Here is a 71167-nt window from a genome sequence, read left to right on the forward strand (position 1 = left end):
GCAGAAGGACTCTGAAGTCGATTCTAGATCCTACAGGAAGCCAGTGGAGAGAAGCTAAAGTGGGAGAGATGTGTTCTCTCTTCTTAACTCCCGTCAAAACCCTCGCTGCAGCGTTCTGGACCAGCTGGAGACTCTTTAGAGAGTATTTAGGACATCCTGACAAGAGAGAGTTGCAGTAGTCCAGCCGAGAAGTGATAAATGCATGCACCAGTTTTTCAGCATCACTCTGGGAAAGGATATTCCTAATCTTAGCGATACTTCGAAGATGGAAGAAGGCTCTCCTAGTCACATGCTTTATGTGGGAGCTGAAGGAAAGGTCCTGGTCAAAAATGACCCCAAGGTTCCTTGCAGTTGTACTCGAAGTTAGGGTGATGCCATCTAGAGTAGAGATCCGATTCAAGAGTGTGTCCCTGTGGTGTTTAGGTCCAAAAATGATTACCTCAGTTTTATCTGAATTGAGCATTAAGAAGTTAGAAGACATCCAGGATTTAATGTCTTTCAGGCAGTCTTGCAGATGAGTAAACTGGCTTGTGTCGTCTGGCTCCATCGACAAGTAAAGTTGTGTGTCATATGCATAACAGTGGAAGTTGATCGAGTGCTTCCTGATTATGTCACCTAATGGGAGCATGTAAAGAGTGAAGAGAATCGGTCCTAAAACTGAACCCTGTGGTACACCATATGTAACTCTGCTATACTCCGAATGGTCATTATTAACATTAACAAACTGAAACCTGTCAGATAAGTAGGACTTAAACCATTTTAGGGCAGTTCCTTTAATCCCAATGTCATGGTCTAGTCTCTGTAGCAGGATGCTGTGGTCGATGGTGTCAAATGCAGCACTGAGGTCCAAAAGGACAAGCACAGAGACAAGACCTCTGTCTGAAGCTATAAGAAGATCATTCGAGACTCTGACCAGTGCTGTTTCAGTGCTATGGTGTTCCCTGAATCCAGACTGGAAGGCTTCAAAGAGCTCGTTGCTGTGCAGATGTTCATGTAACTGCTCCAGGACAACCTTCTCAAGGATCTTGGTTTGGACATGCTTCAGTTGATAAACTAAAGAAATTACTGATTAGTGCTGGAAATAATGATGATGAGAGCATTGCTATCCTGAATGACATTGTAAGCACTTGTGAAACATGTCTCAAGTACAACAGACCCAAGCCAAAACCAGCAGTTGGTCTACCAATGGCTTCAACATACAATGAAACTGTGGCATTAGATTTACATGAGCTAGAACCAAATGTATGGTACCTCCACATGATTGATCACTTCACCAGGTTCAGCGCTGGAAGCATTGTGACCACAAAAAAATCCAGTGAAATTGTGAAGCACTTTATGCACTCCTGGGTGAGTGTTTTTGGCGCACCGTCCAAATTATTTTTTGACAATGGTGGCAAATTTAATCATGAGGAAATGAGAGACATGGCAGAGAATTTTAACATTGAAATCAAAAGCACTGCGGCTTTCAGTCCATTCAGTAATGGGTTATGTGAAAGGCATAATCAGTCACTGACAGAGACTCTGTTAAAGGTGAAGAAAAGCAGTGGATGTGACTGGAAAACAGCCCTTGATTGGGCCCTGATGGCAAAGAATACAATGCACAATGTACATGGATTTAGTCCGTACCAGCTAGTGTTTGGGCAAAACCCGAACTTACCTTCTGTGCTGATTGATAAACCGCCTGCCCTGGAGGGCACTACCATGAGTAAATGGGTAGGACAGCACATTTCAGCATTGCATGAAGCAAGGACAGCGTTTACTGAGGCAGAGTGCTCTGAGAGAATCAGGAGAGCTCTGCGCACACAGCTTCGCCCCACAGATGAACAGTGTGTCAGGTCGTCCTGAATCCAGTGATGAATTTTATGAAAGTCTTGGGACTTGTACACTGCAAGCAATTGCTGTATGTTGGCCCTGCGATGGACTGTCGAACTGTCCAGGGTGAACCCCGCCTCTCGCCCGTTGATGCTGGGATAGTCTCCAGCCCCCCCGCGACCCTTCATAGTAAGGAATAAGCGGAAGACAACCATGGACGATAAAGCCTTAAGTAGCGAGTAAGGCGATTGTTAAAGGCACCTGAAGCTGGTAGACTTTAGCTGAAGTTCATGCTAATGCTACCTGACATTTTTGCTAGTTTATGAACTTTAATGGCAGGAGAATAAAGGGAACTATGTTCTTTTTCTGTACTGCATCAAACATGGAGGTGAGTTTACTCTCATTTTGTGTATAAAATACTATCACAACATACAGACACAAGGTTTGATGAAACTTCACTATTTGAGGACATTTTTTAAATATATTTTTTCTTTTTTGGGGGGGGGGGGTGAATGTCCTGTATTATTTTGTTTAATTTGTGCTTTTCTTTCCTGATAGTTCATGGTAGCATTATCAGCTTTAGTCAGTAGAGGGCAGTATGCCCCCTATTGTTGTTTAGTTTGATGTGTCAAATTAATTTGACCTTGTCTGCTGCCTCTTGCAGGTTTCAACTTGAATGAGAAAGTTTTTTATTATCCACCAGTAGCGGCTGGCTCATAGGGGGCGCTGGGGCGCCGCCCCACCAGATGTGGAGAGGAAAATCTCTACATGTATTTATACATATATATGTGCATATGTTTACAATTTTTAGCGTCAATGTCAGCCTTACTTAATTGTGTGTGTCTACATGCAATATGGGTCATTTAAACAACATTTACGCCAACTGACTCATTCAATTAATAGTGAATTTACTCTGATAGACTGTATAATTTGTCTTTAGGGGCGCTCGTCAAAGCGCCCCAGACCTGCAATTAATTAGCCAATCCTGTATGGTTGCTAGGGAAAAATAATGAATATTTGGGAAGATTAGCATAGCAACGCAGCTCGATGACAGTCACCGCATCGCTGTAAGGAAGCACAATGATGAGGTAGATAAGAACCGTAACATCTTATCTAAGATAATTAACTGTTAAATTCTGTGGTGCTTTTGAACTGGCTCTGCGGGGACATGACGAAAGTGATTCCTCTGACAACGCTGGAATATTCAGAGGTCCAGTTGACTTGATGGCATCCATTGATCGGGACTTGAGGGAGCACCTTGAAAATGCAACCGTTTTTAAAGGCACCTCGAAGACAGTACAGAACGAGCTCCTGGACTGTATGCTGGCAGTTTTGAGAGAACAGATCCTGGATGAAGTTAAATCGGCAGACTTTTTAGCGATCCAGGCTGATGAAACTACTGACGTTTCAACACAGTGTCAGTTAGTCTTAGTTCTGAGATACATTGACGACCGCCACAATATTCAAGAGCGGTTCTTTGAATTTTTGAAGCTGCCCAACACCTGTGCGGATGCAATAGCCAGTGCCTTATTGGAGAGGCTGCACAGCATCCTTTCTGAGGGACAAGAAAAGAAGCTGATTGCCCAGGCCTGTGATGGGGCAGCTGTGATGAGGGGTGCCAAAGGAGGAGTGCAGCGAAAGGTACAAGACATCTATCCAAACGCTCACGATGTTCACTGCTATGCCCATCAGTTAAACCTGATACTGCAGCAAGCAACCTCCCACATCCCTCAGATCAGTCACTTTTTTTCTGACATGGGGGGATTTGCTTCTCTTTTCTCTAAGTCAAGCAAGAGAACTGCAGTGCTTGATGAGAAGTTTGCGCACCGACTTCCAAGTGCATCATCAACACGTTGGAACTTCAGCAGTCGTGTTAACACAGTTTATGAGCACAAGAAGGATCTGGTGAATTGCTTTCAGGCTATCCGAACAGTGAAGGGTTTGATAGCCAGACAAAGAGAGAAGCTGGTGGCTATGTGAGAATGCTGGAAGATGAAACTTTTTGTTTTTTACTGGCCCTGTTCCACAAAATCATGCCACATGTGGACATCCTTTACAACCAGCTGCAGAAGAGAAACATTGATGCTGTCTACATGGCAGGAGTCACCCAGACATTCATTGACCACATGCAGGCTATCAGGTATGCTAAATTAATTAATTTGTAGCCTAACCTCAATTTCTCTGTATATGTAGACTTAAATGCTTATATATCATCTTATTTAAAGCATTGATTTATCTGTATAATATAATTGACAGTAATGATATCCACCTTTGGTTTTGTTCATGTATCCCTAACCAGTTTTTAGAACTTACTCATGAAACTTATGTGTTGGGTCAGGGAGGACGTGCCTACTCTGGCTGAGGATGAGGAGTTCAGGGGACCTGCTCAGGAGCCACCCGCAAAGAGACGCAGAACCTTGGGAGAAGACACACTGCACCATTTGGCACTGGAGGTAAGAACTTGCTTCTTAGTGTGATTTGAATCACATTATTAAATAAAATCAAAATAAGATGTTGGCCATATGATACAGTGGTCCAGACTTAAATGTATATTCTTTTATGATGATATGAATCATTACAGTATGTTTATTACATAATATAGGCTAGCTCATCAGGTCAATGTATTAAGACAAGTGAAGATGCAATAATTCCTATTTTGTATAATTATATCATTGCATAGGTATGTGACACCATTGTGAGCCATGCCAAGGAGAGATTTAGTTTCACCAAGCATCTTGTCAGCGCCACACTCCTGCAAGGAGACCTGTTCCCACAGCACAGCCGAAAGTTCCCAGATTCAGCACTGAAAACCACAGTGGAAGCCTATCCCTCATTGGACAAGGCCAGACTTCAAACAGAGCTGTCTCTGATCTACGGGAACGAAGAGTTTCAGAGTTGCAGTGGTGCACTGGCTCTCTATCAGGTTTTGATGGAAAATAACCTTCAAGACACGTTCACTGAAACTGTAAGTCTGCTCAACATCCTCATCACCACACCAATGACAACGTCAGAATCTGAGAGGTGCTTCTCCACTTTGAAGAGGATAAAAACTTTTCTTACAAATACCATGGCACAAGATCGGCTCAACGCTCTGGCTATGCTCTCCACTGAGAAAAAACTGACACGAAACATTCCTGGTTTCAACACCAGGGTCATTGAGAAATTTGCCTCCCAGAAAGAGAGACGAGCAAAGTTCCTGTACAAATAACTGCTGAATTCAAACACACACCCAGAAAGACTGAAACAAATAGACAGAGAGACAGAGGGAGAGAGACAGGTAGACGAAGAGAGAAAGAGAGACGGACACAAAGAGAGAGAGACAGAGAGAGACAGACACACTAAGAGACAAACAAACAGAGATAGAGACACAGAGAAAAGGACACAAAGACGGAGACACAGAGAAGGAGACAGAGACAGACACAGATGAACAAAGAGAGAGACAGAGAGAGAGAGACACACACATTGTTGATTTGTATCGTATAGATTAAGCTCAAATCACCTTCTGTAAAGTTAACATCATTGTATAATATTTGATCTCATAAAATTGACTGTAGTTGTAAATTGTTGTTGTTTTTTTTGTCTTTGAAACTGTCGATTTTAAGAAGGAAAGTAAATACTATTTTAAAACATTTAATAATTGTCCGGCTGCTCTTTTTGAATGATTATACTAGACTAGGCACGGAAATGTTTTTGGCACACCAGCCCCACCAAGAATTTTTTTCACCAGCCGCCACTGGCTTCTGTCATTTAGTTTACAGGAAATGTTGATGACACACTGGGATTTCTTGTTCTCCTGCTGTCACTGTCAAGTGCCAGCTTAACATGTGAGAGGTAGCAGGATCCATGCATGTGTTCATGTTTACAGCAGACAAGGAGGAAACCTTGGAGGATTTCAGGGACTTTTAGCAGTGGTTCACACTTCAGGTGTGAAAGCTTCTCAGTATAAAATTTTAAGTGAGCGAGCCAGGAGTTGAAGCTAGAATCTTCTGACAGTAGTCAGTCATGCTATCCATTGCACCACCAGCCCTGTGAAAACCTCTTCATGTTCATGTGTACTTAATTTTATAGACAATCCAAACGATCTGGTGGCATTTTCAGGGGACACAATGGTGCAGTGGTCAGCACTGTGGCCTCACAGCAAGAAGGTTCCAGATTCGAGCCCCAGCTGTGTGGAGTCTGCATGTTCTCCCTGTGTCTGTGTGGGTTCTCTCTGGTACTCCAGCTTCCTCCCACAGTCCAAAGACATCAAGAGGGGACGAGGCTGATTGATACTCTAAATTGACCGTAGGTGTGGCTGTGAGTGTGAATGGTTGTCTGCCTGTATGTGTTGGCCCTGTGATGGACTGGTGACATGTCCAGGATGAACCCCGCCTCTTGTCCGAAGGCTGCTGGGATAGGCTCCACCCCCACACACAAACCTTGACATATAATCAGTGGAGAAAAGGAAATTTATCAACACTCATGACTTCATCTGTTTTGAGGACTGAACTGGATATAAACTCTGAGAATTCAGAGTAAGGACCAGGAGGGTGGGACACAATAATAGATAGGAGGAAATGTGGAGTCTGGGTTCTTTTCTAGAATGTGAAGGCAATGACAGTCCTGCCAAGTGACATCACTGACATGAATGGATGACTTCAGTCACATGACTGGATGACTTCAGTCACATGAATGGATGACTTCAGTCACATGACTGGATGACTTCAGTCACATGACTGGATGACTTCAGTCACATGACTGGATGACTTCAGTCACATGACTGGATGACAGTGTAGATGCCAATGTAGAGGTTGGGGAAATAGTCTCTGAGAATCCAGCTTGAACCAACGCCCTCCTTGTTCTTCAAAAACCCAAACAGCGACCATCAGTCTCCCTCCAATCCTGTACTTGGGTTCAATGTTGCTGTTCCATTTTGCAGCAGTAGGTGTCGCTGTGATCCCAGGTTCAGTTCAAGAGTCCCAACTCCAGCTCATGTTGGTGACCTCAGTGGCAGGGTAAAATGGCGCTTCAGTGGATCATGTGGATCAACTCATGTCTGTCCTCACTGCTCCACAGGTCTGTCAAATGTTCTGTAAAATAGTTTGAGCACAGCAGAGATGCTAGATTAGGAGTTGATGGGAGTTGTTGCAGATACCAGTGTCCAAAGTCCAGCTTGAACCTAGTTTGTGCACTTATTTGTCAAGCTAGCAGAGATTCTTTTCACTGCCAAGCTAAAGTGACTTCTGTCAACAAAGGTAAACACACAAAAGGATATTTCTACTGTCAGTTCAAGATTTTTATCAAACTCCTTTTTCATAGCTTCAACCTTCCTCTTGTGTTAGCTTTCTGTTCCCATCTCTGATGTTAACAGGTCAGTTTTGACCCACGTCTTCAATCAGCTGTCAAATAAACTAAAAACAATTTTCTATCATCCAAGTTGTTTCCCATCTCCCGGTTACCTTGTTAGGCTTCCTTATCCATGGAAATATTGATTGGAATATTTTGTTGTGGGCCTCTGGACCTTTTTTTAGTCAGTAAACCCTCGATTTCAGTTAAAAAAATGATCAAATGAACCTCCAGAAAATCATAGAAATAAACAAAATGTTGTTGTGTTTCCTGACCATTACTGAGGGGTGTTAGAACACATCTCTGACATGGATTGGTTTGATTTATTATTCATTTTAATATTATTAACTATTGTAACATCCATGGTGTTATGGGTCAGTTTAGACCCTCATATATTTACTTCAACAAAAAGGCAAAAAATTCTCTTTTTTTTCAGCAATAGAACTTTAATACAAACACAAAATGAAAAGCAGAAATGGAGTGACTGCAGGAACAGGAGCTCCATGGAGCTCAAAGGAGTGATCACTCTCAACTTTGAGCAGTCCTGTTCAGAGTTTTCCAACAGGGCTTTGAGAGACCAAGAGTTCCCCAGAGCTGCAAGGAGGAACAAGAAGGAGACTTGGAAAAAGAAGGGAGGGAAACCTGTTGATGTGTTATGAACTTAAGTCACATAAAGTTCTCCATTTATTGAGTTTGTATTTTAAAACTTAATTGTGCAGTTCAGTGTTGAACAATAAAGAATGTGTTTATTGGTGATAAAGCATTTCAAGCTTTAAGTAGGAGGAATTGCTTTCTTGATCACCCCTTGACTAAAAACACCTACAAAATAAAACACACCACTGCTGTGGGCACCCACCTCATGGGAGTCAGGCCCCTGGTGGTCATGGCCCCCAGGAGCCGTGGTGGGCGTCCCTGATTTTCATTTCTAAAAGGTGGCAACCTGACAGCAAACAAACCCATCCTCTGAACCAGGAGTCTCAGTTGAGGCTGCATCTGAAACCAAAGACTGTGTACGAATAACTGTCAACCCACATTCTTTGTCTGGACTAAAAGTTAATTAGTTAACAGTTGGCTAAGCTACCTGTGGTCAACTACTGATTTAAAAAAGGTCCAGAGGCCCACAACAAAATTTTCAAATCATCCAGTCATGTGACTGAAGTCATCCAGTCACGTGACTAAAGCCATCCAGTCACGTGACTGAAGCCATCCATTCATGTGACTGAAGTCATCCATTCATGTGACTGAAGTCATCCATTCATGTCAGTGATGTCACTTGGCAGGACTGTCATTGCCGTCACATTCTAGAAAAGAACCCAGACTCCACATGTGGCTCCCATGATAACTGATGGACCTCTGGTTGGAGGCTGGACGATGATGTTCTGACTTGAAGGAAAACTCCTTGTCCAAATTCCATTGTGTTCAAATTTCAAGTCCCACAATAAGAAGTAGCTGAATCTGACAGGTGAAGGTTTGGAACTCCAAGATGGTTGATGTTTTCTTGACTTGATGCTCTGACTGTCAGGGTAGATGACAGCTTCTTTCTGCTGCTGCATCTGAGTGGCTATGATTGGAGGTTTTACCTCCCAAGTTTGTCTGGTTCCAGGGGAAATTTGAAAATTCCAGTCCCCAACCTTGGCTGTTCTGAAACTCTTCTCCTGAATCACTCCTGAGCTGCAGCAAGAAAAAATACCAGTGCCCAACCAGATCAACTTCATGGCTGCTAACAGCCTCAGACACTTGATTTCCATCAATCTGGAGCCAAGAAGGCCCTCACCTGTGGTTCTCCTCCAGGAGGGTCCAGGTTCTGCCATTGTGGCTCCTTGTGCCACTGCCAGAGAGTCTCAGCTGCACACTGCAACATTTCAAGAGGAGATTTACATTCCTTCAAATGTCCTGACATCTTATTCCAATGGTTCTGTTCTATCTTTATATTTTAAAATCAATCACACAATGAAAGCTGCCACAGCTGGTTTAACAGAGAGAACACACTAAGAGATTTGAAACCAGTAAAATATGCTTTTCTGTGTGCAAACTAGTGAGGGGCATGGAAGGATATTTTACCACCAATACAGAACCCAAACTTTAGTCATGTGATGAGATGGCGACTGTGAAGAGTGATTATGAAGTTAATGGACAAAATGTGAATTGAAAGAAAATACATTAAAAAATACTAAATAAACAAATAAATAAAAGAAGGAGCACAAATGACATTTTTCTGCACAAATTTACTGGTATTAGACTGCATTTTTGGTTCATGAGTAGATGAAAGAGTATCACATATACATTATATACATGTGATACATGCACGTGGCTTTGGACGAAAGCTGAAAGAAATTGTAGAATTATTTAAATGTACCAATTGGACTGTTTCAGGTTTCTTGAAGATGCTTCAGCTCTCATCCAAGAGGCGTCTTCAGTTTTCTTCACTGATGGGAGGATTTATAGCTCTGTGGGGGCGGGACCTTCTACAGAGGTGATTGACACATGTGAGCTCTGGGTGTCTGAGTTGTTTTGGTCAGGTTGTGAAAGGGAAGTTGACTCAACTGGTATCTGTGTCAGTTAAAAGCCTCACAGTAATTCCATAATGTTGGAGTAGAAACCAGAGTCGCTCACAATGAGGATGGGATTCAAACCCACGCGTGCAGAGCACAATGGATTAGCAGTCCATCGCCTTAACCACTCGGCCACCTCGTCTGCTGACAGCAACCCTGAGCTTTTAAACACCTGAACTCTTTGGAGCCTATTTGTCAGAAATGGACCCAGCAGGAGCCACTGAACACAACTCTGACATAATCAGGCTTCTTCCCAGCAGCATCGTGCTACAGAAGGCAGAATACAGACCATCGACACATCATCAGAGTGAACACCAGCTGATGTTTACAAGTTTAATTCACCTTTTACTACAAAATGACATCCAAGCTCAGATTCTCTTGTCCTGATTGAACAAGTAAATGTTTAAGAAGATGAGAGTACCAGACTTTTTCATCCAAGGAAACAATCATCCTATCACTGTCCTATGCAGAGTTTCTTTAAAAAAAAAAAGTGAGACAACCTCAAGATTTTCTGTTTCCTCTTGTTGGATTTTGCCACAGAGAATCAGAGACAATCAAAAGCTTGTTGGACTTTAACGTTGGAGGACTGAACAAGTCATGACATCATCAGTTTTACCTTCACAGGTGCTTCATTTACTTTACTTTCAATTTTACAGAGGTAGAACCTGAAATCAAAGCTGTCCATCAAAAGAAGTGAAAGCTTCCCAGGCTGTGATGTTCTTGTCTACAAACTCTGTCTTGTATGGAGCTTCAATCTTTAATAAAAAGAATAAAAAGAAGATAACACTTGTTGTGATTTGGCGCTTTAAAAATAAAACTTACGACTTACATGGAAACTGTCTGGGGGGGGGGGTGGAGCCTCCATCAGGTATGTGTTTGATGTCTGAATTCTTTCTCTGATGTCTGAATTCTGTCTTTGATCTCTGGGTTCTGAGCATTGATCTCCTGCTTCAGTCTTTGATCTCTGACTGATCCTAAACTAATCAAAGGATCACATCAGCATATTGGTCCAGTCTACAGATGGTGATTTTACCTATTTGAAGCCTTATTTTGTGTTTGATGGACATTTTTAAAATCATTAATGACTTTTTGACTGAACATCCTGGACACTGTGGTGCCTGATGAGGAGACAACTTGGGTACAAAGTTGAAGAGGAGGGTTTTTGGAGAGGGGATATTTTTGCAGTGTTCCAAGTCAATAATAACTGTGGCAAATATCATCATTTTTCAAAATGTCCTCACGAAGATGGTTTGAAATTCTGTCTCTCCCTCATCCTCAGCTGCTGCAGCACTTTAAAGAAAACCTTTGACTCGTGGATCTAAAAAGATCAGATGTTGTCTCCTCCAGAACATCAACACTTTAACGTTGTTGGCAGGACTCCAACCTGAGCAGGGAGACCCCAATGGATTTCTAGTCCATCGCCTTCACCACTCGGCCACAACAACCACATTCACACACACATTTGTAAAAGATTCACATTGACACAACTCTTTAAAATTGTGTCACAAGCCCATTTGTGTGAGGTCCTATTTTCTCTTTTTCCGCATTCCTTTGTTTCCAGGTCTCTAATAAGTGCAGAATTACAAAGACAAGCAAGCTGGATCCATCCTGGGCAGGTGATAGGAGCCATTGACCACTGGCCAGAGACCCTGGCACAGACGTTGGGGAGTGGTGAGAGAGAGCATTTCTACAATTATATTATACATTTATAGAATTCTACAATCCTACAATTTCATTGAGCAGACGCTTTTGTCCAAAGCCACTTGCATATTTTTTCGGTGAGTTTGGCTCCTGAGCTCAAGACAGTTGTGACTCATAAAGGACAGCTTCAAATGCAGCTGTGAAGCCTCATTGTCAGCTGGGAGGAACGACAGGTGTCTCCCTCTAGTGGCTCCTCACAGCAACACGAGCCTCATTTCATTCACATGCATCCACCACCTCACGACCAAAGGCCAGTTGGGCCTCCACAGACAGGTGAGTTTCAAGTGTTGGACAAAGGTCTTTAAGATGTTCTTATTAATTCTATAACATCTGAGATTAAAATCTATGGAATTACAACCAACAAGCAGTCAAACACCTGATCAGATGCTCCTTCATGAGGCTGAGAAGAATCAATCTAAACTGGGATGAAGAAAATTAATTGAGAAGAGAAACCTACTGATTGGATGACATGGACCCACCTGATCCATGTCAGCCTTGTTGGAGCAGAAAGAGGTGGATCAGAGGAATCAGTGGATCAAGACTCAGGTGTCAGATGAAGAATCTCTTTATTCACAATTGAGTCAGAGAAATCTTCCAACGTGAACGTGACAGACCATTTTATACCAAAGACAGGCTGTGTGTGTGTGTGTGTGTGTGTGTGTGCGTGTGTCCCTACTGACTGGAAACTGAATAATAACCAGACTTATTTTTGTTATTGACCAAGTCTGGGTGACTCACTAAATTCATAACTGAAGTGATTATTTAATCAATAAACAAGACATTTGTCCAAAAGTCATGATCAAATTCATGTAAAATCTGAGCAACGAGGGTTTGAAAATGTTCAAATGAGCCAAAACAATGTCCTGGGATCCAACCAGGGACCTTTAGATCCACACCAATCTTCCCTGACCTCATAGAAACTGGAACATTTCAACAAATAAATTCAAATTCAACTAAGCAGCAACTCTAGAACAGTCAGAGCACTTGCTAATTCCCCTGTTAGCTCCAGATCAGACAATGCAGGCTCACCTTCACACTTGGTTGTACGACCGTCATCAGTTGAAGCTTCTCTGGTTCAACAAACTCTGGGGACTCAAGACACAAATCAGCACCGGTGCAGGTCCAGATCCAGATGTTAGCTGATGGGGACAATGGCTTAAGGGAGCTCCAGGTAGCTGGTTTGAACTGGTCCCTCATCTCTGTGAGTAGAAACCATCTGAGGTGGAGGGTGAAGATCTGCTTTGACCTCCTGATCTCCCAGTAAAGCCAGTATAGATGTTGAGCTTGGAGGAGTTGATGGCCTCCTTCATCTTCTTGTTGGAGATGTTTGCTAAACTCAGCACCACCACAGATCAGAGGAAAGTCCACTTGTCAGCTGGACACTGGAGTTTCTAGTGACCTGCAGGATCTTAGTTGTGGTGGCAGCAGGCCTGTTCTAAGAGCTTTGCTCACATTCATGATCAGGCTTCATAATGGTTCTGGACCACTGTGTGATAGGAGCTGATCCTGGAGCAGCAGAAGACAAATATAGAGAAGAAAAGACAAAAGACAGAGAGAAATGAGGGAGAGAATGACAAAAAGATGGGAACAAGATGAGGGTGAAAGACAAGCAGAGAGAAAGACAGGGGGACAGGGGGATGGAAGACAGACACACAACCAACAACAGCAACAGCAGCAATAATAGTTTTGATATTGTCCTGTTATTGATGTTTTCATGTGAAAGTGGCATATTTAAGATAAAAGACACTGTTAGAACAGAAAAATCCATAAAACCCACCAACCAGAGGTGTGTCTGGTACAGATGTGGAATTATTGGCTCACACAATGTTGAGGCAACTGGGAAGAAGACAAACAAAAGAGGCTTGTTTGATTCAGACATTCATCAAAAATGGTCCTGTCGAACTGTTCAATGTGTCATGACTTCAGAAGCTCAAATCCTCTCTAAGTTCTAGTGAGAGTGGAAGAGATTATAAAATGAGAGAAGCAGGGCCCTCCCTCAGAGCTGAAATAGCTCAGTTGGGAGAGCGTTAGACTGAAGATCTAAAGGTCCCTGGTCCGATCCCAGGTTTCAGCAGAGGAACAGCATTGACTTTACTTTCCAGTGGAGGAACTGCAGACATGAAGGAAACGAACATCTTGTCCTGTGCATTCTTATGACATTCAAGACATTTTTGGAGCCTCTTGTTGGATTTTGCCACAGAGAATCAGAACCAATCAAAAGCATGGTGGACTTGAACATGGAGGATTGAACAAGTCAAGAAAGCAGCAGTTTGACCTTCACAGGTGTTTCTTTTCCTGTCTAAATGCTGAAGGAAGAGCCTGAGTAGCTCAGACGGTAGAGCATCAGACTTTTAATCTGAGGGTCCAGGGTTAAAGTCCCTGTTCAGGTGCTGTGGATGTTCCAGTGTTTAACAACATGGTACTGGATGAAGTTCATTGTTGAACAAACTGTTATCATCAGAAGTAGAAGTGTTCTCGTCTTGCCACTGTGAGACTGTAGCTGCAGGTCAAATGTGAGATAAAAGTGACTAATAATAATTTCATGTGGCATGCAATTAACGAAAGACCACAAATGACACTGGTCAAGTTAATTTTATTTATATTGCACCAAATCACAACAAAACTTATCTCATGACACTTTACAGGTAGAGCAGGTCCAGTACCAAACTGCTTCAATGAATCTACACCCAACAATTCTCCATCAGCAAGCACATCCTGCAAAAGCGGCAACAAAAACCTTCCTTTTAACAGGCAGGAACATCGAGCAGATCCAGGCTCAATGGGGACGGCCTTCTGCTTTGACCGATTGGGGGGAAAGAGAACAGGAACAAAACAGATAATGGAGGAAGACGGATATGTAGAAGGAAAGAGAGGGACAGAGATAAAGAGAGAGAGAGACTGATGGAAAGACGGTGATGTGAGTAGGTGGAGCTACGGGTGGCAGCTTGAGCCTCTTCAGCTCTGCAGCCTCCTCCAGCAGCACCCAGATCTGGAATGAGAGGAGCCAAAAAGGCTCCAGATAAGGAGACAAGTTAGTAATACCTATGAGTATAATTAATGTATGACACATATAGGAGGAGAGAGAGGAGTAGAGAGAAGCCCAGTACACTGCATCTGCCATCTTTCTACTTCAAATTAAATAGGTGTCCTGTCAATAAAAGAAAAGAAAGTTGATGTCATCGAGAGAAAAGTACTGCATCTGCCATCTGTCTACTTCAAATTAACCACTGCATGAAATTCCATTCCAAAGCTGCAGAGGGCGCTTCAAGAAAAGGTGTGTGAGGGAAGCTCGCTCATGCTGGTCCCCAAAGACTCAAAGCGGCCCTTTCCTCACAATGAAACAAAAAAGCTTACAGCACCTGGTATTCCCAGGCGGTCTTCCATCCAAGTACTAACCAGGCCCGACCCTGCTAAGCTTCCGAGATCAGACGAGATCGGGCGTGTTCAGAGTGGTATGGCCGTAAGCCCTTGACTCTCACACACATGGGCTCTATATCCATTTCACTCACTTTACAACCTCAAAAAAAATGTGATGTGCAACAGCCTCACGGTCTTTTTACACACCAAATAGTTGTCCTGTCAATAAAAGAAAAGAATGTTGATGTCATCTAGAGAAAAGTACTGCATCTGCCATCTGTCTACTTCAAATTAACCACTGCATGACATTCCATTCCAAAGCTGTGGAGGGCGCTTCAAGAAAAGGTGTGTGAGGGAAGCTCGCTCATGCTGGTCCCCAAACACTCAAAGCTGCCCTTTCCTCACAATGAAACAAAAAAGCTTACAGCACCTGGTATTCCCAGGCGGTCTCCCATCCAAGTACTAACCAGGCCTGACCCTGCTTAGCTTCCGAGATCAGACGAGATCGGGCGTGTTAAGAGTGGTATGGCCGTAAGCCCTTGACTCTCACACACATGGGCTCTATATCCATTTCACTCACTTTACAACCTCAGAAAAAAAGTGACGTGCAACAGCCTCACGGTCTTTTCAAACGTCAAATAGGTGTCCTGTCAATACAAAGAAAAGAATGTTGATGTCATCTAGAGAAAAGTACTGCATCTGCCATCTGTCTACTTCAAATTACACGCTGCATGACATTCAATTTCAAAGCTGCAGAAACGCACTTCAAGAAAAGGTGTGTGAGGGAAGCTCGCTCATGCTGGTCCCCAAAGTCTCAAAGCTGCCCTTTCCTCACAAAGAAACAAAAAAGCTTACAGCACCTGGTATTCCCAGGCGGTCTTCCATCCAAGTACTAACCAGGCCCGACCCTGCTAAGCTTCCGAGATCAGACGAGATCGGGCGTGTTCAGAGTAGTATGGCCGTAAGCCCTTGACTCTTACACACATGGGCTCTATATCCATTTCACTCACTTTACAACCTCAGAAAAAAAGTGAAGCGCAACAGCCTCAGGGTCTTTTCACACGTCAAATAGGTGTCCTGTCAATACAAAGAAAAGAATGTTGATGTCATCGAGAGAAAAGTACTGCATCCTCCATCTGTCTACTTCAAATTACACGCTGCATGAGATTCCATTTCAAAGCTGCAGAAAGGCGCTTCAAGAAAAGGTGTGTGAGGGAAGCTCGCTCATGCTGGTCCCCAAAGACTCAAAGCGGCCCTTTCCTCACAATGAAACAAAAAAGTTTACAGCACCTGGTATTCCCAGGCGGTCTCCCATCCAAGTACTAACCAGGCCCGACGCTGCTAAGCTTCCGAGATCGGACGAGTTCAGAATGGTATGGCCGTAAGCCCCTGACTCTGACACACATGGGCTCTATATCCATTTCACTCACTTTACAACCTCAGAAAAAAAGTGATGCGCAACAGCCTCAGGGTCTTTTCACACGTCAAATAGGTGTCCTGTCAATACAAAGAAAAGAATGTTGATGTCATCGAGAGAAAAGTACTGCATCCTCCATCTGTCTACTTCAAATTACACGCTGCATGAGATTCCATTTCAAAGCTGCAGAAAGGCGCTTCAAGAAAAGGTGTGTGAGGGAAGCTCGCTCATGCTGGTCCCCAAACACTCAAAGCTGCCCTTTCCTCACAATGAAACAAAAAAGCTTACAGCACCTGGTATTCCCAGGCGGTCTCCCATCCAAGTACTAACCAGGCCCGACCCTGCCTAGCTTCCGAGATCAGACGAGATCGGGCGTGTTCAGAGTGGTATGGCCGTAAGCCCTTGACTCTGACACACATGGGCTCTATATCCATTTCACTCACTTTACAACCTCAGAAAAAAAGTGAAGCGCAACAGCCTCAGGGTCTTTTCACACGTCAAATAGGTGTCCTGTCAATAAAAGAAAAGAATGTTGATGTCATCTAGAGAAAAGTACTGCATCTGCCATCTGTCTACTTCAAATTACACACTGCATGACATTCCATTCGAAAGCTGTGGAGGGCGCTTCAAGAAAAGGTGTGTGAGGGAAGCTCGCTCATGCTGGTCCCCAAACACTCAAAGCTGCCCTTTCCTCACAATGAAACAAAAAAGCTTACAGCACCTGGTATTCCCAGGCGGTCTCCCATCCAAGTACTAACCAGGCCCGACCCTGCTTAGCTTCCGCGATCAGACGAGTTCAGAATGGTATGGCCATAAGCCCCTGACTCTGACACACATGGGCTCTATATCCATTTCACTCACTTTACAACCTCAGAAAAAAAGTGATGCACAACAGCCTCAGGGTCTTTTCACACGTCAAATAGGTGTCCTGTCAATACAAAGAAAAGAATGTTGATGTCATCGAGAGAAAAGTACTGCATCCTCCATCTGTCTACTTCAAATTACACGCTGCATGAGATTCCATTTCAAAGCTGCAGAAAGGCGCTTCAAGAAAAGGTGTGTGAGGGAAGCTCGCTCATGCTGGTCCCCAAAGACTCAAAGCGGCCCTTTCCTCACAATGAAACAAAAAAGCTTACAGCACCTGGTATTCCCAGGCAGTCTTCCATCCAAGTACTATCCAGGCCCGACCCTGCTTAGCTTCCGAGATCAGACGAGTTCAGAATGGTATGGCCATAAGCCCCTGACTCTGACACACATGGGCTCTGTATCCATTTCACTCACTTTACAACCTCAGAAAAAAAGTGATGCACAACAGCCTCAGGGTCTTTTCACACGTCAAATAGGTGTCCTGTCAATACAAAGAAAAGAATGTTGATGTCATCGGGAGAAAAGTACTGCATCCTCCATCTGTCTAATTCAAATTACACGCTGAATGACATTCCATTTCAAAGCTGCAGAAAGGCGCTTCAAGAAAAGGTGTGTGAGGGAAGCTCGCTCATGCTGGTCCCCAAACACTCAAAGCTGCCCTTTCCTCACAAAGAAACAAAAAAGCTTACAGCACCTGGTATTCCCAGGCGGTCTCCCATCCAAGTACCAACCAGGCCCAACCCTGCTTAGCTTCCGAGATCAGACGAGATCGGGCGTGTTCAGAGTGGTATGGCCGTAAGCTCTTGACTCTCACACATATGGGCTCTATATCCATTTCACTCACTTTACAACCTCAAAAAAAATGTGATGTGCAACAGCCTCACGGTCTTTTTACACACCAAATAGTTGTCCTGTCAATACAAAGAAAAGAATGTTGATGTCATCTAGAGAAAAGTACTGCATCTGCCATGTGTCTACTTCAAATTACACACTGCATGACATTCCATTCCAAAGCTGTGGAGGGCGCTTCAAGAAAAGGTGTGTGAGGGAAGCTCGCTCATGCTGGTCCCCAAACACTCAAAGCTGCCCTTTCCTCACAATGAAACAAAAAAGCTTACAGCACCTGGTATTCCCAGACGGTCTCCCATCCAAGTACTAACCAGGCCCGACACTGCTTAGCTTCCGAAATCAGACGAGTTCAGAATGGTATGGCCGTAAGCCCTTGACTAGGACACACATGGGCTCTATATCCATTTCACTCACTTTACAACCTCAGGAAAAAAGTGATGCGCAACAGCCTCGGGGTCTTTTCACACGCCAAATCGGTGTCCTGTCAATAAAAGAAAGGAATGTTGATTTCATCGAGAGAAAACTACTGCATCTGCCATCTGTCTTCTTCAAATTAACCACTGCATGAAATTCCATTCCAAAGCTGCAGAGGGCGCTTCAAGAAAAGGTGTGTGAGGGAAGCTCGCTCATGCTGGTCCCCAAAGACTCAAAGCGGCCCTTTCCTCACAATGAAACAAAAAAGCTTACAGCACCTGGTATTCCCAAGCGGTCTCCCATCCAAGTACTAAACAGGCCCGACCCTGCTTAGCTTCCGAGATCAGACGAGATCGGGCGTGTTCAGAGTGGTATGGCCGTAAGCCTTTGACTCTCACACACATGGGCTCTATATCCATTTCACTCACTTTACAACCTCAGAAAAAAAGTGATGCGCAACAGCCTCAGGGTCTTTTCACACGCCAAATCGGTGTCCTGTCAATAAAAGAAAAGAATGTTGATGTCATCGAGAGAAAAGTACTGCATCTGCCATCTGTCTTCTTCAAATTAACCACTGCATGAAATTCCATTCCAAAGCTGCAGAGGGCGCTTCAAGAAAAGGTGTGTGAGGGAAGCTCGCTCATGCTGGTCCCCAAAGACTCAAAGCTGCCCTTTCCTCACAAAGAAAGAAAAAAGCTTACAGCACCTGGTATTCCCAGGCGGTCTTCCATCCAAGTACTAACCAGGCCCGACCCTGCTTTGCTTCCGCGATCAGACGAGTTCAGAATGGTATGGCCATAAGCCCCTGACTCTGACACACATGGGCTCTATATCCATTTCACTCACTTTACAACCTCAGAAAAAAAGTGATGCACAACAGCCTCAGGGTCTTTTCACACGTCAAATAGGTGTCCTGTCAATACAAAGAAAAGAATGTTGATGTCATCGAGAGAAAAGTACTGCATCCTCCATCTGTCTACTTCAAATTACACGCTGCATGAGATTCCATTTCAAAGCTGCAGAAAGGCGCTTCAAGAAAAGGTGTGTGAGGGAAGCTCGCTCATGCTGGTCCCCAAAGACTCAAAGCGGCCCTTTCCTCACAATGAAACAAAAAAGCTTACAGCACCTGGTATTCCCAGGCAGTCTTCCATCCAAGTACTATCCAGGCCCGACCCTGCTTAGCTTCCGAGATCAGACGAGTTCAGAATGGTATGGCCGTAAGCCCCTGACTCTGACACACATGGGCTCTATATCCATTTCACTCACTTTACAACCTCAGAAAAAAAGTGATGCACAACAGCCTCAGGGTCTTTTCACACGTCAAATAGGTGTCCTGTCAATTCAAAGAAAAGAATGTTGATGTCATCTAGAGAAAAGTACTGCATCTGCCATGTGTCTACTTCAAATTACACACTGCATGACATTCCATTCCAAAGCTGTGGAGGGCGCTTCAAGAAAAGGTGTGTGAGGGAAGCTCGCTCATGCTGGTCCCCAAACACTCAAAGCTGCCCTTTCCTCACAATGAAACAAAAAAGCTTACAGCACCTGGTATTCCCAGGCGGTCTCCCATCCAAGTACTAACCAGGCCTGACCCTGCTTAGATTCCGAGATCAGACGAGATCGGGCGTGTTAAGAGTGGTATGGCCGTAAGCCCTTGACTCTCACACACATGGGCTCAATATCCATTTCACTCACTTTACAACCTCAGAAAAAAAGTGACGTGCAACAGCCTCACGGTCTTTTCAAACGTCAAATAGGTGTCCTGTCAATACAAAGAAAAGAATGTTGATGTCATCTAGAGAAAAGTACTGCATCTGCCATCTGTCTACTTCAAATTACACGCTGCATGACATTCAATTTCAAAGCTGCAGAAAGGCGCTTCAAGAAAAGGTGTGTGAGGGAAGCTCGCTCATGCTGGTCCCCAAAGACTCAAAGCTGCCCTTTCCTCACAAAGAAAGAAAAAAGCTTACAGCACCTGGTATTCCCAGGCGGTCTTCCATCCAAGTACTAACCAGGCCCGACCCTGCTTAGCTTCCGCGATCAGACGAGTTCAGAATGGTATGGCCGTAAGCCCCTGACTCTGACACACATGGGCTCTATATCCATTTCACTCACTTTACAACCTCAGAAAAAAAGTGATGCGCAAATGCCTCAGGGTCTTTTCACACGTCAAATCGGTGTCCTGTCAATAAAAGAAAAGAATGTTGATGTCATCGAGAGAAAAGTACTGCATCTGCCATCTGTCTTCTTCAAATTAACCACTGCATGAAATTCCATTCCAAAGCTGCAGAGGTCGCTTCAAGAAAAGGTGTGTGAGGGAAGCTCGCTCATGCTGGTCCCCAAAGACTCAAAGCGGCCATTTCCTCACAATGAAACAAAAAAGCTTACAGCACCTGGTATTCCCAGGCGGTCTTCCATCCAAGTACTAACCAGGCCCGACCCTGCTAAGCTTCCGAGATCAGACGAGATCGGGCGTGGTCAGAGTGGTATGGCCGTAAGCCCTTGACTCTTACACACATGGGCTCTATATCCATTTCACTCACTTTACAACCTCAGAAAAAAAGTGAAGCGCAACAGCCTCAGGGTCTTTTCACACGCCAAATAAGTGTCCTGTCAATAAAAGAAAAGAATGTTGATGTCATCTAGAGAAAAGTACTGCATCTGCAATCTGTCTACTTCAAATTACACACTGCATGACATTCCATTTGAAAGCTGTGGAGGGCGCTTCAAGAAAAGGTGTGTGAGGGAAGCTCGCTCATGCTGGTCCCCAAAGACTCAAAGCGGCCCTTTCCTCACAATGAAACAAAAAAGCTTACAGCACCTGGTATTCCCAGGCGGTCTTCCATCCAAGTACTAACCAGGCCCTACCCTGCTAAGCTTCCGAGATCAGACGAGATCGGGCGTGTTCAGAGTGGTATGGCCGTAAGCCCTTGACTCTCACATACATGGGCTCTATATCCATTTCACTCACTTTACAACCTCAAAAAAAATGTGATGTGCAACAGCCTCACGGTCTTTTTACACACCAAATAGTTGTCCTGTCAATACAAAGAAAAGAATGTTGATGTCATCGAGAGAAAAGTACTGCATCTGCAATCTGTCTACTTCAAATTACACACTGCATGACATTCAATTTCAAACCTGCGGAAAAACTCTTCAAGAAAAGGTGTGTGAGGGAAGCTCGCTCATGCTGGTCCCCAAAGACTCAAAGCTGCCCTTTCCTCAAGCTGAAGTTAAAAGAATTGCAAATTAATCCTTCACAGGTACTTGTTCACAGAGATGGATGAAATAAAAATTGAATATATTCTAGTATTATAAAAATACAATGAACAAAATTATTAACAATGAGTAAGAGGATTTTCAAAACAAAACAAACAGTGTCTTTCTTGGTTCTGAACTTTCGTTTCACTGAAAATAAAAATGTTTTTTAGTTAGATAGTTTCACATAAAATACCCTCAAGTCATCCTTTACACCTCAATTGTAAGGAAAAAAAGTTTCCTCTACAAAAGATAACCCTTTTGTTTTTTTAAAATATACATCATATTTAATCCCTTTCAGAATCCTTAAGTTACCTTCTAAAACGGTATTCTTTAATTTACAACAACTAAAACTCAATATTTTACCTGTGGGCACACACACATTCATATGAAACACCTTAAATTAAATTTTTACCTGTTTCAGGCCTGTTTATTGAAGCTCGTGTGCGGTCGGGGCTTCACAACTGTAATGGCCGCTTCACTCGCAGCTGAGCACACAATAAAAGCAAGTGCATGTGTATGTTAGTCCTCACAAATCCAGGGTTTTATTAGAAGGGGGAGAACGGGAATGGAGGATGAGAGTCTGAATGGTAATGGCAATGGCGGTGGAAGTCACAATCCAAACACTCACACGCAATGGCGGGACAGCGAAAGTCACGAAGAAGAAAACACAGCAGGACAGGGCACAGCAGAACAGCAGAGCCATCGGATGGAAACCTGTCTCTCTCTCTCCAATGTCCGTCTCCTTCAAGCATATTATCTTAATTTAGCCACAATTATCAAACATTATCTCGTGTCGAATTCGCATTACCTTTACTTTCGCTCCAAACATATTACAACGCTAAAGCTACGATCTGCAGGCACATTAGCACGGAATGCTATCCCTAGCTAGCACGTCGCTAACCATGTACACATCCAGTCTCTTTTCACTATAACAGTTAGATAAAGCGCAAATACAGGCATAAATATTCACCTCTCGAAGGTCACACAGAAGTTTACATCAGGACCACCAGTCGTCGACCTCCAAAATAAACTTAAATGCTCTCCACACAAACGATGCCTCCCCTCTTAACTCTCTGATCATTGCCTCTGTTTCTCTCCCCATGCGCGCTAACTACTCACCTCATAAACCTGCGCCACTAGTCCCACCCCTTACACAGTAACTTTCCTCTCATTGGCTTTTGCGGTCTTAATACACCCAAAGATCAAACAGGAATGAAATGATTGACAGGTAACAATTGAGGTTACATACAAACACGGCTTCTTCCCCTCTCCTTATTCTCAGATCACTGATCTTTTCAAGACTCAGAGAACTTAAAGACCTTTATATGAATTTATTTTTTAACTGTAAATAGTTTTACTTTTTAAATGTTACATATTATATTTATGCTTTTAACCTGCTCACATTATAACCAATTTTAACGATCATGAACTCTATTTATTTTTGAACTTTTTAACACATCTTTTTATGCTTTTTATGCGATGTAATTTATTTGATTTTTTTACAGGGCTACATGTTGTATGATAACAAGAGTGTATATTGTTTACAATGTGTTACAGTCAATGGGTGGCACGGTGGTACCGTGGTTAACAGTGTCGCCGAAAAGCAAGTTCAAGTCCTGGCTCGAGCACAGGTTCTTTCTGTGTGGTGTGTGCATGTTCTCCCCGTGCCTGCGTGGGTATTCTGTCTGCAATGGACTGGCTACCTGTACAGGGTGAAACCTGCCTCTCACCTGAAAGCCACTGGGAAAGGCTCCAGCCTACCCCTGCAACCCTTAACAGAAATAAGCTGGGATGCATGGAAGTATAGAAAGCGGATACAATGAAGCGCATACAAATTTTTCGAATGCACTAAAAAGTCTCACCTTTTGTTTTTTTCATATTGGTTAGTTTGGAAGCATGGAATTTCTGACAAAGCCTAAGTTTGTATTGTTTATTCACTGATTTTTCTGACAATTTACAAACAAAGCTTTCAAAACTGAGAGGACAAGCAGTGGTGTTTAAGATCAACACCCAACATGGGGCTTGAACCAACAACCCTGAGACTAAGAGTCTCGTGCTCGACTGACTGAGCTAATCAGGTTACGTCAGTGTAAGTCCCATAGCATGAAGCGGTCAGAGTGAGAGACTCACAGTCCTGTGAGTGATCACCCACCCACCCATCTATCCATCCATCCATCCATCCATCCATCCATCCATCCATCCATCCATTTTTCCGCTTATCCTGTTAATGGTCACAGGGTGGGGCTGGAGCCTATCCCAGAAGGGACATTACCTTGGACAGGTAAGCAGTCCATCGCAGTCCACCGCAGCCAACAAATATTGACAGACAACCATTCACACTCACAGCCATACCTACGGTCAATTTAGAGTTGCATTTCCATTTGCATGTCTTTGGACTGTGGAAGGAAGCTGTAGTACCTGGAGAGAACCAGCACAGGGAAAACATGCAGACACTCTCAGGATTTATTCCAATGAAGCGCCTAAAAAAGGAGTGTTGGAACTCACTCAGATGAATGAGACATTATAAGCCATCAAATATATACATGTAGATGTAGTGTTGGAGATCCAAAAAAACAGGGAGAAAAGAGAAGAGAAGAAGAAGAAGAAAAAAACAGCTTCTTTGACCAGATAACATAGTTGTCTATTTCAATGTTTGAGGTCTGAAAAAATAACTGATTAACTGTGAAATGTGATGGACAGGCAAGTACTTACTAGGATCAGGGCAGCTGGAAGATAGGCTCCTGCATCTGTAGGCAATATCAGAGACAAAGAAAAATCAACACAAATGAGCAGGCACTTGAACGATGCTAAAACCACTCTTTTTTAAACAAATACAACCACAGCTCCTGATCTATGGCCTTAAGTACACTGTAATCATGCCATCAGACAGACTCATGCCAGAGCAGTAGCCTAGCACAAGATGGAGGAACGTAATTGCATGTAAACACAGTCAGTGTGCACTCATCTTAATATGAACCGACTTAAATGTTGTGTGACACGTATATTGTGTGTACTGTAAAATGGTTCAGACTATCATAAAGCTTCATGAATTCACAGGCAAAATACAGATGTCGCACACATTAATTTGTGGAGGCTCGAGATGTAAAAAGTAAAGTCAACTCTCTGTGTTTTTTGGATTAATTTGCAAGCATTTTCAACATTTTGGCTAGCTGCTAAATCTGGCTAGCATGATGTGCACCGAGTGTAATTATCAATGCAAATGTGGCAGGATGAGAGGTCCCATCCTAGCAGTGAGACTGGTTGGTGACGTTTTTCATATTCACGTGTTTAATTGTAGGCGTCCGGCTTTTGGGACACGGTCCCTTAATCGCCGCTAGTGGGGAAACACCCCCCCCCCCCCCCCCATCTGACGTGCAGAGGCTAGTTTGCCACAGCATACTAGCTGTGAAACCCTTTGCTCTGCATGCGTGCGATCTACACCTGATTGGCACAGCTGGTGAGCCGTGACACTGAGGAAGAACTAGCTGCTGCTTTGCTACCGGGCGCTGTCTTGCCAGACTATCCTGCTTCGCTAGATGCTCCTGCTTTGCTCTGGCTGCTGTTTGCTACAGACTACCCTGCTTTGCTGTGGCTGCTGTTTTGCTACAGACTATCCTGCTTTGCTAGATGCTCCTGCTTTGCTCTGGCTGCTGTTTTGCTCAAGACTACCCTGCTTTGCTGTGGCTGCTGTTTTGCTCCAGACTACCCTGCTTTGCTGTGGCTGCTGTTTTGCTCCAGACTACCCTGCTTTGCTGTGGCTGCTGTTTGGCTACAGACTGTCCTGCTTTGTTACAGGCTCCTGCTCTATTAGCCTGCTCTGCTACTAGCCTGTTCTGCGACCTACTGGCCATCTACACATGTTTTGCTTGTTTGTTAACTGTTTACTGTGTTCACTGGAGTGCTCTACTTCTGTGTTAACGAATTGGAATCTGCTGTGTGTTGAACTGGAGGTTGTTTCAGTAATTCACCTTGTTTAACCAGAGTCTGCCAGATCCTGATGTCCACCGTGTGGCGCCACTGAACTGTACTTCATGGTGCTCTGAAGGTTTGGATCTGCATTGTTTCCCATTCCTCCGCTTGGGCTTCAGGGTGTAGCAAGCTGCTGGACGGCTATCCGTTAGCTCCCTGGTCTAGCAATGGAGAAATGAACTCGTTTCTGGTTATTTTGGGTTGTATTATTTTTCCTTGCTAATTGGTGTTTAATAATTCTTGTTTCTCGAATTAATTTTTAAATTGTGGTTTGAGTTTGGTTCTGGTTTTTGTGTTTGTTTTTTTTTTTTTTAGTTTTGGTGTTAAATTATAATTCTTGTCATTTCGTTTCAGGTACTGGGAGCTCACGGTCCTGGCGTTGCTTTTCCTCTTGTGTGCTGTGCACCCCTGTTTTGCTTTAATCATGTGTGTTTTTTAAATGTGATGTCCCAATTGATCAGGGTGTCTTCTGCCTTGGGATCCCTCACCCCCACTGGTAAGCTCCAGACTTGTTTAGATTCATTCTTGTTCTCTTTTTAATCTGCTGGCCTGTTTACAATAAAATATTTTTGTCATGGAACCACATCTCCTGCCAATTAGTAAATGAACCTGTGAGTGCCTTTTGGTCAGTACGTTAACTATTTCCTTGGGCAAAATTCCCAAGGTGGCGTTGTCCGGCTTTGGTCACTACTATATTTTAATAAGTGCACCCCCCACTCGTGTGTGTCGCCACACAAACTGGAAACTTCACTTAGCCTCCACTGGCCTACAGACTTTGTGCCAGTGTCTACAATAAATGCAATCACTACTCACCAAATGACTGTGATTGAGATGGATGACGAAAACCAAGGCTCTGGCCTCACGTGCAGATCAGGAGATTCTCCTTGCGTCCATAAGGCAAAGATACTGTTTTATTTACAGTGAAGTACTGTATTTTAGCATTACAGCATAGTTCTGTTAAACAGTCATGGGGTGTAATTTAACAGATTCCTATTAGAATTAACGGCAAAGTACTGTATTTTTATAAACGGTGATACTATTGAAATCTTGTGGTAGATTTACAGCAGTTGCTTGCAGTGTACAAGTCCCACCGCTTTTATAAAATTCATCACTGGATTCAGGACGACCCCTGCTACTCGGCCCCGGTGGGCGGGAGGAGGCTCAGGCCCAAACAACGCTGACTGCTGTTTTAATTTAATCCCAGGTTGATGTAATACTCTGATAAATCAGTGGTATTTATTTCATGATTTTCACAGGAATAAATTAAGAATAAAATGCCAGTTCATGGTTAAGCTAAAATTTACATAAATAAGTATTTGTTATGAAGAAGATATTAAAATGTAAATAAAATTAGTAACTTTCAAAAAATCATTTCACGTAGTGTGAATGTCTTTAAAATTTTTTTAAAGTAATTCTATTACGTTAGGTTACGTGCGTGAGTTCATGACCTTTAGTGTTTACACTTCTGGGAGAAACGAGCGCGAGGAAGGCGCATCGTGTGAATTGCGTAACGTTATCGGAGTTTGGAGACTGTGTGTCGTCGGAGAGGAGTTTTTATCGGTAACGGACTGTGAACTGTAATTGACCGACGTGATCGGAGTGCGTGAGTCGGATTCTCCGCCACCGATTGTGTTTTGAGCACCAGGCAAGTCCAGTTACAGAAGCTAGCGGGAGCTAGGCTAACGCTGTCCACGCTGAAGGGAGACGCCGCTGCACGACGGGACAGGAGCTTCGGATAGTCGCCTCGGGAGAGAGTCGTTAACGGAAGACGCGTCACTGCTGCCGACGGAGTCGGAGGATGTGCCGCTGCTGCCGAATCACGGAGGTCTGTTGCTGCGGGCTGCTGCGAGCGGGACGGTTGCTGCCACAACGAGCGAGGGATTCATCGGCTGCGGTCCGGTATTGTTGACCTCACCGACACACGGGGGGATCTGGTAAAGGTTTCCATCATGAGCTCCAACTAAAGCGCGCCAACGAAAGTAAACATGAGTGCACTCGAAATAAAATTAGACAGTTGAAAGAAAGAGACAAACAATATACCCCGGGGTTCTTTGTATTTTCTATAGTCTTGTTTATTCAAGGTTTGAATGTGTTTTTCTGCAAGCTTTTAATACATTTTTCTAAACGGAAATCTTGTGTTGTTTCATTGAATTTGTGTGTTGTTACTGAAGCTTTACAGCAGAGTTTAAAGGTCAAGTGTTCTCCCCATAGCCTCCATTTGAATATTTAAGAGTGAGAATCATACATTGCCCTAGATTGATATTAATTATTCCAGATGGGACTTTTACCATACAAGATATTTGAAATGAGTTAAAGTGTTCCCTGTAAGCCTAAGGTGGGTTTTAATATTGGAGCCGGTGGTAAAAGGGTTACATTTAGAAATCTAAACCCCTGCTACCATGAGCACACATGGAAATAAAGACTCAACTGACCGCTCGGTCTACTTCAGCTAGCACACTGAACAATACCGTTGTTTACTTGCTAGCTGATAAGTGAGCAGCTGATGTTTGCAATAACATTGAAATAAACTAAAAATAGAGTCAATAGCTCAAATCCTATCACCACCAAAGGAGCCACGTCTTTAACACTTCAATCTCATAGCGACTCCTCAGGATTTCTTCTTCTCTCCATTGCATTTTGTAGGAGGCTCCTGCCGGTCCACACTGCCTTCCCCCTAACAGATTCAGCTACTGAGACTAAAGTTCGTTAGTAAGCTCAATGCATAAAAGTGACGTAATATTTGTTGAAAACTAAATAGGCGTGAAGCTGTAACCTCACATGAACACTTGAAGTCTAGATTTCAGCTGCATGTGAAGAAATCAGCATAAAATCCTTGTGTTGGTGTTTAAACCTGGACTACCAGAACCAGGCTAAGAGGTGTTTGTCTGTTAGCTGTGAAGCAAACTGAAACATGAAGGCTTTGAGGGTTTGTTTACAACACAAAGAAAGATTCAATGCTCAAACTGCCAACTCTGTAAAAAAAAAAAACATTTTTACAAATCTCAGTTTATTTCTTCATGAAGATCTTAATGAGGCAATCAGCACCAGAGCACTAAAGTTAAAATTAGTAACACCGTCACGAACGATGGATTTATTTGACCCAATGTAGTTTTCCTGATCAAATATAGTTTTCATCAAAATATATATTTTTTTTATAATTATTTCCCAATATGCAACGTCACATAAATGAAAAAATGGAGGACCCTATAAAATGACCTGACGTCAGTGTTCAAGGGTGAAGTCATTTTTGGAATGAAGAAGAGTTCATCCAGCTTTTTTTGCCTCGTGTCTCTGAACCAGTTCATTTGTTGTGTCCACGCCGTTCCGTGTTTAACATGTTTTATGTAACATGAATAACATATTAATATACAAATATATACATGACATAAATTATATATAGACACAGATAAACATCAATAACCAGTGAGAGAAGTCATGTGATTCTCCGACCTCTCTAAGCTGCATCGCAGTGCTGGAGGAGTGCTGACATCATTTATGGTTCCTTGCTGGATGAAGGCCTAAACTATGGAGTGAAATCTACTGCCTTGAACTCACTCCATTTCTGCTCAGGCTTTTCCTGCCAGCAAGGCAGTGGCAAGAAAAGCAGTCAGCTGATGTCCACAGCTCAACATGAGAAGGAAACATTTCTTTTGAAGAAAAAACATTTCAAGGAGTTTTTCCTGCCAATACAGGACAACACCCACTCACAAACCAGTGCTGGACAAGTTCCTTCAAAGCTGTCATGCCTTATTTCTTACTTGTTACTGTCATTTTAAAATAATTGGTTCCATTACGATTGTGTCTGCCAGCGCTTGGTGACTGTACAGGAGGTCTGTGGACCGCAGGGCCACAACAAGCCCATTTCCTCAACTCTCCATTGAGTACAGAGGTCCCCAAGTATGGACCAGTGAGGATAAATGTGATAGTGTAGAAGTCCTTTTGTTCTTCAACTTGTCCAACTTGATGGTGAGTCTCCTTTTATCAAGGATTACTGAATGCTTGTGTTATTCATGGCATTGTTAACACTTTATAAACCCTTCATTCAGAGCTGTAAAGAACCTTTAACCTCATATCCCAGAGATCAAAGTGGGCCACTAACCGGTGAGATGAAGCTATGCTATGCTGCTACATTCTGAAGAGGTAAAGTTGCAGGTTCTGAGAGTGATGGCTAACCTGGATGTGTTCATCTCCTACTTTAATATCAGCGTCCCAACTTGGAGCTCTGACCACCTCCAGCTTTTTGTTCCTGTTTCTGCTTCAGTCAACAGGGAACTCAAACCTGCAATAGAATCATCAACAACAATGGAATAGAAAACAGAGGAAGACAAAATATCATAAACGTACAAAGCTGAGAAATGTTCATGAAGAATAAATGCACACATTATGATTGAGGCCAGAAAGTAAAACTCCACACCAAATGTATTTTGACATGTAGGGATAATGAACTTGAATGTGTTGAAATAGCAGATGAATGAATCCACTATCACAAGATGGTGTCACAGATCTCACCATCAAGTTGGACCAGTTGAAGAACAAACAGACTTCTCCACGATCACATTTATCCTCACTGGTCCGTACTTGGGGACCTCTGTACTAAATGGAGAGTTGAGGAAATGGGCTTGTTGTGGCCCTGCGGTCCCCAGACCTCCTGTACAGTCACCAAGCGCTGGCAGACACAATCGTAATGGAACCAATTATTTTAAAATGACAGTAACAAGTAAGAAATAAGGCATTACAGCTTTGAAGGAACTTGTCCAGCACTGGTTTGTGAGTGGGTGTTGTCCTGTATTGGCAGGAAAAACTCCTTGAAATGTCATAAAAGTTTTTTCTTAAAAAGAAATGTGTAAAACATTCATTAACATCCAGGCCCAAAGACAAGAGAGGGCAACGCTCCAGGAGTCTTTGATCTCTGAATTCTGAGCATTGATCTCCTGCTTCAGTCTTTGATCTCTGACTGATCCGAAACTAATCAAAGGATCACATCAGCATATTGGTCCAGTCTACAGATGGTGATTTTACCAAGTGCACTACAGCAGTCCTTGTTGCTGTCTGCTGTTGTGTCACAGCAAAGTAAGGAAACAGCCTGACGGTCCTCAGGAGGAAATTCAACAACCTCCAAAGATGGAGGTGAATCTAGACCTGCTCATGTTTACTGTCCTTGATGAACTTGACAAACACACCACATGTCACACACTCTACAGTTTCAATCTGTTGAGAACATGAAACGTGTGGCCCCAGTGACCCTGCATGAAATTTTTGTCCAATTCAAATTTTGATTCATGACCCAGAACCACTCAAAACCCCTGAAAAATAAAGGTTTGGGTGCATTAAAGACATAAATAATAACATCATCATGTTTCAAGGGGGCTGCAGGGTGGTGCAGTGGTTAGCACTGTGGCCTCACAGCAAGAAAGTTCTGGGTTCGAGTACCGGCTCGGGCGCAGTATCTTCTTGTGTAGTGTCTGCAAGTTCTCCCCGTGCCCTTGTGGGTTCTCTCTGGTACTCCGGCTTCCTCCCACAGTCTAAAGACATGCAATTTGGGGAAAAGGCTGATTGGATTCTCTAAATTGACTGTAGGTATGAATGTGAGTGTGAATGGTTGTTTGTCCCTGTATGTTGGCCCTGTGATGGACTGGTGACTGGTCCAGGGTGAACACTGCCTTTTGCCCGTAGACACTGGGATAGACTCCAGCTCCCCCCCGAGTCCCTGAACAGGAATAAGTGGAAGAAGATGAATGAATGTTTCAAGGTTTTCTTCCCTCAGATCTGAAGGTCAAGCTGCATTATATACAGTGCTAATTAGCAGGGGAATTAGCTCCAATGGTAGAGTGCTAGCTTAGCATGTGAGAGGTAGAGGGATCCATGCCCTCATTCTCCAGAATACTTCAGCTTGTTCTGTTGATCAGAGGAGCTGCTGTGTGATGAATGCTGATGTTTGTCCACTGCTGTGATAAAGTGTCACCCTGTTACTGATACTGACCATTTCAGCTAATTCCCCTTCTAATGAGCACAGCAGATAATGCAGCTTGACCTTCATGCATGGTTGGATGAGCGTCACCAGGTAAAGCTTCTCTGGTTGACCAACATGTGGAATCTCTTTCAATACTCCAGTGGTGGTTTAAGTGATGAAAATATGGATTAGTCACTGGAAGTGTGTGTGTGTTTAAAAAGGCAAAAAAACCTTTTTTTTTCAGCAATAGAACTTTAATACAAACACAAAATGAAAAGCAGAAAAGGCCAGAATCCAAAATATGGATTTACAGAGGAAGCGTGCTGGGCCCAGAACCCAGAGGTTGATGGATCAAAACCATCCTCTACTAAAAGAAGGGAATAAAATAAACTTGGTTGTTTTGAAATGTGAATCTGTTAAAGAGGGGTGGAAATGGTGAGGTAGTCATTGTCCCTTTTGTTTTATTACAGAGACCTCATTGTTACTTAAATAATTTTAATTCTTTACTTGAAGATTCACGCTTTTTCGCTCAAAATGTATAAAACTTCTTGCATGTTGGTGCCCCATCACACACAACAGGTGCACTTGTACTCTTTTCACCTCTGACCCACAAACATTCATAGTCTTCCAGTGAACGTCCAATTATCTTCTGAAATAAGTGATGAATCTTTACCTGCTGAGACTCATTATCTCTGACTGTGACTAGCATGTGCTAGCAGAATACAGCACTCCTTCTTCATTGTCTGTCTTTGTCTCTGACCAGCTCTCCTGCTCTCTTTCCTCCTACCAGTCAAAGCAGACATCTTCACCTACTGATCTTGGATCTGCTGCCTGTTCCTGCCTAGTAAAAGAAGGAACCAGCACCTGGTTCTACAGGCTGAATTAACTCCAGGACGTTGGCCAGCCGTGTCAGTTGAAACCTTATTTGTCCAAATAGAGAAAAAATAAGTCTGATTGTTAATGAAAGATGTCATCATGGCTTTGAAACTGTGGTTGGGGACAAGCCAACATGAGCACATTCATGGAAGAATAGCAATAAAAACAGGAAGTGTTAGTTAGCAAGTACTCACCAGTCTTTCACTATCATACATGAGTCTAGTGGAACAAAATGGCTGCTGCTGACTGTGCTGCCTGGTGGTGGATCACTCTTCACCATCCTCACAGGCCTTGATGGAACCAAAAAGGCGACTTCCTGGAGAAGATCTTCCAGGGGGTCCAGGTTAAAGCGGTGCCCCAGCTGGCACCAGGCACTGACCCAGGTCCTGCATGTGAGATACTGTCAGTTCTGTTCTGCCCTGCTCACAACCACAGGCTGGTGTTGAGGCCTGCAGCAACCAGGGCCCCAGTCACCAAGTGTATAAAGGCTGGTCATTGTGGCAGTGGGAGGAGTCAAAATGAAGACAGACCAATGTGAGCAGGACTTGACTGCAAAAGTAAGAAGAACTTGACCATGTTTCCTACAGTACCCAGGAGGCTTGGTAGTTGTTGAAGGAAGCTCCAAAAGCAAAGAGCAGTCAGCAGGATATAAAAAGAAAAGATCCAGACAATAAAACTACAAGTAGAAACAAGATGAAATACTAAAAGCTTTGGAAAGATACTCCAAGGTTGTATATACATTATTATATACACTACTATTCTCCATGACTCCTAAAGAGGGAAAGGAAAAATTAGAATGTGGATCAGATCAGCTGATTTCAGTGTTCAGTCCATCCCTCCATCCACTTTCTATTCTTATCCTTTAAGGGTCACGGGGGGGGGGGGGGGGTGCATCTGTCTCATGCAACCTAAACTAAAACTTCAGTCAGATCAAATTCAGATTAAAGCAAGAGTTTCCAGATCAAAGTCAGAATTCCTGATGATGTCATCAGGGCTTTGACAGTACCTAGAATTCTGTCTTTGATCTCAGGAGGACATGAAAGAAACACAATTGAGGAAAGTATAAGAGAGCACATTCAGCTTCATTAGAAACACTTGAACTGTTGAACAGTAGAATTTGTTTGAAACAGTTTACAACACTGAGTGACAGGATTGAAGAGGGAAGATTTTTCTACTTAACATTTAATTCTAACTTAAAACTGGGGATGAACATTCTCAGTAGTTCATATACTAATATACAGAGTAAGTCATGTCATTCCCTTTTGGAAAAAAAAACAAGAAAAAAAACATGTGAAGCTCCTCCCCCCAGCTCCAGATGGTACAGACAGATATGAGAGTGACAAGGAAGCAAAGAAGTGTTGTGCTCCTCTCCAGTGCTCTTGTGTTGTTGTGTTCTTCTCAGCTCCATCATGAAGACGTGCTGGCAGTGGGCGCTGGTGGAAGTTTGCAGCTCTCACTGGAAAGTCCTGAGGCTCCTCCCATTCTGAAGCAGGCAGTTGCTCCTAGCCAGCCGACACTTTCCCTCTCTTGTGTAGGAGTGAAGAACAAAATCAAAATAAAGAATCATCACTCTTTCATTGGGGGACATTTTTTCTCATTCTAAAAATTCAACAGCTTCTATCATTTCTTTTACAGAATATGTCAGTGATATACTAGGATTTTCTGTTGTGCTGTCAAATTAACTTTTATCGATGCTTCACACTTCAGGTGTGAAAGTTTTTCAGTGGGAAAGACATGAGAATGAGGACGAGGCTGATTGATACTCTAAACTGACTCTAGGTGTGACTGTGAGTGTGAATGGTTGTCTGTCTTTATGTGTTGGCCCTGCAATGGACTGGGGACCCCTCCAGGGTGAACCCACTTCACGCTGAAAGCTGGGGAGACAGGTCCCCCCACCCCACAACCCTTAACAGGATAAGTGGAAGAAAATGAATGGATGGATGGATGAATGAATGGATGGATGGATGGATGGATGGGCTACAGTTCAGTCACTGTGTCTCTTGTTCCCACAGTGATTTGATGCATCCTACCAACACAGCAGGACTCACCAGGAGACAATGGATTGTCAGTCATTTTTCACTGACAGCGCTGGAGCCGGAGCCCACAAGGTCACAACTGGCATTGGTGGACTCCAGGATATGTTTGGACCTACAGAAATGCACAACCTGTTAATGACAACACTTTCATATATTTAGCCCTGCTCACAGATCTCTGATACAATTTTCAAGTCATACAACAGGTTCAATGTTGACCCTTCGACCACCGTTACACTGAAGCAGAGTTCAATGGCAGTGTTGCATATGTTGGGAGGAGCCTGTGGCTCTCGGTTCAGAGGATGATTTGAAGAATTTGTTGTTGCTGAACTGTTTATGCTTCAATTTCTGGACGTTCACTGGTGGAATGTTTGTGGGTCAGAGGTGAAAAGAGTACAACTGCACCTTTTTTGTGTGATGGGGCACCAACATGCAAGAAGTTGTCAAACATTTCCAGCAAAACAGCATGAAAATTCAAGTTAAGAATTAAAATTATTTAATTCAGCATTTAACTACCAGGCCTCTGGAATAAAACACAAGGAACAACTGACTACCTCACCATTGACTTCACACTGATAACCAGGAGGTAACGTGGTAGTCAGAGCAGCGATGCTCAGGTCTGTGGACTGAACAATGTCCTCTCATTCACACACACACCACTCTTTCATTTGGGCTCCTTTCTCCTTGTTCTGATACAGAAATTCAACAGCTTCTGTCATTTAGTTTCCAGGAAATGTTGATGACACTCTGGGATTTTTTGTTCTCCTGCTGTCACTGTCAAGTGCCAGCTTAACATGTGAGAGGTAGCAGGATCCATGCATGTGTTCATGTTTACAGCAGACAAGGAGGAAAGAGGGAACCCAAGAAAACAAGTCAGCGTGAAAGAGGAGCAGATTTTAAAACTCCTCATCATTTCCACCTCCAGGAGTGAAGCCCCCCGGGATCCAAGAGGGTACAGCTGGCAGAGTTGTCACTCATTTCTCCACCACCTCACTAACCTGAGCTGTAGCATCTGAGAGAGGATTTCAGGGACTTTTAGCAGTGGTTCTCACTTCATCTTCTCAGTATAAAGTTTAAAGCAAGCTGGCCAGGAGTTGAACCTAGAATCGTCTGATCCGTAGTCAGACGCGTTATCCATTGCACCACCAGCCCTGTGAAGGAACTGCATTGTTCATGTGTGCTTGCTTTTACAGAAAATCCCAACAACGTGGTGGCATTTTCAGGGGACAAAATGGTGCAGTGGTCAGCACTGTGGCCTCACAGAGAGAAGGTTCAGCTCTCCTCTGTATTTGGTTGCTAGGAACCTGAATCAGTCCTCAGTGGAGCGGTGCTGCTGAGGCTGAGTGAGGCTTGAGTGAGGGACTGAGCAGGAGCAAACAGGTTCAAGCAGGTTCAGGCAAACTCCACTCAGTCCACCAACATCAAAGCAGAGGAACTGAGTTCATCTAACAAAATGGATTCATATCATCTCCACTTGGAATGCTCTGGAACTACAAGTACACTTAAAATGGCTGACTTAAGACAACAGAAGGAACTTTGAAGTAGATTTGATTTATTTAAGTCAGTGACAGTCATTTTTTTCAAGAACTTAGTTCAGGTAACTTCATTGTTTTACTAAGATGAGCTTTAATGTTATAAAATTGAAACAAGACCTTCATGTATTGATGGATCCATCACAAATATGAGCCTTCCCAGTCTGTCAGGTGGTAGAATTCAGTCAGCACCAATAACAGGAGAGTCAGAGTTTAGAAACCAAAGACAGACATTAAAGTCTCACATTAAAGTGTTATATCTTTGAAAATATACTGCAATACATGAAATATTATATTTCCATGGATGGAAACCTCGTTCTTATATTCTTTAATATACTGCAATAGTAATGGACCCTCTATGACACTGTAGTGATGAATCTATCAAGGAGTACAAATTATAATCAGAGAATTTTGAAGTCAAGTTTGAGATCAGTTTGATCCTCTCTCCCTCTCTCTCTCTCTCTCTCTCTCTCTCTCTCTCTCTCTCTCTCTCTCTCAGGAGCTTTTAAATGAATATTTTAATAAAACGGAACAGGAGACTGAAGAGTGATCACTAAAACCCACAGGCTGAATGGGACATCTTTTAAAAATATTGAACCACTGAGTAAAACCATAGAAGCGCTCCTGTCTCGTCGGTGCTAACAAGTTAGCTGTTGAGTGAGTCCAGCTGTGCTGTCTAGGAATCCTGGTAAAAAGCCTCCACACATCAAACAGCTGGTGTGTTGGTGGATCTGTGGATCCTGCTGGAAGAAGCAGGATGGAGCTCTGAATGGTTCCTGTCTAAAAGAGCTTCTCTGTGCAGCTCCCATCAGCTCCTAAAAACAGGAAACCAGCAGATTCAGTGTTGAACAGTGGCATTAAAATGTTTCAAAAGCTGTCCTGTCCACCATTTGTTGGTGCAAAGACATTTAAAAACACCAGTTGAACATTTTCCAAAGTTTTCTGTGTAGGTTCTCATTCATCCAGGTCATCGTAGATCGAAGCGAAGTAAAACCTGGTCAACTGGACGTAAGTTTACGTACCGTAGTTTAAAACTTTCGTCCAGTTGACCAGATTTTACTTCGCTTCGATTTTCCAAAGTTGCTCTCACCTTCTTTCAAACACCTGGAACGATTTCCTCCAAATCAAAAGAAACTGGTGAAAAAAACAACAACAAAAAACTCCTGGAGAATCAAACTCCACCCTCTGCTCCAACTGGACTTGGGACTTCAAATGACCTCCATTAAAAGCCTGCCTGCATCCCCATTCACTGACTGTTGTGCTGTGGGTCTCCTGGACAAACATGGCAGGGATCCTCTAGATCTCCAGGAGTTTAAAAAGAGCAGCTCTTTTAAAATGGGTTCTGGCTCCATTCAGGTTTAGAGAGCTGAGATTAAAATCACACATGAATAAAAGAGGGAACCCAAGAAAAAAAAGTCAGAGTGAAAGAGGAGCAGATTTTAAAACTCCTCATCATTTCCACCTCCAGGAGTGAAGCCTCCCGGGACCCAAGAGGCTCCAGCTGGCAGAGTTCTCACTCATTTCTCCACCACCTCGCTAACCTGAGCTGTAGCATCTGAGAACAAATCAGTGACCCCCTTCAGTCCAGAGCCGACTCCACAAACTCTGAGCCCCACTTTACCCACAGCCAGCCGGCCTCCTCAACACTGCATGACACACGACGACTAAATTGAAGACTGAGGAGTCTCATCAAGAGATCTGTCACATGCGTCTGCTGTGGAGGGTCAATCTGTCCGTCCACATTCAGATCATTGATGCAACGACTCTGCTATGATCAAACTACTCAGGATGAAACAGACCAATGTTGACATCAAGTAGCAACTCAGCAGCTGATCAACAGAGTCCTAAGCACCAGTAGAGCCTGTTCATCGTCCCTGGGGGATCTTAGAATTCTTTCTTTGATCTCACCTTGATTTCTCAATGATTTTTTTGTACACACAAATTAGGAGTTGATGGGAGTTGTTGCAGATACCAGTGTCCAAAGTCCAGCTTGAACCCAGTTTGTGCCACTTATTTGTCAAGCCAGCAGAGATTCTTTTCACTGCCAAGCTAAAGTGACTTCTTTCAACAAAGGTAAACATACAAAAGGATATTTCTACTGTCAGTTCAAGATTTTTATCAAACTCCTTTTTCATAGCTTCAACCTTCCTCTTGTGTTAGCTTTCTGTTCCCATCTCTTATGTTAACAGGTCAGTTTTGACCCACGTCTTCAATCAGCTTTAAAATAAACTAAAAACAATTTTCTATCATCCAAGTTGTTTCCCATCTCTTGGTTTCCTTGTTAGGCTTCCTTATCCATGGAAATATTGATTTGAATATTTTGTTGTGGGCCTCTGGACCTTTTTTTAGTCAGTAAACCCTCGATTTCAGTTAAAAAAAATGGTAAAATGAACCTCAAGAAAATCATAGAAATAAACAAAAGGTTGTTGTGTTTCCTGACCATTACTGAGGGGTGTTAGAACACATCTCTGACATGGATTGGTTTGATTTATTATTCATTTCAATATTATTAACTATTGTGCCATCCATGGTGTTATGGGTCAGTTTCCACCCTCATATATTTACTTCAAGAAAAAGACAAAAAAGTCTTTTTTTCAGCAACAGAACTTTAATACAAACACAAAATGAAAAGCAGAACAAGCCAGAACCCAAAATATGGATTTGAAAGGTCAAACAAACAACAACCAGTCAAGCAAATCAAACCAACAGAAACCAACTACTGGTTCAAAACCAGTAAAAAACAAAAAGAGGAAAAGTCTCTTGGTGCAAAAACATGCATGTGTGTGTGTGTGTGTGTGTGTGTGTGTTTGCAGTTGAACCACAATCCGTTTGTCCTGCTGTCCTGACTGCTTGGGCAGACCTGACTCCTCTTTCTTCTGGAATCTGGTGGCCTGAGTGGGTTGTGGCTGTGGCTGTTCTGGTTGGTGTTGAGGCAGGGCTGCTGAGGAGGATGCTGGCGTGGTTGCTCTCTGTGTTGCTGATGGCATGGATGGAGTGCTGGGTGAGCTCTGCAGCTGTCTGAGCAAGGCTGCAGCGTCTGGGTCTCGGGGCATCCGTTCCCTTCCCTCAATGTGTGGCTTGACCAGGGAATTTCCCAGCTCCTCCAGAAACATTCTCCACTTGCTTTCCTTGGTTCCACTCTTGGTGGATGTGGGTCCACAACACCAATGCATTCTATGCAGACACATCAAGGATGCTGCAAAACACAAGAATCCACCCTGAGACTTTCTCTTCAACCGTGTTGAGGTCTTCATGACTGTGATGATGCAGGTTGTCTTTCTTATTTTCTTCTTACAAATATTTATAAATAAATATATATATAATAAAGGTTATATTTAGAAAATCAGACAGCAAAAAAAACAGAAAATGCCACCATATCATTTACATTTTCTGTCATACATCTGAATGTGTAGACTCTTTTTGTATAAGACCCCTCCATTCCTTAGGGCTGGTGGTACAATGGACAATGCGTCTGACTTCGGATCAGAAGATTCCAGGTTCAACTCCTGGCTCGGCTGAAAGTGAATGTGGAGCAACTTGTCCTGCCAATATTCCATCCTGAAAAACACCTGACTGGCAATCAAAGTAGGCTCCAGTGGTGAATGCTGTCAACAATGTTCCCCAAAGCCACCATCCAGCATTATACAAAGTATGATCAGAGATCCCATTGCAAAATAAAGTCTTCACATACTCATACATTTAAACCCCCATCTAAATAAATTCTGCTTCCATGCACCATTAAAGTACACAATGCATATTCATACACAAATATCCACATATGTACAGTACAGAGAACAAACAAGAACAAGTACAGAGTGAATCCTGGAGAGAAAAGGTGAGGTGCATCAGAAACAAGAGCAGATGTTTGAAAATGCTTGATGATTTGAAGATGAGAAAGGAAGTGAGAGACCGAAGTGAGGAGGAAAGGTTGTTCCAATCTGATGGAGCTTTAAATACAACCGGACAAAGCAGAAGGCCGTCCCCACTGATCCTGGATCTGCTCGACATTCCTGTTTGTTAAAAGGAAGGTTTTCATCGCCGCTGTTGCAGGATGTGCTTGCTGATGGAGAATTGTTGGGTGTAGATTCATTGAAGGAGTTTGATGCTGGACCTGCTCTACTAGTAAAGAGTCATGAGAGAACTTTTGTTGTGATTTGGTTCCATACAAATAAAAATGACTTGACTTGATTTGGTGCCTCATCAGGAGAAAATCTGGGCACAAAAGTTGGACAAGAGTGTTTGTGGAGGGGTGATTTTTTCTTTTTGCAGTGTTGTAAGTCAATGTAACTGCAGCTGAATGATTGAACTTTCTCCAAATGTCCTCAAGATGGTTTCCAAATGATAAAATTGACTTTAGGAAAATATGAATGTGCGATGACCAATTTCTTTGCTGATTCTAGGAAGATATAGAAACAAATGATCTCTAAACTCTAGGTTGCATTGTGAGCTGAAAGGAATTGAAAGTTGTTTCAAGTATGAAGGGAAAATCAAGTAGACACATTTGAAAATAAATACTGACCAATGGAGTTGCCTTTGGGACTCCTACATTAAATAATGATGGGTTCAATCCAAACACCTGAGCACAAATCTACAAAGACTATTATATCAGACATTGAGAGGACAAAGATTGATGTCTGAATGTGTTAGGACCGGCTCAGAGGTGCAGCAAAACCTGGTAGCAGCAAATCACCATTTATTAAAGTAAATAATCAACCATGTGAGGTGTGGAAGTCAGTGTCAGCAGTGGAGGTGAGTGTGTGATGTGATGTCAATGTGTACTGCATGTTGTTGGTGGAAAACAAGGAAAAACAAAAGGACAACATCTCGCCGGCTGAGCGCAGAAGGGAGACAAATGTCTGGGAAGGCGGGGTTAAACAGGCCTAACTGGGAACACTGGCCTGGTGCTCCCAGTCAGCCTGATGACCAGACCTGCAAAGACACAAAAACACCCACCAACAGGAGGTTGAACACACCATGCTGCATAGGACCCAGGCCTGGGGCCGTCACCAGTGTTCCCATAGAAACCACCAGTGTAGTCCAGTATTGGGAACATGAACTGTGTGATAATACTTTTCCATACTTCTTGTGGAAAAAGTCAACAACAAAAGTAATTTTAGCCCACCAGATATTTGCTTGGACACTGAGTTCATGTGAAATTTAAATGACAGCTGAGAATCACGCCAGAGGCCTGGATATTCAAAGTCTTCAACTTTTGCTTTTGTTGTTCCATCAAGAAAGCCAATGAGCAGTTAGTTGACAACCAAGAATCAGGTCAAACGGAAAACAACAAACGATATGAGGTTTTTCTTGTTTCTTGATGGGCAGCCAAAAATATTTTCAGCATTGGATCATTAAAGTCTGTTTCATTTCTGATGTCGTGTTCTAAAATAATTGCTCACCTAAGAGGATTCTAAAAAGTCAGACTTTCTCAGTGATATTCTCTTCTCAGGCTTTCAAATCTTTTACATTTCCATTTTCCACAAGTGAGTAGAAAGTTGTTACTCTCTTTGAATCCAGGATTTAAATCTAGGGTTCATTTCATGAGGCTTGAACCCTGGATTAAAAGCACATCATTAAATGACTTGTAGTGATATTCTCCTGTTAACATTCCAAATTAGTCATTGAGATTTGGACATTGCGGAAACATTTTTTCCAGATTTTGATGGGCCAGTAGAGCAGGAACTGGGGCTCATTCATGGTGTGGTTTAATTTTGAGCCTGGGTTTCTTCCCCTGCAAGATAAATCTGGAAAGCATTTTTTTCAATTCAGAAACGGTTTTGAAGGCAATTTCTCCAGTTGGTCCTGGAACTAGAAAGAGATCTTGTGGTCGGACATTTATTTTTACTCTATCAATCCTGTGACTCAGACTCAGAAAGGAAATGGAGTTCCATCTTCTTCTATCATCTTCAAGGAGTTCTGGCCCCAATCCAGGTGGAGGTTTTCCTCCATGTGTTCTGGAGGTGAGTGATTAAAGGTCAGAACCTGTGTTTTAGAATGAAGAATTAATATCCAGCAGAGCTTCCCAGTGTTTCAAAGAGTTTTATTAATGCAGGTCCTGTGTTAGGGGGCTCACTTCAATATGTTAAAACATCATCAGCGTCTAGCACCACCTTGTGTTCTTCTCCATTTATGTAGACACCCTTAATATTTGTGGTCTCTCTCAACCACTGTACGAGGGGCTCGATATAAAGAGCTGGAAGCAGCAGGAACTGGGGGGTCATGTCTCATGGTCTCTCTTATTTTGATATCCCATTTGTGTCCTTTTCTTCCTGTTTTAGTTTGATGTCGAACCTCCCCTCTCATTTTCAGGTTACTTCACTTGCCCTTGTCTTCTGTTTGCCTGAGTCTCTCGGTGCATCCGAATAGACGTCAGGACTCTGACAGGGAACGACCTCAGCAGAGACTCCTCTATTTAGAGGAAAGGAGAGCTGAGAGAACACTTTTTTGACATCATTCAACATCCTCAGGGACGATCGTTTACAAAGTTCGATTCAATATAGGACACATAAAATCACACCACATGAAGCAGGCTAATGAATAATAAATCAAATATAAAAATGCTTCATTTTAAGATCTAGAATATCTTGTGAATATCTGGAGCTTAATTCCAGCAGCAGACCTCCTCAGGTGATGGAATTTATATTTGACATGTTTACCATTAAATGAGACACATTTGCAGTCCATTGAAATCTACTTGTGTTCATGGTGAGTTGATTTCAAAACATGAGCTGACAGAATCTACGTTTAGGGAGGAACCACCATATCCAGGGGTCTGGACCTTTTTGTCGTCAGAGCCATCAAAGTAGCAGACTAAGCGAGCAGACATTAGCATTGAGAAGAAACTGACCAAACACCGCCCTATAGCATTGTGGGAAATTTCTGCTTGGTTTGTGTCCATCAATACACACAAGAAATTTGTCTCATGCTGCCGTGACCTGGAGTCGAACCGGGGTTGCTGCAGCCACAACACAGAGTATTAACCACTATACGATCAGGGCCTCCTCAACAGCAGATCGAGCTTCCATGTCTTTGTCTAAGGTGAGATCAAAGAAAGAATTCTAAGATCAAACACAAAACTCTGAGATCAAAGGTTGAAGTTCCCCAAGATTCAATTTTAGCTCAGACCCTCTTCAAGGTGGAACCAGCAGAGGAGCTCAGTAGAGACAACTGGACAGCAGCAGGACAGAACAGAGGCTCTCCACAATGGCAGGAGACAGGAAACAGGTTTGGACCATCTGGGCTTCTGTCCACTTTGATGGTTTTTAAAACATTGAAGGAAATTGTAAAAATCAACATTTTGTTTAAATCATGATTTCTAGTTGAGTGTGTTTGCTCATCTGTTCCAGAAGCTTCTTCTAGAGTTGACCCTGGATGAGTGGAGGGACCTTTTTGATCATCATGACTGGTTTTTGATGCCCTGATGGTGCATCGGGGTCATCATGGTCCTCCACCATCTGCAGGGGTTCCAGGACTGTTGTGGTGTTTGTGGGAACTAAAGGGAGAAGCTGAGACCTGGAGAGGAAGTCCTGCACTTCAGCAGACCTCTCAACACCTGCAGCATTTTTTCAGCTCCACCAAACCCAACATTCACTGCCTCCTCATCATCTGGGCATCAAAAGCAGCTCAGACCTGCTGCAGCTCAGCAGACCTCAGCCATTTTTAGGATATCTCAATGATTCTCCTTCACATGATTTTCATTCAGAAACAATAGAATTGTCAAATATCACAACAGTTTTCAGCTTGCTGGTCAACAGTATTTCAACTTCCATTCCACTGTGTAATGCAGTGACTGATGTGTACTATATGCAGTACTAATCAAGTACAGCCCTGACTGATACTTTATCTCCAATGCTAGGAAGGATAAGAATGTTGAAATGGACCAACCAGGAATAGAATCTCAAGTCATGTCTACTTTACTGAGCAGCACTCAGTTAATTTCAGGAAACACAAGACATTTTTACCATATGTCAATGAAGTAGTCAGCAAAATAAATATGACACTAAACAGTAGTTGAGGGAGAGCAGAGCTGGAAATAAGACATGACTGGAAGGGGAATAAATCTAAAACATGCAGAACCAGAACACAGCCACAGCTTTCTGTCATTTTCTGTCTCAAATACTTGACAAGTTTCAACTTGGTCCAAAACCTGCTCACCTCTCTGGGTGTCAAGTGTGTCTGCACCGTCTGACCAAACTTTGTCAAATGTGTGAGTCTTATTTCCTCAAATCAACTCTGGGCAGTGTTGACTGCAAAAAGAAAAAAAGTGGAAAAAATAATGGAGTCTTTGCCAGAAGTTCCTTCTGGCTCAGGCCCTAAAAAGTGCTGTCAAGTCACGTTAGAACCAAGCTCTGGACCAAAGTCTGGTGCTTTTTCAATTTTCAGTCAGTGAGTAATGTTCTATTCATTTATGTAACTCTATCTCACATTGATACAGAGAGTTGTTTTTAATCTTTTAAATCATGTGACCATCATTATAACAGCTGTTGACCTTGTTTGAACTATTTGATGGTGCTAAATATTGCCAGCTTGCTAACGTTAACTAGCTAACATTAGCTAGCCAGCTAATATTATTTTCCAATTTCAGGCCTAAATTTGGGATTGACTGTTGAAATTGTTCACCTCACTTTTGTAACTCAAGTTTTTGTATTGATGATGTCATTGTAACTACCTTTCTGATTCTTTACATTCATTAAATGTTTGCTAGCCTGCTCTTGCAGTGTATTCCATCCTTAGACATCTATTCATACTGCATTGACTGCTAAGGCTCGCTACAGCAGCGTGCCCACAGGGCGGCCATGTTGGAACAGGGCTACTTGCTCCTACATTGCATCCGGAGATATTTGTTTCCTGTACTGTAGGGTTTCTTCGTGTATGTGTGGTGTACTTGCTTTCCCAGATGACTGCCGTCTTTGTCATGTGGGCTGACATGTTGAAGTGTCAGCACAGGTCATAGCACTCAGACTTAACTCTCATTCTCCTCCAAGTATTCTTTCCACCTCATACTCCTGCATATATTAAAGTGAACAGGGAACACAAATTTATGCACAACTTCTGCTGTGTATTCATCCACAGTCACTAAACAACAACCAAACCAAACAAAAGGGGGTTTGCTAGCATGGCGATCAGCTGTAGTTCACCATCGTATCCAGGTCACATGAGTCAGGAGTAGCATGGCCGTCTGGCAACCAAAGGGTGGCTTGTTTGATCCTCACCCCCCCCCCCCCCCCCCCGTGACCCCTAATTGCTCTTGATGTGTAGGTTGGCTCCTTGCATGGCAGCCTTCACCATCAGTGTGTGAGTGTGTGTGAATGAGAGGACATTGTTCAGCTCCTTGAGTGCTGCTGAGGTAGAAAGGCGCTGTACAAATTGAGTCCTTTAAACATTTCTTTCCCGGCTGCTTCTAGCGGCGCTGTCGTCACTTCCTGTGACCTTGGGGCGAAAGGGGTCCCCCTTCAGAATAAGTTTTATATCATTATGTTACTTCCTCTTCAACATGCCTTTAGCAGACCAACTCACAGAACAAGACAGTGAGGTAGTGTGGCCGAGCAGTCTAAGGCGCTGGATTAAGGCTCTCACTTTCTGAGGAGGTGTTGGTTCAAATCCCATCACTGCCATCATATCCCAGGTCACTGGAGAGGTGTGGCAGGTCTTTCACAGCCTCTCTTCTTTCTTCCACTGATATCTTCAAACCTGTGATCTAAAGAAGAATCCTCCTCTGAGTCCACAGACCTGAGCATCGCTGCTCTGATGACCATGTTACCTCCTGTGTGTCGGTGAGGTAGTCAGTTGTTCCTTTTTATTTTATGACAAAGTCCTCATTGTTAATTAAATAATATAAATTCTTTACTTGAAGTTTCACGCTGTTTCGATTAAAAAAGGCGAGTTCCTGGAGAAGATCTTCCAGGGCGTCCAGGTTAAAGCGGTGCCCCAGCTGGCACCAGGATCTGACCCAGGTCCTGCATGTGAGATACTGTCAGTTCTGTTCTGCCCTGCTCACAACCACAGGCTGGTGTTGAGGCCTGCAGCAACCAGGACCCCAGTCACCAAGTGTATAAAGGCTGGTCATTGTGGCAGTGGGAGGAGTCAAAATGAAGACGGACCAATGTGAGCAGGACGTGACTGGAAAAGTAGGAAGAACTTGACCATGTTTCCTACAGTACCCAGGAGGCTTGGTAGTTGTTGAAGGTAGCTACAAAAGCAAAGAGCAGACAGCAGGATATAAAAAGAAAAGATCCAGACAAAAACTAAAACATTAGTCAGATCAAATTCAGATTAAAGCAAGAGCCTCCAGATCAAAGTCAGAATTCCTGATGATGTCATCAGGGCTTTGACAGTAACTAGAATTCTGTCTTTGATCTCAGGAGGACATGAAAGAAACACAATTGAGGAAAGTAGAAGAGAGCACATTCAGCTTCATTAGAAACACTTGAACTGTTGAACAGTAGAATTTGTTTGAAACAGTTTTCAACACTGAGTGACAGGATTGAAGAGGAAAGATTTTTCTACTTTAAATTTAATGATAACTTCAAAGTCAAGTAAAGTCAATTTTATTTATAAAGTGCAAAATCACAACAAAAGTTATCTCATGACACTTTACAAGTTTATCTAATGAGATCGGTACCCTGGAAGGTATGACCTTGGCCCCCAGCACGACCCTAAGGAACCTAGGAGTTCTCTTTGATCAAGATCTTGCCTTTAATGCCCACATTAAGCAAATTTCTAGGACTGCTTTCTTTCATTTGTGAAACATTGCTGAGATCAGACACATCCTGTCTCAAAAAGATGCAAGAAAACTAGTCCATGCCTTTGTCACTTCCAGGCTGGATTACTGCAATTCCCTCCTATCAGGCTGCACCAGTGGGTCCCTAAAGACTCTCCAGCTGATCCAAAATGCTGCTGCCTGCGTGTTGACGATAACTAGTAGAAGAGACCATGTCTCTCCTGTTCTGGCTTCTTTTGCTCCCTGTCAAATTCAGAAGAGAATTCAAAATTCTCCTTCTAACATACAAAGTCCTCAACAGTCAGGCTCCTTCATACCTGACAGAGCTCATAGTCTCCTATTATCCAGCTAGAACTCTTTGCTCCCAGGATGCAGGGTTACTGGTGGTTCCTAGAGTTCTAAAAGTAGACTGGGAGCCAGAGCCTTCAGCTATCAGGCTCCCCTCCTGTGGAACCGTCTCCCAGTTTCGGTCCGGGATGCAGACACCCTCTCGACCTTTAAGAGCAGACTAAAGACCTTCCTTTTTGATCAGGCTTATAGTTGGGCTGCTTAGGCTGGCCCTTAGATCTGCTGCTATAGGCTTAGGCTGCTGGGGGATCTCCCATGGTGCACTGGGCTTCTCTCTACTCCTCTCTGTCCTCCTATATGTGTCATACATAAATCATAATCATGCATATTAATAACTCGTATTCTTCTCCGGAGCCTTCAGGCTCCTCTCATCCCAGATCTGGGTGCTGCTGAAGGAGGCTGCAGACCTGAAGAGGCTCAAGCTGCCTCCCGTAGCTCCACCTGCTCACCGTCTGTCCATCAGTCTCTTCCCTTCTCTCTCTCTTTATCTCTGTCCCTTTCTCTCCTTCTGCATATCTGTCTTCCTCCATTATCTGTCTTTGTCTCTGCCCCGCTCTCCTGCTCTCTTTCCCCCCAACCGGTCAAAGCAGAAGGCCGTCCCCATTGAGCCTGGATCTGCTCAATGTTCCTGCCTGTTAAAAGGAAGGTTTTTGTCGCCGCTGTTGCAGGATGTGCTTGCTGATGGAGAATTGTTGGGTGTAGATTCATTGAAGGAGTTTGGTACTGGACCTGCTCTACCTGTAAAGAGTCATGAGATAAGTTTTGTTGTGATTTGGTGCAATATAAATAAAATTAACTTGACCAGTGTTATTTGTGGTCTTTTGTTAATTGCATGCCACATGAAATTATTATTAGTCACTTTTATCTCACATTTGACCTGCAGCGACAGTCTCACAGTGGCAAGACAAGAACACTTCTACTTCTGATGATAACAGTTTGTTCAACACTGAATTTCATCCAGTACCATGTTGTCAAACACTGGAACATCCACAGCACCTGAACAGGGACTTGAACCCTGGACCCTCAGATTAAAAGTCTGATGCTCTACCGTCTGAGCTACTCAGGCTCTTTCTACAGCATTTAGACAGGAAAAGAAACACCTGTGAAGGTCAAACTGATGCTTTATTGACTTGTTCAATCCTCCATGTTAAAGTCCAGCATGCTTTTGATTGGCTCTGATTCTCTGTGGCAAAATCCAACAAGAGGCTCCAAAAATGTCTTGAATGTCATCAGAATGCACAGGACAAGAAGTTAGTTTCCTTCATGTCTGCAGTTCCTCCACTGGAAAGTAAAGTCAATGCTGTTCCTCTGCTGAAACCTGGGATCGGACCAGGGACCTTTAGATCTTCAGTCTAACGCTCTCCCAACTGAGCTATTTCAGCTCTGAGTGAGGGCCCTGCTTCTCTCATTTTATAATCTCTTCCACTCTCACTAGAACTTAGAGAGGATTTGAGCTTCTGAAGTCATGACACATTGAACAGTTCGACAGGACCATTTTTGATGAATGTCTGAATCACACAAGCCTCTTTTGTTTGTCTTCTGCCCAGTTGCCTCAACATTGTGTGAGCCAATAATTCCACATCTGTACCAGACACACCTCTGGTTGGTGGGTTTTATGGATCTTTCTGTTCTAACAGTGTCTTTTATCTTAAATATGCCACTTTCACATGAAAACATCAATAACAGGACAATATCAAAACTATTATTGCTGCTGTTGCTGTTGTTGGTTGTGTGTCTGTCTTCCATCCCCCTGTCCCTCTGTCTTTCTCTCTGCTTGTCTTTCACCCTCATCTTGTTCCCCATCTTTTTGTCATTCTCTCCCTCCTTTCTCTCTGTCTTTTGTCTTTTCTTCTCTATATTTGTCTTCTGCTGCCCCAGGATCAGCTCCTATCACTCAGTGGTCCAGAACCATTCTGAAGCCTGATCATGAATGTGAGCAAAGCTCTTGGAACAGGCCTGCTGCCACCACAACTAAGATCCTGCAGGTCACTAGAAACTCCAGTGTCCAGCTGACAAGTGGACTTTCCTCTGATCTGTGGTGGTGCTGAGTTTAGCAAACATCTCCAACAAGAAGATGAAGGAGGCCATCAACTCCTCCAAGCTCAACATCTATACTGGCTTTACTGGGAGATCAGGAGGTCAAAGCAGATCTTCACCCTCCCTCCACCTCAGGTGGTTTCTACTCACAGAGATGAGGGGCCAGTTCAAACCAGCTCCCTGAAGCCATCCCCCCCCCCAACACACACACACACACACACACGCACACACACACACACACACACACACACACACACACACACACTATTTCTGCAAATGTGGCTTCAGTGTCTTTGATTCTAGTCTCTTATTTCATGGTTCAGTTGTTGATCACATAATTTCGACGACCAAAAAAAAAACGACCAAATCGTTACTCGACGTACAACATTGGCAATAAAGTCTTTTCTGGTTCTGACCCCCCCTCCCCAACACACACACACACACACACACACACACACACACACACACACACACACACACACACACACACACACACACACACACACACACATAATATTTCTGCAAATGCGGCTTCAGTTTCTTTGATTCTGGTCTCTTATTTCATGGTTCAGTTGTTGACACTCGGTCTTTTCCCAGCGTTCCTGTTATCTTGTCTCTCCTGCTTCATGTAAATTAAAAGAATATTTTTCAAGTTGATCTGAAACTAAGCTGAGACTAGTTAGACTGTGGATGACCGACACTCTCTGGGTTTAGCAGCAGCTCAGCCACCTCATGTGATTGAACTACTGTGTTTGTACCAGCACACTACAACTGGAGAACAGTCCATTTATTTGACTTCTTGACATACGGAACACAGAACATCAGAGCAGTTGAGGGCCGACTGGAGCAAACAGTGAGGGAGTCAATCCAGAAATGCAGCTGCTGCCTCCAGGACATGAGCCAGTTGATTTGAGCCGTTTCAAACACACGTCTATCTGAACCATGCAGATCAACAACACCTCCAACAGGAAGCCTACCTGAGTAATAACTCAGTAACGACAACCTTCTTTTTTGTATTAATATATTTACTTGGTAGAATTGCAGGCGAAACAATAACACGCTGTGGCAACGGCCGTTCACAAAACAGACTGCCGGGTAGAGCCCGCGCATACCGCAATACAGGTTGGGTAGTACCGTAAATGCACTAACATAGTAGTGGACCTGTGGGTAACAAAAAATATATGGCAGTACATGAACAAAACGTTTTCAATCTCTCACTTTTCTTTTCTTTTTTTCTTGAAACAATATTTCAAAAGGCAGACATATAAAAGTGTGAACATGGTCACAACAAAAAAACCCTTCTGTAGTAAATAAAGTATATTACAGTTCCTAAACAGAATAGTAGTCTCTATTCCATTTTCCAGACTCCAACACTGAGTGCCTTTAAGAGCTGAAGTGCGGATGCACCTCGTTTTGTCAAGCAATCAGCTTACTGGTCTCCAGTAGGTGCCCACTGTATTTGTTGGATTCTTCTACACTCAAGAAGTTCCTTGATGCCACTAATTTCAATGCGAAGTCTTTTCTCTGTCTGACTTAGTAGATTTGATGGCATCGGCAACAGAGTGGTTATCAGTGACACACACTGTTGGTAAGACATGCTGTGTTATATTCCCTGTGGTGAGTTCTGCATACAAGTCAGACAAAGAAATGGCACTGTCAACGGCATATGCAAGGGCAAGAGTTTCTCCAGCAAGTGTGCTGCGAACCACTCTCCTGATCTTTTTGGACTGCCAATAAACAGGTGAGAATCTACCGTCCTCACCCATCAGCACAATGAGATGTCCCCCTTGAGTGCCACCTTCCGGAAGGTTTCCCAGTGAGGCATCACAGAAGACCACCAGCTTTAGAGAGCTGTCTTTTCCAAGGTTCTGAAACTTCAGTGCTACTTGTTCTGGTTTTAACTTTTTCACCACCTTGTTTGTGTCATGTAAAGTCTGCACTGTAGCATGTTTTATGTTAGCTGCAAGGACACATGTATCAAACATAATATCAGGTCTACTTGGTCTAGCGACTCACAGAAGTTGACCTATTTTTGACCTCAGGTCATCAATTTCACATTCAGTTAGAGGGGCATCCCGGGTCAAAGCTCTGGTGGTGTCTATGTGAATTGGCTGTAGATTCTGTATGTAACTGTGTTGGTGCATGCATATTACTCCATTTCTAGTGACATACTCCATGCCTACATAACGAAAGCTGTCATGTTCTTCCCTGCCTACTTGAAAGGCTGATTGCAGATGAGGGATTACTGTAGTAGAGAAATTGTGTGAACCACCCCAGATAAAATCATCAACATGACAAGCAAGCACCCCAGACACATTACAATCATCATCTAACCAGTAGAAAATAACAGGGTCAACTTGTGATATCTTACCCCCAGTTTGCAACATAGTTTCTTTAACTCTATTGTACCAGTACAGTGAAGCATCATTCAGTCCATAAACACATTTCTTTAGCTTCCAGACAGTTCCTTCACTCTTAGCTTCAGGTGGAGGATGGACATAAATGTCTCGGGATAGTTCATTTCCTTGAAGGAATGCTGACTTCATGTCCATAGAGTGAGGTGTCCACTGGTTTTGGCATATCACTGACGTGAGTAGTCTAAGAGACTCATGCGCATGTTGGTGAGTCTTTTGGGAGATCTTTTGTGTTTAGCTCCTCAAATCCTCTTGCTACTAGCCTTGCTTTTGGAACTATGCCGTCTGGTGTGTCTTTGAGTGTGCACACCCATCTTGTAGAAATACACTTTTGTCCCATGTTTTTTACTTCTTTGAACACTCCATGTTTCTCCCAGTTAAAGATTTCAGAAAGTTTTGCCAATTCAAATGACACATCCTTTGTAACAAGTACATCATCGTGCTGTCTATCAGATGGCTGTTCTACTGTGTCCCACGATTCAATCTGCAGTGTGTCAACCTGTGAAAGGTCAGCTGACCTTTTTGTGCCAGCGAGGCCAGCTGGCTCACTGTACTCCAGATTATACCAGTTCTTGTTCTTTCCAGTTGTCTTTCCTGCTCGACCTAGCACTTTTGCAGTGTGTGAAATTCCAGTGTCTCTTTCCACATACTTAATGAGTTGTCCCGCTTTTAGATTCATACTACAGTCCATTCTTATGATAGGAGGTTGTCGGTTAGATGGATCATTGGCGTGTTCATTGTTGTTGTCATCATCAGAGCCCCCTGCAGCATTCTCTGTGTCACAGACACCGTCCACATCACTTGATGCAGTATCAGGTACATCTACAACATTGTTCATGTCACGTTCTTCTGCATTACGTTCTGTCTGATTTCCTTGGCTGTCACAAGACTTGTCAGTGTACTGATCTTTGGCCTTGCGTAGTCTACATTGATGCACCCGGACATAGGTGCCCCCATGTCTGACAAATATTACAACCCCGTCCCGTCCAATTACCACCCCAGGGCCTTTCCATTCATTGCAATCCATTCTTTTGTAGTACACTTTGTCTCCAGTTTCGTACTGTTCATCTGTGGGGCGAAGCTGTGTGCGCAGAGCTCTCCTGATTCTCTCAGAGCACTCTGCCTCAGTAAACGCTGTCCTTGCTTCATGCAATGCTGAAATGTGCTGTCCTACCCATTTACTCATGGTAGTGCCCTCCAGGGCAGGCGGTTTATCAATCAGCACAGAAGGTAAGTTCGGGTTTTGCCCAAACACTAGCTGGTACGGACTAAATCCATGTACATTGTGCATTGTATTCTTTGCCATCAGGGCCCAATCAAGGGCTGTTTTCCAGTCACATCCATTGCTTTTCTTCACCTTTAACAGAGTCTCTGTCAGTGACTGATTATGCCTTTCACATAACCCATTACTGAATGGACTGAAAGCCGCAGTGCTTTTGATTTCAATGTTAAAATTCTCTGCCATGTCTCTCATTTCCTCATGATTAAATTTGCCACCATTGTCAAAAAATAATTTGGACGGTGCGCCAAAAACACTCACCCAGGAGTGCATAAAGTGCTTCACAATTTCACTGGATTTTTTTGTGGTCACAATGCTTCCAGCGCTGAACCTGGTGAAGTGATCAATCATGTGGAGGTACCATACATTTGGTTCTAGCTCATGTAAATCTAATGCCACAGTTTCATTGTATGTTGAAGCCATTGGTAGACCAACTGCTGGTTTTGGCTTGGGTCTGTTGTACTTGAGACATGTTTCACAAGTGCTTACAATGTCATTCAGGATAGCAATGCTCTCATCATCATTATTTCCAGCACTAATCAGTAATTTCTTTAGTTTATCAACTGAAGCATGTCCAAACTGCTTGTGGAGTTTCACCAAGGCTTTGTGTTTCTCATCTTTACTCATATCTGTTAAGGCTAGAACCTCATCAGCTTGGGGTTCATTTTCACAAGTGGCTGTGCAATCTCTGTCCACTATGCTGACACAGTAGTGTCCTGAGGATGTAATCTCAAGGGGTACTGGTTTCTGAAACATTGTGGCTTTATCATTTTCAATGTCAAGCACTGCTTTTGCTCTCTTAAGTGACGCTTTGCTTAGCAGTAGGGGACTGTCCACTGGGACCACCTCAGCCTCTAGGTGGCACTTGGTTTGGCCTTTCTTAGCTGGGACTTTTACTTTTTTTGTAGAATGAACAACTTGTCCATCACCAAACTTAAAAGCTCTTCTGCTCTGTATGTTTTCCATTTTTCTTTTTTCACTTTCCTTCAATGTGTGAATGTAATTGTCCAACCATTTTTCACCACAGACTGTTCTGGTGCATGCAGTGTCAATTACAGCTGCACCTAAAGCCTCTACCATGAAAATTTCTGCATCAGATACTGACTCTTTAGAAAACAAAGTAACATGGCATTCTTCAATTGGTTCTTCCTCAACATTTTCCTCTGTCAGTTTTACATGTTCAGCTTTGTGTGGGCAGACTTTCACCCAGTGAAACGTACTCTGACAAATAGCACATTTTGTTCTTCTGCCGTACCTGTTAAGTGGGTTTGAGCCGGCCAATGGCGCCCTCCCCATGGTTGTTTTGGGAACTGTTTTTTGAACGAAATGTGTTCCCATTTCTCCGTTGATCTACAAAGAAAGCAGCGTCGGCATCCTCACGTACACGAATACCCGCGCTGCCGAAGGATGACACGGTTTTGTCTCCAAAAATCCTTTTTAGAGCTGACTTCATGTTTGCAAATGTAAGTGTTGAACATGCTGTAAGAGCAAGCTGTTTATCTTTCACATCGAGACTAGCAGTGTCCAACAACTTGAATGCCAAAACAGCGTCTGGAAGAGCCATGTCAAATTTGCTTATTTTATTGTACCTCTGTTCAAACTGAACGACGTAATCCACCATGGAAACGTCATTTTCTCTCCGAATCTTGTCAAAATCTGTGTATGCGTCATAAGCGCGGTCCCTTTCTTCTTTTAGGAACACATTATCCAAGGCTTCTAGAAGTTTCTTCATTCCATCATCTTTGTTCAAATCGCCTGCAGGTATTTCCAAAGCTGTATCTCTCGCTCGTCCCGTCATCAATAGGGCAACAGCCAAAGCTTGTTTTTTCTTGTCCAAATCAGTAACAAGTGCCCACATTTCAACTTCATTTTTCCAGCTCTCGTATGACTTCTTTTCTTCAAACGCAGGTGGGACTCTGTAGTTAACCATCCTCTGCTACCATTGATAACTCAGTAACAACAACCTTCTTCTTTGTATTAATATATTTACTTGGTAGAATTGCAGGCGAAACAATAACACGCTGTGGCAACGGCCGTTCACATAACAGACTGCCGGGTAGAGCCCGCGCATACCGCAATACAGGTTGGGTAGTACCGTAAATGCACTAACATAGTAGTGGAACTGTGGGTAAAAAAAAATATATGGCAGTACATGAACAAAACCTTTACACGAGCCAAGACTCAAACCCAGAACCTTCTTGCTGTGAGGCCACAGTGCTAACCACTGCACCATCATGCCGCCGTGGTCTCATATACTTTTCTCAATTGTGTTTCTGTCATGTCCTCCTGAGATCAAAGACAGAATTCTAGGTACTGTCAAAGCCCTGATGACATCATCAGGAATTCTGACTTTGATCTGGAGACTCTTGCTTTAACCTGAATTTGATCTGACTAAAGTTTTAGTTTAGGTTGCATGATACCGACCACCTCATTTCTCCTGATGGACTGGTGACCTGTCCAGGGTGAACCCTGCCTCTTGCCCAATGTCACCTGGGATCGCCCCCCCCCCCCCCCGTGACCCTTAAAGGATAAGAATAGAAAGTGGATGGAGGGATGGACTTAACACTAAAATCAGCTGATATGATCCACATTCTAATTCTTCCTTTCCCTCTTTAGGAGTCAATGAGAATAGTAGTGAATATAATAATGTGTATACAACCTTGTAGTATCTTTCCAAAGATTTTAGTATTTCATCTTGTTTCTACTTGTAGTTTTATTGTCTGGATCTTTTCTTTTTATATCCTGCTGTCTGCTCTTTGCTTTTGGAGTTTTCTTCCTTCAACAACTACCAAGCCTCCTGGGTACTGTAGGAAACATGGTCAAGTTCTTCTTACTTTTGCAGTAACGTCCTGCTCACATTGGTCTGTCTTCATTTTGACTCCTCCCACTGCCACAATGACCAGCCTTTATACACTTGGTGACTGGGGTCCTGGTTGCTGCAGGCCTCAACACCAGCCTGTGGTTGTGAGCAGGGCAGAACAGAACTGACAGTATCTCACATGCAGGACCTGGGTCAGTGCCTGGTGCCAGCTGGGGCACCGCTTTAACCTGGACGCCCTGGAAGATCTTCTCCTGGAACTCGCCTTTTTGGTTCCATCAAGGCCTGTGAGGATGGTGAAGAGTGATCCACCACCAGGCAGCACAGTCAGCAGCAGCCATTTTGTTCCACTAGAATCAAGTATGATAGTGAAAGACTGGTGAGTACTTGCTAACTAACACTTCCTGTTTTTATTGCTATTCTTCCATGAATGTGCTCATGTTGGTTTGTTCCCAACCACAGTTTCAAAGCCATGATGTCATCTTTCATTAACAGTCAGACTTATTTTTTCTCTATTTGGACAAATAAGGTTTCAACTAACACGGCTGGCCAACGTCCTGGAGTTAATTCAGCCTGTAGAACCAGGTGCTGGTTCCTTCTTTTACCAGGCAGGAACAGGCAGCAGATCCAAGATCAGTAGGTGAAGATGTCTTCTTTGACTGGAAGGAGGAAAAAGAGCAGGAGAGCTGGTCAGAGACAAAGACAGATAATGAAGAAGGACTGCTGTATTCCGCTAGCACATGCTAGTCACAGTCAGAGATAATGAGTCTCAGCAGGTAAAGATTCATCACTGATTTCAGAAGATAATTGGACGTTCACTGGAAGACTATGAATGTTTGTGGGTCAGAAGTGAAAAGAGTACAAGTGCACCTGTTGTGTGTGATGGGGCACCAACATGCAAGAAGTTTTCATACATTTTGAGCGAAAAAGCGTGAATCTTCAAGTAAAGAATTAAAATTATTTAAGTAACAATGAGGTCTCTGAAATAAAACAAAAGGGACAACTGACTACCTCACCATTTCCACCCCTCTTTAACAGATTCACATTTCAAAACAATCAGGTTTATTTTGTTCCCTTCTTTTAGCAGAGGATGGTTTTGATCCATCAACCTCTGGGTTCTGAGCCCAGCACGCTGCCTCTGTAAATCCATATTTTGGGTTCTGGCCTTTTCTGCTTTTCATTTTGTGTTTGTATTGAAGTTCTATTGCTGAAAAAAATACTTTTTTGCCTTTTTAAACACACACACACACACTCCCAGTGACTAACCCATATTTTCATCACTTAAACCACCACTGGAGTATTGAAAGAGATTCCACATGTTGGTCAACCAGAGAAGCTTCACCTGGTGACGCTCATCCAACCATGCATGAAGGTCAAGCTGCATTATCTGCTGTGCTCATTAGCAGGGGAATTAGCTGAAATGGTCAGTATCAGTAACAGGGTGACACTTTATCACAGCAGTGGACAAACATCAGCATTCATCACACAGCAGCTCCTCTGATCAACAGAACAAGCTGAAGTATTCTGGAGAATGAGGGCATGGATCCCTCTACCTCTCACATGCTAAGCTAGCACTCTACCATTGGAGCTAATTCCCCTGCTAATGAGCACCGCAAATAATGCAGCTTGACCTTCAGATTTGAGGGAAGAAAACCTTGAAACATTCATTCATCTTCTTCCACTTATTCCTGTTCAGGGTCGTGGGGAGCTGGAGCCTATCGCAGTGTCTACGGGCAAGAGGTGGGGTTCACCCTGGACCGGTCACCAGTCCATCACAGGGCCAACATACAGGGACAAACAACCATTCACACTCACATTCATACCTACAGTCAATTTAGAGAATCCATTTAGCCTTGTCACCAAATTGCATGTCTTTAGACTGTGGGAAGAAGCCAGAGTACCAGAGAAAACCTACACAGGCACGGGGAGAACATGCAAACTCCACACAAGAGGATATTGCGCCTGAGCCAGTACTCCAGCCCAGAACCTTCTTGCTGTGAGGCCACAGTGCTAACCACTGCACCACCCTGCAGCCCATTTTTAAGAGCTGAACTAAAAATTAGTTGCAGAGTGACGACAAACATGGAGAAATCCTCCTCTTCATTTCTCAGTCAAAACGACTGACACACACACACACACACACACACACACACACACACACACACAAATAGTATGTGTTTGTGAGGAGATTAAAAAAAATCTACTGTGCTTCAATGAAGATTAATTGTTGAATATCAATCCTCTACTCATGTGCATGGGAGTGTAGTTGTTGTGGCCGAGTGGTTAAGGCGATGGACTAGAAATCCATTGGGGTCTCCCTGCGCAGGTTCGAGACTGCTGTTCCAGAGGAGAAAACATCTGCTCCTACTGTAGGTCCATGTGTCAAAGGTTTTCTTTCAAGGGCTGTAGCAGCTGATGATGCGGGAGAGAGAGAGGATTGGTAGCTTGTTGTCTTGTCTCAACCATTCTGGTGTTGACCAAAATCTTTGTTGATACTCCAGTGGTGGTGAAGGTGATGGAAATGTTCCAAGTGGGACGGTTCCATGTTCAACCAGTTTCATCTGAAACTGAGGTGGAGCTTAGGGTTAAGTAGGAATTGGTTTGGTTTAGTCCCTGGGAATGTCAGTTGGTGTGTGTGTGTGTGTGTGTGTGTGTGTGTGTGTGTGTGTGTGTGTGTGTGTGTTTACATGCAGACTTTCCCTTGTGTCAGCTGATTTGGTTTGGAATCCATCTTAGTCATGACATTTTGAGAAAATTCTATCATGTCGTTGGAGTTATTTTGATTTACAACACTGGAAAAAAATCACCTCCCCTCCAAAAACCCTCCTCTTCAACTTTGTACCCAAATTGTCTCCTCATCAGGCACCACAGGATCCAGTAGGTTCAGTTAAAGCAAGTCATTAGAGATTTAAAAAATGTCCATCAAACACAAAATAAGGCTTCAAATAGGTTTCCAATTTTATTTCATGTTGACACATTTTGTCCATTTGAAATCAGGACTGCTCCCAGATCGTCTCCATGACCTCATCCCAGCACCAGAGTACCGCCCAAGTTCATCAACGACAGTAAACATGAGCAGGTCTAGGTTCACCTCCATCTTTGGAGGTTGTTGAATTTCCTCCTGAGCACCGTCAGGCTGTTTCCTTACTTTGCTGTGACACAACAGCAGACAGCAACAAGGACTGCTGCAGTGCACTTGGTAATTGGATGCACTGAAGTCATCCATTCATGTCAGTGATGTCACTTGGCAGGACTGTCATTGCCGTCTCATTCTAGAAAAGAATCCAGACTCCACATGTGGCTCCCATGATAACTGATGGACCTCTGGTTGGAGGCTGGACGATGATGTTTGGTCTGGGGTGGTTAAGATTGTGGGGGCTGTTTCAGTTCTAGTGCTGAAGGCTTTCACCATGACAGTCAGACTCTCATCTGTCCTTCATGTTCCCTCAAATGTGCAGTGTGGACCTCACACACTGAAATTTAGCCTGAAAACTCTTCATGAAAAGCAGGAGACTCAGAGTCTCTGTGGCTCAATCGGTCAGCGCGCTCGGCTGTTAACAGAGAGGCTGGTGGTTCGAGCCCACCCAGGGATGATGAACAAGCTCTGCCTAGGACTCTGTTGATCAGCTGCTGAGTTGCTACTTGATGTCCACATTGGTCTGTTTCATCCTGAGTAGTTTGATCATAACAGAGTCGTTGCATCAATGATCTGAATGTGGACGGACAGATTGACCCTCCCCAGCAGACGCATGTGACAGACCTCTTGATGAGACACTTAAAGTAAAGCCAGATTCTGCCAGTCCCACTGACATATTTCAATTATACATGTTCAGAGATGATTTTGTTTTCCTGAATACATTTATTATTTTCTGATCACCTTGTGGATTTTTCATCATTCTCCTCATTACCATACTTTAGGTTGCAGTATGTACACCTTAGTTAGTCTTGGGTTTCAGAAATCATACAGCATACAAATAATAGCAGGTTGAAACATATTTATTTAAAAGAATTTAACATGGTTACACACACACACACACACACACACACACACACACACACACAGCCTGTCTTTGGTATAAAATTGTCTGTCATGTTCTCTCACATTGCACAACAACAAAACAAACAAAGACGGCCATGTCCAGTGTGGTCCTGGATATGACGACTGGACTGCAGGGTCCCAGTATCACTGTGACAATTCTTTTACCAGCTATGACCTTGGACAAGAACTTCTCAGGAGGAAACTTATCATGGTGGCACAGTGAAGAAAACTAGACCTGAGCTGCCTGCTGAAATCTTGCAGGTGAAGGACAGAGCTCCACCTCTTTGACAGACACCACCACTGTTGGCTCATGTTGTCAAAAAAAAGTGTCAGTTTTTGACACACACGCATCTAAACACACAAACATACACATGCATGTTCTTGCACACAGAGACTTTTCCTCTGTTTTTGTTTTTTCCTTGTTGTGAACCAGTAGTTGGTTTCTGTTGGTTTGATTTGCTTGACTGGTTTTTGTTTGTTTGACCTTGCAAATCCATATTTTGGGCTCTGGCTTGTTCTGCTTATCATTTTATGTTTGTATTAAAGTTCTGTTGCTGAAAAAAAGACTTCTTTCCCTTTTTCTTGAAGTAAATATATGAGGGTCAAAACTGACCCATAACACCATGGATGTTACAAAAGTTAATAATATTAAAATGAGGAAGATGAGAGTATGATTGTTTTGTCCGGGGGTGGCGGTCCTGGGCGTGCGTGCCTTTGACTCACCCCGGCGGGTGGGCTGGGCCTCTCCGGGGAGTGGGGGGTCCCGGCTGGCTGGCTGGTGGTGCCCTATAGCCTGAAGCCCTCCTGCTCTGGGGGGAGGGGGAGAACAGGGGATGAGTAGAGGGGATGGGGATCGAGGGTTGGGGGGGGGGGGTAACTCTGTTCGGGGGCGGTGGGCCTGGTCGTTGTGGTGGGCTGTGGCTGCCCCGCCTGGGTGTGGGGTGTGGGTGAGTGTCGGCCTCGCCGCTGGCGGACCCCTTGGGGGGCTCTGGTCGGGTCTTGGGTCGGAGGGGCCCTGTGCCCCTGGGCTCTGCTCATGCTGTGGGGGGGGGGGGGGGAGTGCCCGGCAGGACCGGGGTCATCTCTGCCCCGTCTCTCTGTGGGTTACTTCTGGGTGGGGGTTGCTGCTCCTATGCTTTCCTATGGGTCCTGGCATGGGTTGGGCCTGTGGCTTTTTCCTGGGGGAGGGGTGGCCTGGGGCTCCCCGTGTCCTGGAGGTTTCGGGGTGCTCTGGTGACCTGGTCCTGACCTACCTGCCATCCTGGACTGGGGGTGCGATGTCCTGGCCCCCCACATCAGCTACAGCCAGCTACGCACAGCATCCAAGACAAACCGTAGCACACACACAGACACATACACACGCGTATACACACATACACGCATGGAGCGCAAAACTGACCCATAAACACACACTCAGACATTTATCTTAAAATTATATTAAACCAAATGGTAAGCCTGCACCAGAAATTCTGCAACCATTGTTTTTTTTTTTTCCTTTCTTTTGTTGTTGTTACTTTTTCTTTGTTTGTTTATTTGCTTTTTTGTTTGTTTTTTTCTTTGTTTGTTTTTGTGTTTTTGTTGTTGTTGTTGTTGTTTTCTGCTATTGCTGTTGTTTTTTTTGTCTCCCCCCTCCTCCTTGTCTTCACTGTCCTGTCCCTGTTCTCTCTTCCTGTCCACTCCTGAGCCTCAGTCCGGTAGCTTCATCAGTGAACCAATACCATTCCTTATAAAATTAAACATAAATGGTGATAGGAGGAGTTTATCATATTCCTCCTATGCAGAATAAAACTGCTTCAGTACAACAATGCACCAGGAACACTGATGCTGCTTGCCTCAGCTACTGAACAGGACAGGTAAAAAATAAATAAATAAATAAATAAATAAATAGTATTAAAATGAATAATAAATCAAACCAATCCATGTCAGAGATGTGTTCTAACACCCCTCAGTAATGGTCAGAAAACACAACAACCTTTTGTTTATTTCTATGATTTTCTTGAGGTTCATTTTACCATTTTTTTAATTGAAATCGAGGGTTTACTGATGAAAAAAAGGTCCAGAGGCCCACATCAGAGCTTCCGTGTCTTTGTCTCAGGTGAGATCAAAGACAGATTTCTAAGATCAAACACAAAACTCTGAGATCAAAGGTTGAAGTTTCCCAAGGTTCAGTTTTAGCTCAGACACTCTTCAAGGTGGAACCAGCAGAGGAGCTCAGTAGAGACAACTGGACAGCAGCAGGACAGAACAGAGGCTCTCCACAATGGCAGGAGACAGGAAACAGGTTTGGACCATCTGGGCTTCTGTCCACTTTAATGGTTTTTAAAACATTGAAGGAAAATGTAAAAATCAACATTGTGTTTAAATCATGATTTCTATTTGAGTGTGTTTGCTCATCTGTTCCAGAAGCTTCTTCTCGAGTTGACCCTGAATGAGTGGAGGGACCTTTTTGATCATCAGGACTGCTTTTTGATGCCCTGATGGTGCATCGGGGTCATCATGGTCCTCCACCATCTGCAGGGGTTCCAGGACTGTTGTGGTGTTTGTGGGAACTGCAGGGAGAAGCTGAGACCTGGAGAGGAAGTCCTACACTCCAGTAGACCTCTCAACACCTGCAGCATTTTTTCAGCTCCACCAAACCCAACATTCACTGCCTCCTCATCATCTGAGCATCAAAAGCAGCTCAGACCTGCTGCAGCTCAGCAGACCTCAGCCATTTTTAGGATGTCTCCATGATTCTCCTTCACATGATTTTCATTCAGAAACAATAGAATTGTCAAATATCACAACAGTTTTCAGCTTGCTGGTAAACAACATACACACACACACACACACACACACACACACACACACACACACACACAAATAGTTTGTGTTTATGAGAAGATTAAAAAAATCTACTGTGCTTCAATGAAGATAAATTGTTGAATATCAATCCTCTACTCATGTTCATGGGAGTGTAGTTGTTGTGGCCGAGTGGTTAAGGTGGTGGACTAGAAATCCATTGGGGTCTCCCTGCGCAGGTTCGAGTCCTGCGAAAAACGTTAAACTCCTGTTCCAGAGGAGACAACATCTGCTCCTACTTTAGGTCCATGCATAAAAGGTTTTCTTTCAAGGGCTGTCCCTGGGAAGTTCAGTTGGTGTGTGTGTGTGTGTGTGTTTACATGGAGACTTTCCCTTGTGACAGCTGATTTGGTTTGGAATCCATCTTAGTCAGGACATTTTGAGAAAATTCTATCATGTCGCTGTAGTTATTTTGATTTACAACACTGGAAAAAAAATCACCTCCCCTCCAAAAACCCTCCTCTTCAACTTCGTACCCAAGTTGTCTCCTCATCAGGCACCACAGGATCCAGTAGGTTCAGTTAAAACAAGTCATTAGAGATTTAAAAAATGTCCATCAAACACAAAATAAGGCTTCAAATAGGTTTCCAATTTCATTTCATGTTGACACATTTTGTCCATTTGACATCAGGACTGCTCCCAGATCATCTCAATGACCTCATCCCAGCACCAGAGTACGGCTTTCACCATGACAGTCAGACTCTTATCTGTCATTCATGTTCCCTCAAATGTGCAGTGTGGACCTCACACTCTGATATTTAGCCTGAAAACTCTTCATGAAAAGCAGGAGACTCAGAGTCTCTGTGGCTCAATCGGTCAGCGCGCTCGGCTGTTAACAGAGAGGCTGGTGGTTCGAGCCCACCCAGGGACGATGAACAGGCTCTACTGGTGCTTAGGACTCTGTTGATCAGCTGCTGAGTTGCTACTTGATGTCAACATTGGTCTGTTTCATCCTGAGTAGTTTGATCATAGCAGAGTCGTTGCATCATTGATCTGAATGTGGATGGACAGATTGACCCTCCATAGCAGACGCATGTGACAGATCTCTTGATGAGACACTTTGTGGTAAAGCCAGATTCTGCCAGTCCCACTGACATATTTCAATCACACATGTTCAGAGATGTTTTTTTTTCCTGAATACATTTATTATTTTCTGATCACCTTGTGGATTTTTCATCATTCTCCTCATTTCCATACTTTAGGTTGCAGTATGTACACCTTAGTTAGTCTTGGGTTTCAGAAATCATACAGCATACAAATAATAGTAGGTTGAAACATATTTATTTAAAAGAATTTAACATGGTCACTCACACACACACACACACACACACACACACACACACACACACACAGCCTGTCTTTGGTATAAAATGGTCTGTCACGTTCTCTCACATTGCACAACAACAAAACAAACAAAGACGGCCATGTCCAGTGTGGTCCTGGATATGACGACTGGACTGCAGGGTCCCAGTATCACTGTGACAATTCTTTTACCAGCTATGACCTTGGACAAGAACTTCTCAGGAGGAAACTTATCATGGTGGCACAGTGAAGAAAACTGGACCTGAGCTGCCTGCTGAAATCTTGCAGGTGAAGGACAGAGCTCCACCTCTTTGACAGACACCACCACTGTTGGCTCATTTTGTCAGTTTTTGACACACACGCATCTAAACACACACACATACACATGCATGTTCTTACACACAGAGACTTTTCCTCTGTTTTTGTTTTTTACTGGTTTTGAACCAGTAGTTGGTTTCTGTTGGTTTGACTTTCTTGACTGGTTGTTGTTTGTTTGTCTGGAGGCCCACATGTAAATATTCAAATCAATATTTCCATGATAAGGAAGCCTAAAAAGGAAACCAACAGATGGGAAACAACATGGATGATAGAAAATTGTTTTTAGTTTATTTGACAGCTGATTGAAGACGTGGGTCAAAACTGACCTGTTAACATCAGAGATGGGAACAGAAAGCTAACACAAGAGGAAGGTTCAAGCTATGAAAAAGGAGTTATAAAAATCTTGAACTGACAGTAGAAATATCCTTTTGTATGTTTACCTTTGTTGACAGAAGTCACTTTAGCTTGGCAGTGAAAAGAATCTGCGCTAGCTTGACAAATAAGTGGCACAAACTGGGTTCAAGCTGGACTTTGGACACTGGTATCTGCAACAACTCCCATCAACTCCTAATCTAGCATCTCTGCTGTGGCTCAAACTATTTTACAGAACATTTGACAGACCTGTGGAGCAGTGAGGACAGACATGAGTTGATCCACATGATCCACTGAAGCGCCATTTTCCCCTGCCACTGAGGTCACCAACATGAGCTGGAGTTGGGACTCTTGAACTGAACCTGGTATCACAGCGACACCTACTGCTGCAAAATGGAACAGCAACATTGAACCCAAGTGCAGGATTGGAGGGAGACTGATGGTCGCTGTTTGGGTTTTTGAAGAACAAGGAGGGTGTTGATTCAGATGTTTGAAAATGCTTGATGATTTGAAGATGAGAAAGGAAGTGAGAGACCGAAGTGAAAGGTAGGAAAGGTTTTTCCAATCTGATGGAGCTTTGAATACAACTGGTCAAAGCAGAAGGCCGTCCCCACTGATCCTGGATCTGCTCGACATTCCTGTTTGTTCAAAGGAAGGTTTTCATCGCCGCTGTTGCAGGATGTGCTTGCTGATGGAGAATTGTTGGGTGTAGATTCATTGAAGGAGTTTGGTGCTGGACCTGCTCTACTAGTGAAGAGTCATGAGAGAACTTTTGTTGTGATTTGGTTCCATACAAATAAAAATGACTTGACTTGATTTGGTGCCTCATGAGGAGAAAATTTGGGCACAAAAGTTGGACAAGAGTGTTTGTGGAGGGGTGATTTTTTTCTTTTTGCAGTGTTGTAAGTCACTGTAACTGCAGCTGAATGATTGAACTTTCTCCAAATATCCTCAAGATGGTTTCCAAATGATAAAATTGACTTTAGGAAAATATGAATGTGCGATGACCAGTTTCTTTGCTGATTCTAGGAAGATATAGAAACAAATGATCTCTACACTCTAGGTTGCATTGTGAGCTGAAAGGAAATGAAAGTTGCTTCAAGTATGAAGGGAAATTCAAGCAGACACATTTGAAAATCAATACTGACCAATGGAGTTGTCTTTGGGACTCCTACATTAAATAATGATGGGTTCAATCCAAGCACCTGAGCACAAATCTACAAAGACTATTATATCAGACATTGAGAGGACAAAGATTGATGTCTGAATGTGTTAGGACCGGCTCAGAGGTGCAGCAAAACCTGGTAACAGCAAATCACCATTTATTAAAGTAAATAATCAACCATGTGAGGTGTGGAAGTCAGTGTCAGCAGTGGAGGTGAGTGTGTGATGTGATGTCAGTGTGTGCTGCATGTTGTTGGTGGAAAACAAGGAAAAACCAAAGGACAACAACAGCACGCCGGCTGAGCGCAGAAGGGAGACAAATGTCTGGGAAGGCGGGGTTAAACAGGCCTAACTGGGAACACTGGCCCGGTGCTCCCAGTCAGCCTGATGACCAGGCTGCTCCAGACCTGCAAAGACACAAACACACCCACCAACAGGACCCTGCACACACAACGCTGAATGGGACCCAGGCCTGGGGCCGTCACCAGTGTTCCCATAGAAACCACCACCGTAGTCCAATATTGGGAACATGAACTGTGTCATAATACTTTTCCAGACTTCTTGTGGAAAAAGTCAACAGAGCGACAAAAGTAATTTTAGCCCACCAGATATTTGCTTGGACACTGAGTTCATGTGAAATTTAAATGACAGCTGAGAATCACGCCAGAGGTCTGGATATTCAAAGTCTTCAACTTTTGCTTTTGTTGTTCCATCAAGAAAGCCAATGAGCAGTTAGTTGACAACCAAGAATCAGGTCAAACGGAAAACAACATACGATATGAGGTTTTTCTTGTTTCTTGATGGGCAGCCAAAAATATTTTCAGCATTGGATCATTAAAGTCTGTTTCATTTCTGATGTCGTGTTCAAAAATAATTGCTCACCTAAGAGGATTCTAAAAAGTCAGACTTTCTCAGTGATATTCTCTTCTCAGGGTTTCAAATCTTTTACATTTCCATTTTCCACAAGTGAGTAGAAAGTTGTTACTCTCTTTGAATCCAGGATTTAAATCTAGGGTTCATTTCATGAGGCTTGAACCCAGGATTAAAAGCACATCATTAAATGACTTGTAGTGATATTCTCCTGTTAACATTCCAAATTATTCATTGAGATTTGGACTTTATGGAAACATTTTTCCAGATTTTGATGGGCCAGTACAGCAGGAACTGGGGCTCATTCATGTCGTGGTTTAAATTTGAGCCTGGGTTTCTTCCCCTGCAAGATAAATCTGGAAAGCATTTTGTTCAATTCAGAAACGGTTTTGAAGGCAATTTCTCCAGTTGGTCCTGGAACTAGAAAGCGATCTTGTGGTAGGACATTTGTTTTTACTCTATCAATCCTGTGACTCAGACTCAGAAAGGAAATGGAGTTCCATCTTCTTCTATCATCTTCAAGGAGTTCTGGCCCCAATCCAGGTGGAGGTTTTCCTCCATGTGTTCTGGAGGTGAGTGATTAAAGGTCAGAACCTGTGTTTTAGAATGGAGAATTTATATCCAGCAGAGCTTCCCAGTGTTTCAAAGAGTTTTATTAATTCAGGTCCTGTGTTAGGGGGCTCACTTCAATATGTTCAAACATCATCAGCGTCCAGCGCCACCTTGTGTTCTTCTCCATTTATGTAGACACCTTTAATATTTGTGGTCTCTCTCAACCACTGTACGAGGGGCTCGATATAAAGAGTTGGAAGCAGCAGGAACTGGGGGGGCATGTCTCATGGTCTCTCTTATTTTGATATCCCATTTGTGTCCTGTTCTTCCTGTTTTAGTTTGATGTCGAACCTCCCCTCTCATTTTCAGGTTACTTCACTTGCCCTTGTCTTCTGTTTGCCTGAGTCTCTCGGTGCATCTGAATAGACGTCAGGACTCTGACAGGGAACGACCTCAGCAGAGACTCCTCTATTTAGAGGAAAGGAGAGCTGAGAGAACCCTTTTTTGACATCATTCAACATCCTCAGGGACGATCGTTTACAAAGTTCTATTTAATATAGGACACATAAAATCACACCACATGAAGCAGGCTAATGAACAATAAATCAAATATAAAAATGCTTTATTTTAAGATATAAAATATCTTGTGAATATCTGGAGCTTAATTCCAGCAGCAGACCTCCTCAGGTGATGGAATTTATATTTGACATGTTTACCATTAAATGAGACACATTTGCAGTCCATTGAAATCTACTTGTGTTCATGGTGAGTTGATTTCTAAAGATGAGCTGACAGAATCTACATTTAGGGAGGAACCACCATATCCAGGGGTCTGGACCTTTTTGTAGTCAGAGCCATCAAAGTAGCAGACTAAGCTAGCAGACATTAGCATTGAGAAGAAACTGATACCTGGAGCCTACTTTTGGGTCTCGTCAAGTGATAACAAACTAATATGACATCGTTGTCAGACTGACGCCTGCTCAACACTGCCATCCCTAGCCAGACTCTTCTCTTCTGTTGTTCCCAAATGGTGGAACGAACTACCGAGCCCTTTCTACTTTTAAGAGACAATTGAAGACTCAATTGTTCAGAGAGCACTGAGGCACTTAACCTGACTCTTCTCCTCTTTGTCCTGTGGGGTAGAATAAGCAGAGGGTCCAAGACCCAGCACTTAGTGATTATGTAGCACTAACTGTGTTGTGTGATGTTGTATCTGTCAAAAAAAAGAAAAAAAAAAAGGGAGGGGGGGGCGACACTTCTTCTGCCACTAGATGGCGGTAGCTGTGACCAAATCACAACTGAAGCACTTTTGTGCTTCCTGTGGACTTTTCCTTAATTAAGTCTAAATTCTTACTTGTGTTGTACGTCACTTTGGACTAAAGCGTCTGCTAAATGAAATTGTAGAACTGTAGAATTGTAGGTTTGGACCATCTGGGCTTCTTTCCACTTTGATGGTTTTTAAAACATTGAAGGAAATTGTAAAAATCAACATTGTGTTTAAATCATGATTTCTAGTTGAGAGTGTTTGCTCATCTGTTCCAGAAGCTTCCTCTAGAGTTGACCCTGGATGAGTGGAGGGACCTTTTTGATCATCAGGACTGGTTTTTGATGCCCTGATGGTGCATCGGGTCATCATGGTCCTCCACCATCTGCAGGGGTTCCAGGACTGTTGTGGTGTTTGTGGGAAATGCAGGGAGAAGCCCTCAGACCTGGAGAGGAAGTCCTGGACACCAGCAGACCTCTCAACACCTGCAGCATTTTTTCAGCTCCACCAAACCCAACATTCACTGCCTTCTCATCATCTGGGCATCAAAAGCAGCTCAGACCTGCTGCAGCTCAGCAGACCTCAGCCATTTTTAGGATGTCTCAATGATTCTCCTTCACATGATTTTCATTCAGAAACAATAGAATTGTCAAATATCACAACAGTTTTCAGCTTGCTGGTAAACAGTATTTCAACTTCCATTCCACTGTGTAATGGCAGTGACTGATGTGTACTATATGCAGTACTAATCAAGTATAGCCCTGACTGATACTCTATCTCCAATGCTAGGAAGGATAAGAATGTTGAAATGGACCAAGCAGGAATAGAATCTCAAGTCATGTCTACTTTACTGAGCAGCACTCAGTTAATTTCAGGAAACACAAGACATTTTGACCACATGTCAATGAAGTAGTCAGCAAAATAAATATGACACGAAACAGTAGTTGAGGGAGAGCAGAGCTGGAAATAAGACATTACTGGGAGGGCAATAAATCTGAAACATGCAGAACCAGAACACAGCCACAGCTTTCTGTCATTTTCTGTCTCAAATACTTCACAAGCTTCAACTTGGTCCAAAACCTGCTCACCTCTCTGGGTGTCAAGTGTGTCTGCACCGTCTGACCAAACTTCATCAAATGTGTGAGTCTTATTTCCTGCAGATGAACTCTGGGCAGTGTTGATTGCAAGAAGAAAAAAAAGTGGAAAAAATGATGGAGTCTTTGCCAGAAGTTCCTTCTGGCTCAGGCCCTAAAAAGTGCTGTCAAGTAACGTTAGAACCAAGCTCTGGACCAAAGTCTGGTGCTTTTTCAATTTTCAGTCAGTGAGTAATGTTCTATTCATTTATGTAACTCTATCTTACATTGATACAGAGAGTTGTTTTTAATCTTTTAAATCATGTGACCATCATTATAACAGCTGTTGACCTTGTTTGAACTATTTGATGGTGCTTAATATCCAGCTTGCTAACATTTTCGAGTTAACGTTAGCTAGCTAGCTAATATTATTTTCTAACTTCAGGCCTTAAATTTGGGATTGATTGTGGAAATTGTTCACTTCATCTTTGTGAACACAAGGTTTTGTGTTGATGATGTCATTGTAACTGCCTTTCTGATTCTTTGCATACATCAAATTAAAATACAAATGTTAGCCTGCTCTTGTTTGTTCCCTCAGCTGCAGGTTTGACCACTGGTAGCTCAGCTAACTGTTAACCAATGAATGTTTAATTGTGTGAGTTTTTCCTTTTAGTTTTCCATGATGGAAGACAACTCAACACAGGTGGTTTCATCACTTTCAGTTGTCTGAAGATTGGAGCACCACGAACCCAGAGGCTGATTCCTGAAACCATCAATAAAACTCTGCATTCACTTCTTCTGAATGTTAAATGATGATCATTTGATTTATTCTTCTAGAATCATCTGAACAAACCCTCCCTCAACACAGTTGAAGCAAAACTCTTTGGCCTTCATCTGACAGGATGAGTTTCTTTTCCCAGTGATTCCATTGATAAAGTGAAAGCTTTGCAGCTCTCACTGGAAAGTCCTGAGGCTCGTCCCATTCTGAAGCAGGCAGTTGCTCCCAGCCAGCCGACACTTTCACTCTCTTGTGTAGGAGTGAAGAACAAAATCAAAATAAAGAATCATCACTCTTTCATTGGGGCTCCTTTCTCCTTGTTCTGATACAGAAATTCAACAGCTTCTATCATTTAGTTTCCAGGAAATGTTGATGACACACTGGGATTTTTTGTTCTCCTGCTGTCACTGTCAAGTGCCAGCTTAACATGTGAGAGGTAGCAGGATCCATGCATGTGTTCATGTTTACAGCAGACAAGGAGGAAACCTTGGAGGATTTCAGGGACTTTTATCAATGGTTCACACTTCAGGTGTGAAAGCTTCTGAGTATAAAATTTTAAGTGAGCGAGCCAGGAGTTGAACCTAGAATCTTCTGACAGTAGTCAGTCATGCTATCCATTGCACCACCAGCCCTGTGAAAACCTCTTAATGTTCATGTGTACTTGATTTTATAGACAATCCAAACGCTCTGGTGGCATTTTCAGGGGACACAATGGTGCAGTGGTCAGCACTGTTGCCTCACAGCAAGAAGGTTCCAGATTTGAGCCCCAGCTGTGGAGTCTGCATGTTCTCCCTGTGTCTGTGTGGGTTCTCTCTGGTACTCCAGCTTCCTCCCACAGTCCAAAGACATCAAGAGAGGACGAGGCTGATTGATACTCTAAATTGACTGTAGGTGTGGCTGTGAGTGTGAATGGTTGTCTGTCTATGAGTGTTGGCCCTGTGATGGACTGGTGACTCATCCAGGGTGAACCCCGCCTCTTGTCAGAAGGCTGCTGGGATAGGCTCCACCCCCCCACACAAACCCTGACATATAATCAGTGGAGAAAAGGAAATTTATCAACACT

The 71167-nt window shown here is 43.3% G+C and overlaps 12 non-coding genes and 7 pseudogenes across 12 annotated transcripts; 1 reads left to right on the plus strand and 18 right to left on the minus strand.

Annotated features, from left to right (window-relative positions):
• Positions 1 to 13391: 13391 nt before the first annotated feature.
• trnaf-gaa (transfer RNA phenylalanine (anticodon GAA)) lies at positions 13392 to 13464 on the plus strand. The gene has a single exon. It is a non-coding gene; the product is annotated as a tRNA-Phe (tRNA).
• A 1273-nt stretch (positions 13465 to 14737) lies between these two features.
• LOC147266423 (5S ribosomal RNA) lies at positions 14738 to 14856 on the minus strand. Its single transcript, XR_015114055.1, has one exon. It is a non-coding gene; the product is annotated as a 5S ribosomal RNA (ribosomal RNA).
• A 309-nt stretch (positions 14857 to 15165) lies between these two features.
• Positions 15166 to 15284, minus strand: LOC147266424 (5S ribosomal RNA). The gene has a single exon (XR_015113559.1). It is a non-coding gene; the product is annotated as a 5S ribosomal RNA (ribosomal RNA).
• Positions 15285 to 15595: 311 nt separating this feature from the next.
• On the minus strand, positions 15596 to 15714 carry LOC147266425 (5S ribosomal RNA). Its single transcript, XR_015114709.1, has one exon. It is a non-coding gene; the product is annotated as a 5S ribosomal RNA (ribosomal RNA).
• A 311-nt stretch (positions 15715 to 16025) lies between these two features.
• On the minus strand, positions 16026 to 16134 carry LOC147266426 (5S ribosomal RNA; annotated as a pseudogene).
• Positions 16135 to 16445: 311 nt separating this feature from the next.
• On the minus strand, positions 16446 to 16564 carry LOC147266427 (5S ribosomal RNA). The gene has a single exon (XR_015113136.1). It is a non-coding gene; the product is annotated as a 5S ribosomal RNA (ribosomal RNA).
• Positions 16565 to 16873: 309 nt separating this feature from the next.
• LOC147266428 (5S ribosomal RNA) lies at positions 16874 to 16982 on the minus strand (annotated as a pseudogene).
• A 311-nt stretch (positions 16983 to 17293) lies between these two features.
• LOC147266429 (5S ribosomal RNA) lies at positions 17294 to 17402 on the minus strand (annotated as a pseudogene).
• Positions 17403 to 17713: 311 nt separating this feature from the next.
• On the minus strand, positions 17714 to 17832 carry LOC147266430 (5S ribosomal RNA). Its single transcript, XR_015115545.1, has one exon. It is a non-coding gene; the product is annotated as a 5S ribosomal RNA (ribosomal RNA).
• A 310-nt stretch (positions 17833 to 18142) lies between these two features.
• Positions 18143 to 18251, minus strand: LOC147266431 (5S ribosomal RNA; annotated as a pseudogene).
• Positions 18252 to 18560: 309 nt separating this feature from the next.
• LOC147266432 (5S ribosomal RNA) lies at positions 18561 to 18679 on the minus strand. Its single transcript, XR_015112884.1, has one exon. It is a non-coding gene; the product is annotated as a 5S ribosomal RNA (ribosomal RNA).
• Positions 18680 to 18988: 309 nt separating this feature from the next.
• LOC147266433 (5S ribosomal RNA) lies at positions 18989 to 19097 on the minus strand (annotated as a pseudogene).
• A 311-nt stretch (positions 19098 to 19408) lies between these two features.
• LOC147266434 (5S ribosomal RNA) lies at positions 19409 to 19517 on the minus strand (annotated as a pseudogene).
• A 310-nt stretch (positions 19518 to 19827) lies between these two features.
• Positions 19828 to 19946, minus strand: LOC147266435 (5S ribosomal RNA). The gene has a single exon (XR_015115137.1). It is a non-coding gene; the product is annotated as a 5S ribosomal RNA (ribosomal RNA).
• A 311-nt stretch (positions 19947 to 20257) lies between these two features.
• Positions 20258 to 20366, minus strand: LOC147266436 (5S ribosomal RNA; annotated as a pseudogene).
• A 309-nt stretch (positions 20367 to 20675) lies between these two features.
• Positions 20676 to 20794, minus strand: LOC147266437 (5S ribosomal RNA). Its single transcript, XR_015114527.1, has one exon. It is a non-coding gene; the product is annotated as a 5S ribosomal RNA (ribosomal RNA).
• A 309-nt stretch (positions 20795 to 21103) lies between these two features.
• Positions 21104 to 21222, minus strand: LOC147266438 (5S ribosomal RNA). The gene has a single exon (XR_015113490.1). It is a non-coding gene; the product is annotated as a 5S ribosomal RNA (ribosomal RNA).
• A 26754-nt stretch (positions 21223 to 47976) lies between these two features.
• Positions 47977 to 48049, minus strand: trnak-uuu (transfer RNA lysine (anticodon UUU)). The gene has a single exon. It is a non-coding gene; the product is annotated as a tRNA-Lys (tRNA).
• Positions 48050 to 48292: 243 nt separating this feature from the next.
• Positions 48293 to 48365, minus strand: trnaf-gaa (transfer RNA phenylalanine (anticodon GAA)). The gene has a single exon. It is a non-coding gene; the product is annotated as a tRNA-Phe (tRNA).
• Positions 48366 to 71167: the final 22802 nt, after the last annotated feature.

The sequence above is a fragment of the Aulostomus chinensis genome, chromosome 4 (genome assembly GCF_037954235.1).
Source record: "Aulostomus chinensis isolate RoL2024-O1b breed Wild chromosome 4, RoL_Achi_v1.0, whole genome shotgun sequence".
NCBI lineage: Eukaryota > Metazoa > Chordata > Actinopteri > Syngnathiformes > Aulostomidae > Aulostomus > Aulostomus chinensis.